This window comes from Lepidochelys kempii, chromosome 11 (assembly GCF_965140265.1).
Source record: "Lepidochelys kempii isolate rLepKem1 chromosome 11, rLepKem1.hap2, whole genome shotgun sequence".
Classification (NCBI taxonomy): domain Eukaryota; kingdom Metazoa; phylum Chordata; order Testudines; family Cheloniidae; genus Lepidochelys; species Lepidochelys kempii.
In genome coordinates, this window is record NC_133266.1 from 51,880,793 (window position 1) to 51,952,662 (window position 71,870).

At 45.2% G+C, this 71,870-nt stretch overlaps 1 protein-coding gene and 1 long non-coding RNA gene across 10 annotated transcripts in view; both read left to right on the forward strand.

Annotated features, from left to right (window-relative positions):
- Positions 1-1,341: 1,341 nt before the first annotated feature.
- LOC140895735 (uncharacterized) lies at positions 1,342-55,453 on the forward strand. The gene is made up of 4 exons (XR_012154332.1): positions 1,342-1,473; positions 27,261-28,458; positions 46,273-46,348; positions 54,946-55,453. It is a non-coding gene; the product is annotated as an uncharacterized lncRNA (long non-coding RNA).
- A 14,919-nt stretch (positions 55,454-70,372) lies between these two features.
- The window catches only part of ASNSD1 (asparagine synthetase domain containing 1), a 17,775-nt gene continuing 16,277 nt past the window's right edge, over positions 70,373-71,870 (forward strand). For 6 of the 9 annotated variants that reach the window (XM_073306166.1, XM_073306165.1, XM_073306172.1 and 3 more), the window contains exon 1: positions 70,373-70,636. The gene's annotated coding sequence lies outside the window, so the exon portion shown is untranslated. Of the gene's footprint in view, positions 70,637-70,735; positions 70,997-71,870 lie in introns of those variants that run through there. The other 3 variants (XM_073306167.1, XM_073306170.1, XM_073306168.1) reach the window with 2 other exon arrangements.

Genomic DNA, 71,870 nt, shown 5'->3' on the forward strand with positions numbered 1-71,870 from the left:
CTCACACTAGATGGGAGCTGTCCCAGGTAAGCGCTCCACACCCCAACCTCCTGCCCCAACCCTGAGCCCCCTCTGACACCCTAAGTCCTGGCCAGACCCTGCACTCCAAAGTGTTTTTACATTTTTTTAAATAAAGCTCTCTTATCCAAAGCGCTTTACAATAGTTAGGTAACGGTACTAACAATATTTGGAAAGATCATTAAGTGGTCTGCCGAAACCCTCAGTGATTTTCAAGTGGTCGGTGAAAAAATAAGTTAGACTACAAAAACAATCAAGGTACCTCACTTTATTTATTTACTTCCTATTACTTATAGGAGGAGGATGAAGGAAAAAAAAAGAATGTTCTTTTTCTTCGCTGGGTCCCAAGGAGGGGCCCCCGAAATGAAGCTGAACACAGGGCCCTACTAACTCTAAATCTGCTACTGTTTAAAGCCAATTTGTACTCGTGCACTTTTATGAAAAAGAACTTGATTTCACAAGTGCTGTTTGTAAACCACGTTCCTTTTTCTTAATACTAGCTAAATAGTGAGAGACAACACATAACCCATCATTAATGTTTGTGGTTGAATAGCAGCTCCATACCCTGCATTCCATGGTAACCAGTCACATCCCTTTTTACAGGTTTAATCAGGAGCAGTAAAACATTTCACCAATGATTCAAGCACAGCATAAAGCAGCAGAGAAGTAAATAAGCTTGTATAGAATTACTAAAGGAAACAATGATATGTCAGCAAATATTCATCTTAATTTAAACTAAGAAATCACTTTCTGTGCCTGTGAAGGTAACAATGTTAACCTCATTTTGCTGGGAGGATTCTCTCACAGGAATCCGACAACAGCAGCTTCAGTGCTAGTACCATTTTCACTGATTTTGCAAGCTGCTCAGTGTGGATGAACCCTTGTGTTCATGCAGAGCCCCACTGAAGGTGATGGGGCTCCCCAGAAGTGCAGCTTGCAAGATCAAGGCTTCAGGTCTTCACAGTATACAACTTCAGCAAGGCAGGTTCTGGAGCTGCTTGATGTTATGTTAGTTTATGTGTGTGAGTGTGTCAGAAATAGTCTCTTTCTAGTCTCTGACTTTGTAAGAGACCAGACCATGTTCTGTATTTGATGGTGCCTGGTGATCATCTGTACTGTACAGCTTCTCATCTTCCTCTGGACTGGGCTGTGGCTGTCAGTCTTGCTTCAGGTCTGCTCAGTCATGTTATCTCTGCTTGCTTTTTTCTAGGTGTCATAAATATAAAGGGAAGGGTAAACCCCTTTGAAATCCCTCCTGGCCAGAGGAAAGCTCCTCTCACCTGTAAAGGGTTAAGAAGCTAAAGGTAACCTCGCTGGCACCTGACCAAAATGACCAATGAGGAGACAAGATACTTTCAAAAGCTGGGAGGAGGGAGAGAAACAAAGGGTCTGTGTGTCTGTCTATATGCTGGTCTTTACCGGGGATAGACCAGGAATGGAGTCTTAGAACTTTTAGTAAGTAATCTAGCTAGGTATGTGTTAGATTATGATTTCTTTAAATGGCTGAGAAAAGAATTGTGCTGAATAGAATAACTATTTCTGTCTGTGTATCCTTTTTGTAACTTAAGGTTTTGCCTAGAGGGGTTCTCTATGTTTTTGAATCTAATTACCCTGTAAGATATCTACCATCCTGATTTTACAGGGGGGATTTCTTTATTTCTATTTACTTCTATTTTTTATTAAAAGTCTTCTTGTAAAAAACTGAATGCTTTTTCATTGTTCTCAGATCCAAGGGTTTGGGTCTGTGGTCACCTATGGAAATTGGTGAGGCTTTTTATCCAACATTTCCCAGGAAAGGGGGGGGTGCAAGTGTTGGGAGGATTGTTCATTGTTCTTAAGATCCAAGGGTCTGGGTCTGTAGTCACCTAGGCAAATTGGTGAGGCTTTTTACCAAACCTTGTCCAGGAAGTGGGGTGCAAGGTTTTGGGAAGTATTTTGGGGGGAAGGACGCGTCCAAACAGCTCTTCCCCAGTAACCAGTATTAGTTTGGTGGTGGTAGCGGCCAGTCCAAGGACAACGGGTGGAATATTTTGTACCTTGGGGAAGTTTTGACCTAAGCTGGTAAAGATAAGCTTAGGAGGTTTTTCATGCAGGTCCCCACATCTGTACCCTAGAGTTCAGAGTGGGGGAGGAACCTTGACACTAGGGTCTAGTCAGTCATGTCATCTCAAGAATTAACAAACCCCCTCCCCACACTCCACTCCTTCCTTCGCTTGGGGCATCATTATTTGTTATCCTTTAAAGACAGGGATGGTTCCACTAATATAGTCAATCTACTCATTAGCTCTTTCCCTATATTACTGAGTTCTCAGTTCTCATACTTAGCTGCCTGAGTCTTCAAAGAGCACTTTACAGTTTTGCATATCAGTATCTGCCTGCCACTCTTCCCGCTCTGAATGTGGCTGACTTCATTAAAGCTAGCAGATGATAAATGACTATTTGTTGTTTTAGTCTTTATCTCTCTGACTTTGAATTTCTCACTCTTAAAAATAAAAAATACCATGGAAATGATCAATACTGCTGCTATCAAATATGTTGTCTGTCTTTAGGCTGTTTTCATTAGATTTAGGAAGATAACTAATAGGTTGTATATTTAGGAAGGAGCTTTTGTTTATAAGCTTCTTCTACAAAAGAATGCAAGTTAATACTTTTGTGTTACTATTGCAATTAATCTAAAAAAAGAATAATAAAATTACTGTAAAGAGGGAAGCTATGGCCATTCCTTTCCCATTCTAATTACTTGTCAGTTAGTGACATCTGTGGCCTAGATAGTGCCATGAAGACAGTCCATATTAAAAGGCAGTGCATAGCAGAGGCATCCTGGGGAGTTGGCTGGAGTGTCCCTGTGTGCTGGTGATCTCCAGCTGCCAGAATGGCCTCTAGAGTCTTTTGGCAGCTGCCATAATTTAGACCCGCCTCTGAGCCGCTCCGTTCTGTACCAGGAGATCAGCCTTGCTTGCTAAAAATCAGGGAGTCGCAAAGGTGGCCTAACGCCACATTTGCTTTCCCCTTCAGCACTGTGCCAAGCGCAGCTCTGCAAAATAGAGAATCTGGCTTATAGTTTTCAGTGATTCAATGTATTATGTACAAACCTACGCACTAGCTATAGTCCAAGAAACTACAAATATGACTAATGGCTTCCTGCTTCCTTGCCATAATACTTATCCACCCTGTCATTAGGGTAAAGGCAAATAGGAGGCCTGAGCTGTGATCCTAACCTGAATAGCTAAACAAGAAAACTTTTGATGGAATAATTAATGTATGTGATGCTGTTTAATCATTCATTTAGAAAGAGACTTCATTTAATCACAAGTACCCACCAAGGATTCCAAAAGAAGAGGTGACAGTGAGAGCTTTGTAATTTATAGCACTGGATCTTTCTTAATCTGTGGTCTAGGGACCAGCCCTTCCTGGTGAGCTGCAAAATGGTTTTGAGAGCCACTCAGTAAAGAATTGGGGTCCTTGAAGAGGAAATGGTCTATGATAATTATCATTCTTTCATGGAGAGGGCCATACAATGAAAAAGCACCTGTTTGCAGTGTTTTATGGTTATAGGCTAGATAGTCTTGCAAAAAAAATCTAGTAAATTATCTAGTCCATCTTCCAAGTCTCTACATCAGGACAAGGCTGATTTAATATCTTAGCCCTGGTCTACACTAGGAGTTGAGGTTGAATTTAGCAGCGTTAAATCGATTTAACCCTGCACCCGTCCACACGATGAAGCCCTTTTTTTCCACTTAAAGGGCTCTTAAAATCGATTTCCTTACTCCACCCCCAACAAGGGGATTATCCCTGAAATCGGCCTTGCTGGGTCGAATTTGGGGTACTGTGGACGCAATTAGACGGTATTGGCCTCCGGGAGCTATCCCAGAGTGTTCTATTATGACCGCTCTGGACAGCACTCTCAACTCAGATGCACTGACCAGGTAGACAGGAAAAGGCCCGCAAACTTTTGAATTTCAATTTCCTGTTTGCATGGTCACCTGCAGCTTGCCATGCTGGCCAGAGCTCATCAGCAGAGGTGACCATGATGGAGTCCCAGAATCGCAAAAGAGCTCCAGCATGGACCGAACGGGAGGTATGGGATCTGCTCACTGTATGGGGAGAGGAATCTGTGCTATCAGAACTCCGTTCCAGTTTTCGAAATGCCAAAACATTTGTCAAAACCTCTCAGGGCATGAAGGACAGAGGCCATAACAGGGACCGAAGCAGTGCCACGTGAAACTTAAGGAGCTGAGGCAAGCCTACCAGAAAACCAGAGAGGCAAACAGCCGCTCCAGGTCAGAGTCCCAAACATGCCGCTTCTATGATGAGCCATTTTAGGGGGTTCAGCCACCACTACCCCAGCCGTGTTGTTTGACTCCTTCAATGGAGATGGAGGCAACACAGAAGCAGGTTTTGGGGACGAGGAAGATGATGATGATGAAGTTGTAGAGAGCTCACAGCAAGCAAGCGGAGAAACCGGTTTTCCCGACAGCCAGGAACTGTTTCTCACCCTGGACCTGGAGCCAGTACCCCCCGAACCCACCCAAGGCTGCCTCCTGGACCCGCCAGGCGGAGAAGGGACCTCTGGTGAGTGTACCTTTTTAAAATACTATACATGGTTTAAAAGCAAGCATGTTTAATGATTAATTTGCCCTGGAATTTGCGGCTCTCCTGGATGTACTCTCAAAGCCTTTGCAAAAGGTTTCTGGGGAGGGCAGCCTTATTCCATCCCCCATGGTAGGACACTTTACCACACCAGGCCAGTAGCACGTACTCAGGAATCATTGTAGAACAAAGCATTGCAGTGTATGTTTGCTGGCATTCAAACATCATCTGTTCTTTATCTCTCTGTGTTATCCTCAGGAGAGTGATATCATTCATGGTCATGAAATAGGGTGCTTTTCTTAAGGGGACATTCAGAGGTGCCCATTCCTGCTGGGCTGTTTGCCTGTGGCTGAACAGAAATGTTCCCCGCTGTTAGCCACACGGAGGGATGAGGGGCTAGCTATGTGGTGGGGGGAGGCAAAATGTGACCTTGGAACGAAAGCACATATGCTGTGTATGTAATGTTAACAGCAAGGTTTACCGTGAAAGAGTGTACCCGTTGTTCTATAAAATGTGTCTTTTTAAATACCACTGTTCCTTTTTTTTTTTTCCTCCACCAGCTGCATGTGTTTCAAGGATCATAGGATCTTCTCCTTCCCAGAGACTAGTGAAGATTAGAAGGCGAAAAAAACACTCGTGATGAAATGTTCTTTGAGCTCATGCTGTCCTCTCACACTGACAGAGCACAGACGAATGCATGGAGACAGACCATGTCAGAGTGGAAGAAAGCACAAAATGACCAGGAGGAGAGGTGGTGGGCTGAGGAGAGTAAGTGGCGGGCTGAAGAAAGGGCTGAAGCTGAAAGGTGGCGGCAGCATGATGAAAGGAGGCAGGATTCAATGCTGAGGCTGCTGGAAGATCAAACTTATGCGCTCCAGTGTATGGTTGAGCTGCAGGAAAGGCAGCAGGAGCACAGACTGCCGCTACAGCCCCTGTGTAACCAACTGCCCTCCTGCCCAACTTCCATAGCCTCCTCACCCAGACGCCCAAGAACGCATTGGGGGTCCTCCGGCCTCCCAGCCACTCCACCCCAGAGGATTGCCCAAGCAACAAAAAGCTGGCATTCAATAAGTTTTAAACTTTTAAAGTGCTGTGTGTCCTTGTCCTTCCCTCCTCCACCACCCCTCCCAGTGCTTCTCTCCTCCACCACCCCTCCCAGGCTACCTTGGCAGTTATCTCCCTATTTGTGTGATGAATTAATAAAGAATGCATGAATTTGAAACAACAATGACTTTACTGCCTCTGCAAGTGGTGATCGAAGGAAGGATGCTTAGCTTACAGGGAAGTAGAGTGAACCAAGGAGCGGGGGGTTTCATCAAGGAGAAACAAACAGAAAGGGAAGAAGGAAGATCCTGGGAACTACAGGCCAGTCAGCCTCACCTCAGTCCCTGGAAAAATCATGGAGCAGGTCCTCAAAGAATCAATCCTGAAGCACTTGCATGAGAGGAAAGTGATCAGGAACAGCCAGCATGGATTCACCAAGGGAAGGTCATGCCTGACTAATCTAATCGCCTTTTATGATGAGATTACTGGTTCTGTGGATGAAGGGAAAGCAGTGGATGTATTGTTTCTTGACTTTAGCAAAGCTTTTGACACGGTCTCCCATAGTATTCTTGTCAGCAAGTTAAGGAAGTATGGGCTGGATGAATGCACTATAAGGTGGGTAGAAAGCTGGCTAAATTGTCGGGCTCAACGGGTAGTGATCAATGGCTCCATGTCTAGTTGGCAGCCGGTATCAAGTGGAGTGCCCCAAGGGTCGGTCCTGGGGCCGGTTTTATTCAATATCTTCATAAATGATCTGGAGGATGGTGTGGATTGCACTCTCAGCAAATTTGTGGATGATACTAAACTGGGAGGAGTGGTAGATACGCTGGAGGGGAGAGATAGGATACAGAAGGACCTAGACCAATTGGAAGATTGGGCCAAAAGGAATCTGATGAGGTTCAATAAGGATAAGTGCAGGGTCCTGCACTTAGGACGGAAGAACCCAATGCACAGCTACAGACTAGGGACCGAATGGCTAGGCAGCAGTTCTGCAGAAAAGGACCTAGGGGTGACAGTGGACGAGAAGCTGGATATGAGTCAGCAGTGTGCCCTTGTTGCCAAGAAGGACAATGGCATTTTGGGATGTATAAGTAGGGGCATAGCGAGCAGATCGAGGGACGTGATCGTTCCCCTCTATTCGACATTGGTGAGGCCTCATCTGGAGTACTGTGTCCAGTTTTGGGCCCCACACTTCAAGAAGGATGTGGATAAATTGGAGAGAGTCCAGCGAAGGGCAACAAAAATGATTAGGGGACTGGAACACATGAGTTATGAGGAGAGGCTGAGGGAGCTGGGATTGTTTAGCCTGCAGAAGAGAAGAATGAGGGGGGATTTGATAGCTGCTTTCAACTACCTGAAAGGGGGTTCCAAAGAGGATGGCTCTAGACTGTTCTCAATGGTAGCAGATGACAGAACGAGGAGTAATGGTCTCAAGTTGCAGTGGGGGAGGTTTAGATTGGATATTAGGAAAAACTTTTTCACTAAGAGGGTGGTGAAACACTGGAATGCGTTACCTAGGGAGGTGGTAGAATCTCCTTCCTTAGAGGTTTTTAAGGTCAGGCTTGACAAAGCCCTGGCTGGGATGATTTAACTGGGAATTGGTCCTGCTTTGAGCAGGGGGTTGGACTAGATGACCTTCTGGGGTCCCTTCCAACCCTGATATTCTATGATTCTATGAACTTTCACACCGTAGCCTGGCCAGTCATGAAACTGGTCTTCAAAGCTTCTCTGATGCGCACCACGCCCTCCTGTGCTCTTCTAACCGCCCTGGTGTCTGGCTGCGCGTAACCAGTGGCGAGGCGATTTCCCTCAACTTCCCACCCAGCCATAAATGTCTCCCCCTTCCTCTCACAGATATTGTGGAGCGCACAGCAAGCAGTAGTAACAGTGGGAATATTGGTTTTGCTGTGGTCTAACCGAGTCAGTAAACTGCGCCAGCGTGCTTTTAAACGTCCAAATGCACATTCTACCACCATTCTGCACTTGCTCAGCCTATATTTGAACAGCTCCTGACTACTGTCCAGGCTGCCTGTGTATGGCTTCATGAGCCATGGCATTAAGGGGTAGGCTGAGTCCCCAAAGATAACTATAGGCATTTCAACATCCCCAACGGTTAATTTCTTGTCAGGGAATAAAGTCCCTTCCTGCAGCTTTTGAAACAAACCAGAGTTCCTGAAGACGCGAGCATCATGTACCTCTTCCAGCCATCCCACGTTGATGTTGGTGAAACGTCCCTTGTGATCCACCAGTGCTTGCAGCACTATTGAAAAGTACCCCTTGCTGTTTATGTACTCGCTGGCTTGGTGCTCCAGTGCCAAGATAGGGATATGGGTTCCGTCTATGGCCCCACCACAGTTAGGGAATCCCATTGCAGCAAAGCCATCCACTATGACCTGCACATTTCCCAAGGTCACTACCCTTGATAGCAGCAGATCTTTGATTGCGTTGGCTACTTGGATCACAGCAGCCCACACAGTAGATTTCCCCACTCCAAATTGATTCCTGACTGACCGGTAGCTGTCTGGCATTGCAAGCTTCCACAGGGCTATTGCCACTCGCTTCTCAACTGTGAGGGCTGCTCTCATCTTGGTATTCCTGCGCTTCAGGGCAGGGGCAAGCAAGTCAAAGTTCCATGACAGTGCCCTTATGCATGCGAAAGTTTTGCAGCCACTGGGAATCGTCCCAGACCCACTACACTATGTGGTCCCACCACTCTGTGCTTGCTTCCCAGGCCCAGAATCGGCGTTCCATGGCTTGAACCTGCCCCATTAGCACCGTGATGCCTGCATTGCCAGGACCCATGCTTTGAGAGAAGTCCGTGTCCATGTCCTCATCACTCTTGTCACCACGCTGACATCGCCTACTCACCTGGTTTCGCTTTGCCAGGTTGTGGTGCTGCATATACTGCTGGATAATGCATGTGGTGTTTAATGTGCTCCTAATTGCCAAAGTGATCTGAGTGGGCTCCATGCTTGCTGTGGTGTGGCGTCTACACAGAAAAAAGGCGCAGAACGATTGTCTGCTGTTGCTCTGATGGAGGGGCGGCGACTGACGACATGGCTGGCTTACAGGGAATTAAAATCAACAAAGGGGGTGGCTTTACATCAAGGAGAAACAAAAACAACTGTCACACAGAATGGCCCCCTCAAGGATTGAACTAAAAACCCTGGGTTTAGCAGGCCAATGTTCAACCCACTAAGCTAACCCTCCCTCTCATATTTCAGGCAGGACTTCATGGAGGGAGGGGCGAGCAAATGAATACAAAACAAATCTGGTCTATTCCTTGTTTTGATCCACTCCATCTATCTTTTACATCTTTGGCTGCCAGCAGATAGTGCAGAAGGACTGTAAGCCATCCACATCTCTTGGCTGCGTGGCAGAAGATGGTACAATAGGACTGCTAGCCATCCATATTTCCTGCCTACTCACCATAAGATGGTACAATAGGACTGCCTGAAGGACTAAAGAGAATGACCTGGTCGAGTCACTCCTAATTTAGTCCCTGCACCCATGTCTGCCCAGGCACTCCTGACCGACGCGGCCAGGAGCACCTCAGACATGACGATGATGGCTACCAGTCCTATTATACCATCTGCTGCCACAAGACAATAGGTTGCTGCTGCTGTGTAGCAATGCAGTACCACGTCTGCCAGCACCCAGGAGACATACGGTGACAGTGAGCTGAGCGAGCTCCATGCTTGCCGTGGTATGGCGTCTGCACAGGTAACTGAGGAAAAAAGGCGCGAAACGATTGTCTGCCATTGCTTTCACAGAGAGAGGGAGGGAAGGAGGGCCTGATGACATGTACCCAGAACCACCCGCGACAATGTTTTTTGCCCCATCAGGCATTGGGATCTCAACCCAGAATTCCAATGGGCAGCGGAGACTGCAAGAACTGTGGAATAGCTACCCACAGTGCAACACTCTGGAAGTTGATGCTAGCCTTGATACTGTGGAAGCACTCCGCTGAGTTAATGCACTTAGAGCATTTTGTGTGGGGACACACAATCAACTATATAAAAACGATTTCTAAAAAACCGACTTCTATAAATTTGACCTAATTTTGTAGTGTAAACATACCCATAGATCATCATAGAGTATCAGGGTTGGAATATTTCCTGGACCATCCTTTAAAAATGGCCTGGCCACTTTCACTCCTCAGTGAGCTGGATTTTTGAATTGGCACATGGCCCAGTGATTAAAATAGCTAGTTTTGTCAATCAGAATACCTGAATTCTTTTCTTTGGTCCTGGATTTTTGTGAAACTTCCCAAGCTAGTATGACAATGTGTTCTGAGAGACTTAGCATTTAATGAGATGGATAAATCAATCAGATTTAGGCCATTCTGAAGACCTTTTGAAAACGGGATTTAGCCATCTAGATTACATAAATGTTGCAATGCTGAGCAAAGCAACACAATAAATACCTTTAAAAATCTGGGCAAAAGTCCAGATACAGATGACAAGTTACATTTGTTTGTTTATTTCTGGAGAATCCTATGTTGTCAGTGTGAGGAAATATCAGCAACATTTTTACTTGTAACGTCTTGCCTAGTATGATATAGGAGGAAAATCATATGATCTAAAATTCTAAGGGTTCTGTGTCACACACAAGTTGGAATGAGTAGCTGTGTATTAGCAACATTCTTACAGAATGCATCCATGGTTCTACCCTGGTGTAAGATCAGAATCAGGTCAATGGACTTTACATTGAGACCCAGCCCTGCTCTTATTAAAATCAATGGTTGCTTTGCTACTGACTTTAATTGGGGCTGAAGCAGGACCTTGCTTTGCTGTAAGTGTAATTTATTTCTGTTGCTTTTTTGAATGAGTTTTTAAAATAAAGACTCCTCTACGTCTATGGGCTGTTTACTAATTATGGTTCTAATCCTGCAAACACTTTTGCACATGTATAATTTTACATTGGGAATAGTCTTGTGTTGAAATTATGTGTGTGTGCCCAAGTGTTTGCAGGCTCAGAGTCTATGCCTATGCTGAATAGATGTGGGAAAGCCAAAAAATGTGACATATAGGATAAACAAGTACAGAATGTTTATCAGATAAAATTGCAACCAGATATGTCAGACAGGTCACAGGCATTGTTGAGAGGTATTTAACCTCAAGCAAACTAAAGGTTCAAAGCAACATATAATTATAAAGGAAAATATTTACACAACTGATTCTCTTAAATTTAATTCCTATTTAAAGACTACTAAAACCCACTGTGAGGAATGAAACTTTATTATTAATCAATTCCCACTTTCTCTTCCAGTTCCATCAGGTTTATTACCATCAGTGATGGATTCTGTACCTGCTGTCTTGAAAGAAATATTTAGTTTACTCCACTACCTATCACTGATTTCAAAATGATGTTTTCAGTATGTTGCTTAGTGGCTGCAAATCATACAGAGTCTGCTAAAGAAATATCTCTTATATTTTACAGATAAAGTTGTTATATGTCACTACATATTTAATATGTAGGGTTGTGTTTCTATAGCACCATTACCCAAGAACCTCAGAGCACTTTGCAAACATTAGTATTCTAAGCTTCACAACACGCTTTTGAGCTAGGCATTATACCTATGCTGCAGGTGGGGAAATTGAGGTTCAGAGGAATTAAGTGACTTGCCCAAGAGCACTTGAGGCTGTGCAAAACATTCTAAGTCTGGGTTGAAAGGGATTCAGTTGTTTCACAATTGGTTTGCTTGGTGTAACACTCTGAATCTCAAAAAGGAAAGTGTTTTGAGTGTTTCACTCACTAATTCATGTTGTTGAATTCAGTCTTCTGTGTGTTTGGTCAAGAACTTCAGTTTAATTAGTAAATCATTTAATTATACTCTGATATAGCAACATAAACAATGCATTACAGTTGATTTATTACTAATACTGAAATACACTGGCCAAGGACAGAACCATGGGGAGCAGAAACCTGGAAGAGGAGAAGGAAGAAAATGTTTAAGGAGCGATCAGCAAAGTTAGAGTCACAGAACCCTCAAGTTTCAGAGTAGCAGCCGTGTTAGTCTGTATTCGCAAAAAGAAAAGGAGGACTTGTGGCACCTTAGAGACTAACCAATTTATTAGCGCATAAGCTTATGCTCTAATAAATTGGTTAGTCTCTAAGGTGCCACAAGAACCCTCAAGGAACATACAGTCTCAATGAGAAGTGATAATGTTTATGGTCGCAAAGGCAGTAGAAAAACAGAGAATGAACATGGAGACAAGACCTTTACATCTGGGAAGGAAGATACAATTAGAAGTTTTTGCCAGGGCGATTTCAGTAGCGTGGAGTAGGCAGAAATCGAATTGGAAGGAAATGAGGAGGGAGTTGGAGAAGAGAAAGTTAAGACACTTGTTGTAGTAGCCAGGCAAGGTACTAACAAACTTCAACAGGACTTTATTTTTTAAAGTGGAAACCTCTTTTCCAAGCTGCTGCTATACCCTCAGTAGCTCTCCCTCAGCCTCTTCAACTCTTCCCCCGTCCTTCCTGTTTCCTGTCCTTTCAGACACCCAACAGCCAGTGTTCCCAATTCTAATAATTACAAGCAACATCTAATCACCACAACACTTCTGAGAAAGAGGTGTGGTTTAGTGACTTAGCAGAGAGCTGGGAGTCAGGCAGTCTTGAATTCTAAGGCTAGATCTGTCACTGACCACTGTGTAGCCTTGAGCAAATCATTTAATCTCTCTCCCTCAGTTTCTCAATCTCATAGGGTGTTGTAAATATTAATTAATATTTGCTAAGTGCTTTGAAGATGGACTAATTTCATGATAATGTCTAGGCAGGTGCCAAGTAGATTTGCTTATTTCTGTCCATCAAACAATAAATACTATATACTTATAAAATGTGCACACAACTAATCTATGTCAAAACATGGTCCTATTACTATTATCCCTTTTCTCCACTGCTGTGTTTCACCTCCCTGTCTTGTCTTTAACTAAGCCCCAATCCTGCTCATACTTATGTATATAAGACTATTTATATGCTTAAAGTTAATCACATGCATAACTGTCTGTATGATCAGACCTAAGATGGTAAACTCTATGGAGAAGATATAATTGTTTACTGTATGTCTGTACAGAGCTTAAAAAAATGGAGCCTCCTCTTGGTTGGAGCTTCTACACATTACTCTAATACGAATAATAATGAGTGAGTGATTGAGTGAATGAATGAGTAAGAAAGTGCTATATAAATGTATTTTGTTGTAAACTCTTTGGGACATGGACCATCTTTTTCTTCTGTGTTTGCACGGTAAAGTGAGGTCCTGCTTAATGACTGGGACTTTTATGTGGTACTGCAGTAGTATTATTATTATTATTACTATTTTATTTATAATTTTTTGTACTTATGCATTTATTATTTTAGATCATATCAGAAGCCTCGTGCATTGTGGCACAGTATGGCAGTGTTGTTTACTTGCTTAGAATTAGGCCAGAGTTGAACTAGTATGGAATTACTTATCTTCTCTTCTGATGCTTCTATTCTAGGCGGAGGTAATTCAGGAAGGCAAAATAGTGTAGTTAGCTACACCATCTGTGTCCTATAGATAGCTAGAGGACGTCAGCCTTGGGTTACACCCAGTTTAACAAGACCACTAATTGTAAGAGCATATTCTCCTCTCGATATGTCAGGATTTACCCATATAACTGAGCAATCATACAACTTGATAGCGAGTCCATAATTCTGAATAGCTGAATAAATACAGTACTCACTGCAAGCAGTTCACAGTTGTCTGTAGGCTAAAATTTGTTCACAATCCCCTTGGCAAAAAACTCTGAATAGCAAACAAGTTTGTAAAAGCTATGAACTGTTTGTAGACGAAGAGAAAAAAGGGTTAATAATTTCACAAGCTCTGATAGTCAATAAAATATGCTTGTATACATAAAATCACAGAATCTTAGAGTTTAAGTCCAGATGGGACAACAAGATCACCTCCTGCACATTACAGGACACTACACCCCACACAGTTATCCTTGTACTGAGCCCAGTAACCCAGATTAGATGAAAATATTACAGCCCTCAGAAGACTAAACAATTGTGTGCCACAAGCAGAGAATAGAAGCAAATGAGGTGCACCAGTGCCCGCATAGCCTTTGAAATGGCAGGGAATTGATTTGGTGAGCTATATCACCTATGAATTTATTAATAATCCAACATGCTACAGTAGTCTTCAAAGAATTAGCCTAATTTCTGCTTCTTTTAGCCTCTCCATCTAATTAATTTTCATTTCAAGGGAAAACAAACAACACTACTTTATGAATCATAGCATCTAGAATGGCCATAATTAAAGACCAAAAATATTAGCGAATGCAAAGAACCAAGATTTGTTTTGTTCTGAAAGAAAACAGCTTGCCCGTCTCTACAAGCCAAGAGGCCTGTGGTGAGCATTATTAAATATGGCCAAGAGGCTGACCAATCGGAAAGCATACCTGGATTTATTGAGCCCATTTCCAAGCCAGGAAGTAAACAACTGAGTGATTTTTTCTTCGCACAGAATGTACACAGTTCTTACAAAAGGATGGCATATTGCAAATTATTTTAATTTTCAGAACTTGTTTTCTTAAACAAAAACCCTTCTCTGTTTATGCACTGCTGTTTTATTTTTATATATTTGACAAAATAAAATAACATTTTGCTGGTTTTCATGGTTTGAATTTTGAATTGTGGCTGCTGATAATTCCCTCTTTCTTTCTGCCTCATGGATGCCAAAAGGGAGGGTGATTTAGAGTTTAGTAGTTTGGTACTTAAGAGTCCTGGGCTTTGCCCCTGGTTCTGCCACTGACACTCCTATGTTACTTTACCTTCTGTGTTTCATAAGCACCTTTGATTCACTGGATCATGCTGGACTGGAAATCTGGATACCTGAAATCTATTTTTGGCTCTGCCGCACATTTTTGTGTGATCTTGAGCAAGTCACTGAATCTGTGTGCCTCAGTTTCTCTCTCTGTAACAGGCAGATATTGACTTTTTATGCCTTTTAAAATCTGCAAGTGAGAAGTGTCATGTAAAGTGTGTTCACAGTATTATTGTCGTTTTATAGTCATTAGTATTATTTATATGTAACCCTTCTGCCCGTCAGAGTTGGCAGCAACAAGTGCCAGGCTCAGTATCTAAGGGTTCCATTCCAATAACACAATGCAAAACCGGCTCGAGCCCCCACCCAGTGACCTGGGACAAATATATACCACTCCTGCTGGGCACCTCCAAGAGGCAATACTTCCCCTCTCGCAAGCACAGAGTCTGCGTGAGGCAAAGCCTTTTAATAACAGAGAGAAACAATGTGGCATTATGTTGGGGAAACACTACCAACAGGATTCCTAACACAATCCATGAGCAAAAAACCCACCCCAAGCAAATTGGGGTGTTTCCTTTCCCTTTGGTTCTTGAGTCCAGCAACCCCAAAATCACCCAAAGTCCCAAAAGTCAAACACCCCAAAAGTCTCTGTCCCTGGTCAGTGCAGCCCCAGAGTTCAAAAGTTTATCTGCAGAGTTTTACCTCCCAACCTGGGTGGAGATGGGGGGCCTAAGGGGCACCTTACATGGTCCAAAGCCAATTGCCCCACCTCTTCATGGGGCTCTGCTCTGCTCCGCTCCGCTCCGCTCCACCAGCCGTCCCACGAATCACTCCGCTCTGCCAGCTGCCCCCACGAGCTGCTCCAGGCATCTCACAAACTGCTCCGCTCCACCAGCCACTCTGCTCTGCCAGCCATCCTGCAAACTATCTTCAAGCTCCCCCACTACTTAACACAACACTCAGTGATGTCAGCTCTTAGTAAATTTAGCTCTTTTGTGATTTCAGCTTGTAGTAGAGGAGCCTCAGTACTAATGCACCATTGGTCCAAAGTGAATTCAGCTTAGCAGTCTGTAACTAGATTCCTAATAGAATCAAAATTAGCTCTGATATTCCATAGTGGAGAGAGGAGGAAGTGTAATTAGCATGTAAGGCCACAACACCATGTATTAATACCTGTCCCCAGCCTCTCTCCCTTCACTGGGTTTTGGAACCCATGACCCTTGCCTAGCGAGTGCTGCTTAGTTGATGGTGAGTCCCTCCATCATAACAAAAGTCCAAATACAGTTCCACTGTCCTTGATTCACATAATCAGGATAATAACAGTTTATTCCTGCCCCAATAACAGAGAAACTCGGGCTTCTACAGCAGCCAAAGTGACCATCTAGGCAGGGTGGGTGTGCCTATGCAAATGAGATCAGCCCCTGAAGTTCTTTTCCACAACCCACCATGACTCGTCACCAGATGTCAGGGTAGAGCTCATCCTGACTCTGCTTACATATATTTATTTCAGTGTTCTCATCTGTAAAATGGGAATAATAATTACTTGTGAGTAACTACAGGGCTTTTCAGAGATTTGATTAATTAATGTCTGTAAAGTGCTTTGAGAGCCTGGGAAGGCAGGCACTATAAATATGCAGAGAATGATTTATGATTAATTTTATCACAGGCCTGTCACATAAAGCTCATTTGTAAAGGGTGGCCACAAAGCAGAAGGAAAAAGGAAAATAATGATGTTATTGTATCCGTGAGAGATGTTAGAACATCAGCATCATAACCAGGCACAAGTGTAATAACCAAATAGATCAACAGTTGAAATTCTGCATCATAGAATACTGTGTAAACGGTGACTATAAACCAGGGATGTTAAAATGAGGTTAGATTCTGGGCTAGTTCAAATGTTTACTTTCAGCATAAGCTCCGAGAGATACAGTCACTTGGTACCCTTTCCTAATTAAAAGGCAGATTGTGCCATTAGGTTGTTAAGGTTGTTGTCTCTTTGTTTGCCTGTGTTTGTTTGAGAATTCCCCATCCAGGTCAATGGGCAGTTCTGCTTAAAAATGGAGTGTGCTAAGCCTGAGAATTTTGAAGTGCTCAATGTTGGACAGGGATGGTGTCCCTAGCTTCTGTTTGCCAGTAGCTGGGAATGGGCAATGGGATGGATCACTTGATGATTACCTGTTCTGTTCATTCCCTCTCGGGCACCTGGCATTGGCCACTATCGGAAGACAGGCTACTGGGCTAGATGGACCTTTGGTCTGACCCAGTATGGCCGTTCTTGTGTTCAATGTTGGCTTAACTTTGTCCCCATTTATGTCAAAAGGAGTTTTACTGTTGATTTCAATGGGAGCAGAGTCAGGCAAAGGCTGAGCTCTTTTTAAAGTCCCCATCTAAACCGGTGCACACTCTCATGCTTTGTCCCTTATACAGCAGAGCTACTAACATTGCTGTTTACACACTGCCCATAGAACAGGGAGCTATCCTATGCACAAAGTATCTAGGTTGGGTGTGGAATATCTAGCCCTCTATATTTAGCCTAAGCTGTTCAGAAATATTTATTAATATTGGGTATTTAAGTACCAACATTTCTAATGGCTATTTATTATTTTTCAGCACCAGAGAGCTCACAGTATAAACGAGTCATGGTGTGTTCTCCAAGGAGCTTGCTGCAATCTTATTTCAGACATGACACAAGATAGGGAATTACAAAACTGAAGGGAAGAGTTGCAAGAGGAAGGACAGAGTGAAAACAATAAGATTACATGGTTACTCAGCAAAGATTAGTGCGGATCACCAGGAAACAAAAAGTGTGTGTGTGGAGGAGGGGAGGATTAGCATGAATAAAGATTGAAATGTCGTCACTGACTCATTTCTAACAGACAAGTGTGAGCAATAAGGAAAGGTTTGAATTTAAAAGGTCCAGGCAGACCAACTTAGAGAGAGCAATCCAGAGGGGAAAGCATGGACAAAAGCACGGCCATGACTGTGGGAGAAGCGGACAAACGAGGTTTCATGGCATAATTATCAGACTGGAGTGGGAAGGAATGATGTGATAGGAGGCTAGATTCAATAATGGGCAACACACAAGAACACTAAGAGTAAAACGTAATGGAAACACATAAAAAAACCCCTACATTTAACTTTGTACAGATCCTTGGGTAAATTTGGAAAACATAAAGACATATCCTGTGGGTGGAGTGTGATTCATACAGTATTCAGATCAGAGTGGGAGGTAGGGCAGAGATTCCACAGGGCATTGTGGGGATTGAGCAGTCCTGCAGGAGGCAGGGGGTAATCCAGGGACCCCATAGAGTTATGTTTCAGGTGAATCAGCCAGGTGAAGTTCTGGGCCAGATCCTAGCAGGTTCTGAGCATCTCCTGTGAGGCGCAGGGTACACTCAAATCCCATTTAACCTTGCAGAATCAAGCCTTCCAATGTGCTAGAAAAAACCTGAGAGCTGACCCATCTAACAACCCCCATCATCTCCATCTGCCAACCAAAACAAAAGTATAATGGTCTCAGTTGTGTTAATATTTGATGTGTGTGAGTTTCCCTACACTAAACTTCCAGAAAGGTCACAGTCAAGAGCAGCGCTGAGCAGTATTAGCCATGCTGTTTCTTCATCTGTCTCACCTGCAAATAAGTGCGTGTTCTTCCTCAAGTGTTTGCTCATATCCATACCAATTAGGTGTGTGCGTGCCTCGTGCACAGTTGTCGGAAAGTTTTCCCTTAGCAGCACCCATCGGGTCAGCTGTGGAGCCCCCTGGAGTGGCGCCTCCATGGCGGTGAATATAGGTCCCTGCTGACCTGCCACCTCCTCAGTTCCTTCTTACCGCCAGTGGCGGTCGTTGGAACTGCGGTTGCTTGCTTTACAAGTGCTTCCCTTAGCTTGTTACTTGTTGTAGCTCATAGTTCTTAGTTTATAGTTGTTAAGTAGTTAGTTAAGTTAGTTAGTGATAGGAATATTTGGAGTGTTGTGTACCCCCGACCCCATGCCCTTCCCCTGGGCTCCGGGGCATGCCTCAGTCCCACGGGTTTAAGTCCCGTGGAATCTGCCACAAGCCCATGCCAACAGGTAACCCCCACAACTCTTGCCTTAAGTGTCTGGGAGAGGCGCACCAGACAGAGAGGTGCAAAGTTTGCAGGGTGTTCCACCCAACGATGAAGAAAGAGCAAGACTTCAGGCTCAGTCAGAACCTGATGGAGGCAGCTCTTCATCCTCAGACAGCCCCAGGCCGACAGCCTCCGGCCCTGAGCACATCCATGCGGAATGCTCCAGCCTCCATGTGTAACACAGTGCCAAGGAAGGCCTATAGCCAAAGAGACCCTCGACACCGATGCTCCCCAGCACCAAAGTCCATGGAGGCAACTTGGCACCGCTTCCACTCCCCAGTGCTGCACAAGCGGCACAGGAAGACGGACAGGGGCCGCTCCCCTGTGCCAAAGACAGCAGTGCCAGCTGGTGTGACCGGAGTGCGTCCAATGCAGGAGCACCCGGTGCCAGAGTTACAGGAGATGGCACCGTGGACTTTGGTCCCTCAAAGGAGTCCGGTGCCCATAGACTCTCCTGACTGGGAGTGCCAGGTGGAGGAATTGGAGCTCCTCTCCACCCCAGATATTTTTGAGGCCATGAGGGATCTGATTGCCATGACGGCTCCTCAGTCTCTGGCTGGCAGAGACAGGCCTCCGGTGCCACAGTGAGCAGCACCATCTAGAAGAAAACCTGCCATGATGAGGCAGTGACCTTCACCAACACAGCACCACCCCCCCATGGCACTGCTGTTTGACACCACCATCGTGGCACTGTTCTCCGGCACCAGTTTCCAGATGGGGTTCCTCAGTTCTATTTAGGCATTGCTCCCCATCACTGGCACCGAGACACTGGTTCCCAGCACAGATAGATAGCACTGGTTCCCATCACTGGCTCAGCGGCACCGGTCCCCAGCACCGGCCGAACAGCACTCATCCCCAGCACCTGCTAAGAGGATTGGCACCGAGAGCCACAGTGCCAAAGAGGATGACACCAGAGAGCTGGAATGACAGGAGGGCCCGGCGCCACCTCTGGCTTCGTCGGCTTCGTCGCCAGATGAAGCACTGGCAAGGGCTTCAGCCTTGGGACCACCCCCCATTGATAGCAGGGCCCATCAGGACCTGCTATGCAGGATTGCCCACAACATGGGGTTGGAGGCAGGGGAGGTGGTTGAGTATGAGGACCCCATGGTCAACATTTTGACACCAGAAGGGCCATCCAGGGCTGCTCTGCCCATCATAAATACAATCAAAAATAACATTAAAACTCTGTGGTAAACCTCTGCATCCATTCCCCCGACAGTCAAGGGGGTGGGGAGGAAATACTTTGTACCCTCAAAGGGGTACGAGTACCTCTTCTCGCACCAGGCCTGCTCGTTGGTTGTGTCTGTGGTGAACGAGAAGGAGAGACCGGGGAAACATAGACTGACTCCAAAGTCTAAGGAGTCGAAAAAGATGGACCTTTTTGGCCAAAAGGTCCATTCGATTGGGAGGCTGCAGTTGAGGATAGCTAACCAGCAAACTATCCTCAGCAGGTACAACTTCAATTCATGGACCTCCATGCTGAAGTTTAAAGAATTGGTATCACCGGACTCGAGAGCAGAGTTTGTGGCAATAGTGGAAGAGGGCAAGGCAGTGGCATGTACCTCTTTATAGGCCTCACTGAGTCCGCGCAAACCCTGTCCTCAGGCATCACTATGAGAAGAAGCTCATGGCTTCAGGCATCTGGGCTTCCCCCGGCAGTGCAGCAGACACTACGGGACCTGCTGTTTGACACTACAGGCCTTTTCATGGAGCAAATGGACTCCAGACTGCACAGCCTTACAGACTCCCGGGCTACTATGAAGTCATTGGGCATGCACACACTGGCAACCCAACGTAAACATTTTAAGCCCCAGCTGCAACAGTGCTCCTGTCCCCCTCATCTGAGCCAGGATTCCTACAGAAAGCAGGGAAGGAATGGCAGGCGCAAGTATGACTGGCTGCTCAGGGGGTATTCCAAGGAAGAGGTGGAGTCTTAGCTATCCTTCGTCAGATCCACCTTCAACAGGTTGGGTCTCCTGCTCAATGTGAACAAGTCAACCCTGCTACTGACCCAAAGGATAAAGTTTATCGGTACGGTGTTGGACTTGATCTGGGCTGGGGCGTTCCTGCTGGAAGCTCGCTTCCAGCAATGACTGACATCATACAAGGCCTCAGACAATACCCTACTACTACAACAAGGGGGTACCTGAGTCTTCTCAGTCACATGGCAGCATGCATGTACGTGGTACAGCATGCCAGACTGAGGCTCAGACCTCTCCAAGCTTGCCTTACATTGGTCTACCATCCAAGGTGCGACATCCTAGACTCTGTGGTCACCATTCCGGTGCAAGTCCTCGAGTTCCTCCGATGGTGGCTCGACCCTCAAAAGGTGTACCAGGGAGTCCCCTTCAACTGACCCCAGCACTCTTTGTCCCTGGTAATGGACGCATCAGTGCTGGGATGGGGCTCACACCTGGGAGACATTCAGATATAGGCCTCTCGTCTCAGGACAGTCCCTCACTTCATATCAACATCAAAGAGTTGAGGGCGGTCCGATTAGTGTGCCAAACCTTCCAGGCCCAGCTTCAAGGCCAGTGTGTGGCAGTTATGACAGACACTACAACTGCAGTGTTTTACATCAACAAGCAGGGTAGTGCCCATTCCTCTCCCCTATGCTGGGAAGCCCTCCTGTTGTGGGAGTTCTGCATTGCCCACTCCATTCACCTGGAAGTATCCTACCTCCCAGATGCCCAGAACGAGCTAGTGGACTATCTCAGCAGATTCTTCCACAACCATGAATTGTCTATCTGCCTGGACATCATACACAATGTTTTCCAGAGGTGGGGAACTCCCTAGGCTGATCTATTCACCATACGAGGCAACAGAAAGTGCCTGTAATTCTGCTCCTTTCAGAAGCACAACCCTTGCTCATTTGCGGACACGTTCCTCCTCCCCTGGATGGGATGTCTTCTGTATGCATTCCCACCATTCCCACTCATACACAAGGTCCTGCTCAAGATTTGCAGAGACAAGGCAGCCGCTATACTGGTGGTACCAGTGCGGCCTCGCCAACACTGGTACACCATGGTCCTGGACCTGTCAGTGGATGCCCTGATCACATTGCCACTGTTCCCGGACTTGATCGCCTTCACCACCCCAACCTCCAGTTCTTCCATCTCACAGCCTGGAAGCTTCATGGCTAAACCCCATAGAGCTCATGTGCTTGGAGTCAGTGAGGGAGGTCTTACTTTGTAGCAGAAAACCCTCCACTAGGGCTACCTACCTGGCTAAGTGGAAGAGGTTTACATTCTGGTGTACTCAGGGCCGCACACCCCCAATACAGATGCCCATACTGCTCATACTGGAGCACCTGAAATAGCAGGGTCTAGCACCGTCATCCATCAACATGCATCTGGCAGCCATTTTGGCCTTCCACCCAGGAGCAGCTGGGCATTCCTTCGCCAACCCCATGGTCGGCCATCTCCTTAAGGGTCTGGAACGTCTGTACCCGCAAGTTAGACAACCGGTTCCAGCATGGGACCTTAACCTGCTCCTCTCCAGACTAATGGGGCCCCCATTTGAACCTGTGGCAACTTGTTTGCTCCTCTACCTATCATGGAAGTTAGATTTCCTGGTTGCCATTACCTCAGCAAGGAAGGTGTCTGAGCTAAAGGCCCTCACCTCCGACACCCCCCACATGGTTTTCTTTAAGGACAAGGTGCAATTCAGACCTCATCTGGCCTTTCTTCCAAAGGTGGTGTCCCAATTCCACACCACACAGGACATTTTTCTACCAGTATTCTATCCTAAGCCTCACAACAGTAGCCTAGAACAGAGGCTCCACACACAGGATGTTCATTGAGCGCTGGCTTTTTACATCAAGCACACGAAACCATTTTGGAAGTCAAACCAGCTGTTCGTAGCAGTGGCAGACTGGATGAAAGGACTCCCGGCCTCATCACAGAGGATCTCAGGACGACACCAGAGAGCTGGAAGGACAGGAGGGCCTGGATCCAGACTTGTTTCGAGTTAGCCCAGGTTCCAGCACCGGCACGAACGGTGCATTCCACAAGGGTGCAGGCCTCATTGGCAGCATTCCTTGCCTAGGTCCGTATTCAAGAGATCTGAAGGACGGCGACATGGTCCTTGGTTCATTCATTCACCTCTCATTACACCATCACTCAGCATGCTGGAGATGATGCAGCATTCGGCAGAGCGGTGCTTCAGTCAGCGATTCCATAACTCCGACCCCACCTCTGGGGTAGGGCTTGGGAGTCACCTAACTGAAATCGATATGAGCAAACACTCAAAGAAGAAAAACTGGTTACTCACCTTCTCATAACTGCTGTTCTTCGAGATGTGTCACTCATATCTATTCCAAATCCCCACCTTCCCCTCTGTTGGAGTAGCTGGCAAGAAGGAACTGGGGGAGGCAGCGGGTTGGCAGGTACCTATATTCACTGCCATGGAGGCGCCACTCCAGGGGGCTCCACAGCTGACCTAATGGATGCTGCTAAGGGAAAAACATTCTGATGACTGTGCACGCGGCACTCACACACCTAATTGGAATGGATATGAACAACACATCTCGAAGAACAACAGTTATGAGAAGGTGAGTAATCATTTTTTTAACTTGGAAGCCAGTGGCAATGTCTGCTCCTCCACCCACTCACAGTCATGTTATAGCCTGTGCTTGCTTTTCTGTCCTGTCAGTGGGCTATAATTGGCTGAGATTGGCTGAGTATTCAAATTCTGCATGTGATAGATGGTATGGGATATAGCAATGTGACACATAATAAGAACAAAATGAAAGTATGAAGCAGCACCATTTTAAAGTGACTTTTAAAAACCTTTGTTCTTGAAATTGTAAAGCAATAGCATATGATACTGCTGTCCCACAAAGCTAAACCATTTCTGTGGTGTACATGACTCTTTAGGTTTCTTGACTACCAGTCACCTGGGTGGGGGTTGAGCTCATCACCCTCAGCTCCCCCGACTCCACTTAGTAGGAATCAAAAGTATTCTGATCCCCTTAAAGAATCAGTACTTTGGTCTCCAGGGTCATTTGATGGAAGAAGGGGAAGCAGTTGTGGGGGCATTCCTGCCAGAATAATAAGCATTAACAGGAACTCTGGAATAAGAGGTTATGTAAAGTAACGCACATTGGAAAACATAATCTCAACTACATATATAAAATGGTGGGATCTAAATTAACTGTTACCACTCAAGAAAGAGATCTTGGAGTCATTGTGGATAGCTCTCGGAAAACATCCACTCAGTGGGCAGCGGCAGTCAAAAAAGTGAACAGAATGTTGGGGATCATTAAGAAAGGGAATATGCGAGCAAATATCATATTGCCTCTCTATAAATCCATGGTATGCCCACATCTTGAATACTGCATGCAGATTCTGATCGCCCCATCTCAAAAAAGATATATTGGAAAGGGTACAGAAAAGGACAACAAAAATGATTAGGGGTATGGAGCAGCTTCCATATGAGGAGAGCTTAATAAGACTGGGACTTTTCAGCTTGGAAAAGAGACGACTAAGGGGGGATTGACAGAGGTCTATAAAATTATGACTTGTGTGGCAAAAGTAAATAGGAAGTGTTATTATTCCTCATAACACAAGAACTAGGGGTCACCAAATGAAATTAATAGGCAGCAGGTTTAAAATAAACCAAAGGAAGTATTTCTTCACACAGTTAACCTGTGGAACTCTTTGCCAGAGGATGTTGTGAAGGCCAAGACTATAACAGGGTTCAAAAAGAACTAGATAAGTTCATGGAGGATAGGTCCATCATTGGCTATTAGCCAGGATGGCAGGGATGCAAAACCATGCTCTGAAGTGTCCTTAGCCTCTGTTGCCAGAAGTTGGGATTGTGCAACAGGGGATGGATCACTTGATTATCTGTTATGTTTATTCACTCTGAAGCACCTGGCACTGGTCACTGTTGGAAGACAGGATACTGGGCTAGATGGACCATTGGTCTGACCTAGTATGGCCATTCTTAGGTTTTTATGTCATTGTAGCGAGGCGCTCAGATTCCCTGCCACCCCAGAGAGTGAGGAGCCTCTCTGGATGCCAAAGTGGGCGGAGCCAGCGAACCCTGCACCCGCCCCTCAGAGGTCAAGGCACAGGACCAGAAGAATAAAAGCCTGACCCCAGGGCTCAGTTGAAACACATCTATTAGAGAGGCCAGATGCATGTGGCGGAGCTCCCAGATGGGAGACTGTGGCAATCGGCGGCCGACCCGAGGACTGGCCAGACCAGCCAATGCCTGATGCTAGCCTGAGCCTAGAGATGCTGCCAAGCTTGTCGTTCGCCAGTTACCCCAAGGAGCCACCAAGCCAACCGAGTGCCAGTTACCCCGAGGAGCCCATGGTGTGTAACCCCTTGGAGGACGCTGGCCGGACTCATGTACCTCTAGAGGGGGAGGTAGGAAGTAGCCCAGGGGCAGCTGGCCCTAGTCAGGCTGCAACACTGCCAGAGCCAATGTCAGTGTGTTGAGGCCAGGAACCCCACTGACACAGCAGTGGGTCTTCTGTCACTGCTAGGGCCCCAGGCTGAGATGCAGCGGAGTGGGTGGGCCTGCGTCCCCTCTGCCACCCATCTCGCTGGTGGCAGTCTCCCCCCTCCCAGGCTGCTCGGAGCCAGGAGCCTGGGCCTTGCTATTGAACTCTTTGCTCAGGCAGGCTAATTCCCTGACATACCTGACAGAAATAGTGAGGTGGTCTGGTTCCCCGCTGCCCCGGAGAGTGATGACTCCTGGCCGAACGCACCTACAGTCATGCATTTTGCTTTCTGAGCAGCAGGAGAAACTGAATAAAACAGGAACAGCAGCTGGGGAAAGAGTTGGGAAAATATATAAGGACTATAAGGTACTATACCATGTGTATTTTAATTAAATGTAGACAAACTTTTCCCCATAGTATAATTTACATAGCCTTTAATGAAATAACTCAAATGCTTAAAGTTAAAAACTGCCCAAGTATTTTCTCGATTGTGGCCAGAATGCTCAGCACTGTGTAGAATCAAAAACTTTGTCATTTGTTTTCTAGAAAGACTAGTAATGGCAGGTGCTGTTCTTATACAGTGAGAGGGAAATCCTGCCAAGCTAATATCCTTGCCCAGATGTGCAAGGTTTAGGTAAAGTTGTAAGCAGAGTCAGGATGAGCTCCACCCTGACATTTGGTGGTGAGGTGTGGCAAGTTGTGGAAAAGAACTTCATGGGCCGATCTTATTTGCATAGGCACACCCACCCCACCTAGAATGAGGCCATAGCTGCCCAAATGGTCACTTTGGCTTCTGTGGGATCCCCAGTGTCTCTGTTATTGGGGCAGGAAGAATAAATTGTTATTACCCTGATTATGGGAATCAAGGACAGTGGAACTGTACTTGGCCTTTTGTTATGATGGAGGGACTTGCCATTAACTAAGTAGCACTTGCTAGGCAAGCTATATGGGTTCCAAAACTCTGTGACTGGAGAGAGGCTGGAGACAGGTATTAGTACCTGGTGGTGTGGGCCCCTTTGTGAGGGCCTGAAACATCAACTGCACCTCTGTCTCTCTCCGCTGTGGAACATCAGAGCTAATTTTGGGTCTATTAGGAGTCTAGCTACAGGTGCTGAGCTGAATTCCCTTTGGCCTTATGGTGCGCCAGCACTGAGGCTCCCACTACTACAAGCTGAAATCACTAAAGAGCTAAAATTACTAAGAGCTGAGCACTGTGTTAAGTAGTGGGGAGCCTGAAGATCTAGAGCGGAGTGGAGCAGTTTGTGGACTGGCTGGTGGAGCAGTTCATGGGACAGCGGGAGCTGCTTGTGGGATGCGGAGCAGTTCATGGGACGGCTGGTGGAGCGGAGCAGAGCGGCTGGTGGAGCGGAGCAGAGTGAAGCCCTATGGAGCTGTGGGGCAGTCAGCTTCAGATCACGTAAGGTGCCCCTTACCTCTTCCCCCCCAACCCCCCCCACACACATACATTTTCACCCAGACTGGGGAGTAACACTCTGCAGATAAACTGTTGAACTCTGGGGCTGGACTTTTGGGATGTTGGACTTTTTGGACTTCGGGTGATTTTTGGATCGCTGGACTCAAGAGGCGTTTGGGTTGTGGGACCCAAGAACCCGAGGGAAAGGACATGGCCCAATTTGCTGGGGTGGGGCTTTGCTCATGGTTTGGTTGATGAACCCTAGTTGTGGTGTTCTCCCAATTTAATGTTGATGTTGTTTACCTCATCTTTAATTAAAGATTCTCTGCTACACCGAGACTCTGTGCTTGCGAGAGGGGAAGTATTGCCTCTTTGAGGTGCCCAGGGGTGTGTGTAAGATTTTCTCAGGTCATTGGGTGGGGGCTTGAGCCAGTTTTGCATTTGCTTTGATGAGAGGGAACCCCTGTGTACTGAACCCGGCCCTTGCTGCTATCAACTCGGCCTGGCAGAAGGGTTACACAGTATAGACACAGCAGTTCTGCTGTGTTGGAAAAGATGACAGGCCATGGAAAAGCCTCATGGAGGACTCTACACCCCTGCATGCAAAGAAATGGTGCTCTGTGTTGGTTCTCTTCACAGCAGCACATATAAAAGACCCAGTGCAGGAAACAAAGGAGTGCCATAATGGGTCAGACTTGAGTACCATCTAGTCTTTTTGAGTTATTAGCCTCCATAATCTTATGTATCAGTGAGTTGCACATTGCATTAAAATATTTATTTTTATCAATTTCAAATTTGTGACCTTTCACTAACTAACTGAGGGTCTGTTTGTTTGCAGGTAATGCAACAGGGTGAACACAAAGACCGAGCAACTTACTTAGTGGTGACCTTAACACTAACACATTCCTCCTAAATCTCCCCATCTTCCCTTTTGTGGAAACATTTAGTACAGCCACCATTGCTCACTGTGTTGGGGTATCCACCCAACACAAGCCCTGAAGGGGTTAAGGTGGCTAGCTGAGCCAATTAACTCCTCAGGGTGCACATGGAGGAGGAGCCAGAGAGCAGGGATAAATTAAATGAGGCTCAGATGGACAGGATTCAGAAGGGGGGCCTATATAAAGCCTGGTAGCTGAGAGCTGCTGGAAGAAAGGCTGTAGTCACTCCCTGGGAGAAGGGAGGTGTGGTTGGGGCTACAGAAAAAATAGCTTAGGGCAGCGGCTCTCAACCTTTTCAGGAGTCTGATTTGTCTTGCGTACCCCCAAGTTTCACCTCCCTTAAAAACTACTTGCTTACAAAATCAGACATAAAAATACAAAAGTGTCACAGCACTCTACTACTGAAAAATTGCTTTTTTTCTCAATTTTACCATATAATTATAAAATAAATCAATTGGAATATAAATATTGTACTTACATTTCAGTGTATAGTATATAGAGCAGTATAAACAAATCGTTGTATGAAATTTTAGTTTGTACTGACTTTGCTAATGCTTTTTATGTAGCTTGTTGTAAAACTAGGCTAATATCTAGATGAACTGATGTACCCCCCTGGAAGACCTCTGCATATTCCCAGGGTTACATATACCACTGGTTGAGAACCACCAGCTTACAATTACTCCCTGGGAGGAGGGAGTTGTGAGGCTGGCAAACCCAGAGGTAGGGGGAGAGCTAGAAGGTAAGGAAAGGGCTCAGGGAAAGGTAGTAAAGTCAAGGAGTGAACACATGTTGGCTGCTGACAAAAGGGTCCCTGAGCTAAAACCTGGAGTAGAGGGTGGGCCTGGGTTCCCCTGCCAACAACTGAGGGAGTGGCATGGGGGCAGTAAATGGGAAGATGGCCAGAAACTGATAGTGAGGAAAGATTTTGATACCCCAGATGGAGGAAGCATGTAGAATGACCTGGCTGGAGGGCCAAGGCACGAAGATGGAGTTGCTGTGAGAGAGAGCGGCAATAAAGCATACAGCAAGAAGCAGAAGGGGGCGTTGGAACTGAAGAGAGCTGATTCCCAGACCGACCAGGAGGAGGTGCCACCTGCGGTGAGTGGACCCCGTGACACTCACTTTTACTGCTTTTTCCAGGATTTCAAGCTCTTGAGCAGGACATATTGGAAGTGGTACATACTATCTTGGTGCAATGCTGTGGTACCATTTTATAATGTAAGATTAGCTGCAAGAGAATGATAATCATATCATACCATTGTATTATACCGCATTACTAGATCTGAGGATGACTGATTTTAGAGGAGCTCTCAATGCAATTTCAGAGTATGTCCTGTTCAAAAAAGGCAGATTCATGCTGTCCCCCTCTTCTGCCAATGGTTTAAATAGTATGAAGGTAGATGGACTCAGCAAAGACAGCCATCAAGATATGTTCTCCTTCAGTGAATAGAAAAGAGTATTGAAGGCAGACAGTCCACATCCTTCTTTCTTGCCTTCACACCTATCTTGAGGTGGAAGCCACCACAAGGAAGTTGTGCTCAGGAAAAACCCACCAAATCATGTTTAAATTCAGTAGGTACCCTCATTTGTTCAATCAGAGGGGACAACAGAAAACAAGGAGCCTTTCCTGTAGCAAGCCTGGCCACTGAAAGGAATTCTCTGAAAACACACACTTTGATAGAAATGTTGTTTGTTTTTCATTTTTAAGAAATTACCGTGCTCTAATTCCAACTCCATCAAAAGAGTCAGGAAAAAGGATGGTCCTGTTTTACCAACACTTAATGATGCTGATATCAGGGCATGGAAGTCAATCTTAAGGACTTTGGTTGGCTCCTTCAAGAATTTTTATTACTTAGGGCTTAAAAGTATGTACAGTACATTGTGTTTCAGCTAATACTGATTGCCATGTGACCACGTTTACTAAGAAAGATCTTTCAATCTAAGTTATTCTTGGCAATAATTTCACAGCTACTAGGATACTAAAGAGAACATAATACCATAGGTAAAAGAACTAATAGAATTAATAAATATGTACTATATGCTATACACCTATTTTTCATATGCACCTGTCTACAATATTATATATTATATCCAAAACCACTGCGCTAAACAAACATTATTAAGATTGCAAAATCAAGCACTCAAAAGTTAGGAAAAGTCAGAATTCAGGTTGCCTGTGCAACCATAATTCAGTCCCTTTCTTCATATGCGTTATGATAGTTTTTTAATTATATGACCACAGGACCACTGCCTTATGCAGGTTTGGAGATTAAAAAGACTTTGTTTTGAAAAATTTTAACCAGCTATATGACCAACCTCATTAAGCCAAACATTCTTGGAATGACTTACCTCTGCTATCCTCTTATTCTATTAACTCAAGGCATACGCATATTGAAGTTACACAGAAGCACTAGCTCAAGAAAACTGCAGCTTTATGGAAATCAATAGAAAATATGTGACTAAATATTTTGAATTGTCAGAATCACCATAGAAAGACTGACTCATAACAGAGCCATTGATAGAAGATCATAAATCTTATAACAAAAAATTTCTAATGACAAACTCGTCCATGGCTATGTCCTCCCATATATGAGTAGCGATACCACATGGGGGGAGTCCTGCACTTCATTGAGCATAATGCTGTGAGTGATACAGCCTGAAATAAACATATCCTACTTCTTTGAATAAGGGTGGAGTATCATCTTACTAAGCAGAAATTTGATTACTCTTATACCACAAGATCAATTAATTGTTGCTTAATTTCATAATTTACACTTGGAAGAGAAAAAAGAACGAGGAGTACTTGTGGCACCTTAGAGACTAAACAATTTATTTGAGCATAAGCTTGTAAGAGAAGGCATCTTCTAGCATGTTTTGCCTATGGAATTAAAAATACTCCAACAAACTCCATGCAGTTGGAACAGACCAGAGTAATCCCAGGAAATTAGATCATACTTTACAACCAGAATGCCAAGAAAAGTGCAATATTATGCCAACTGATGATAGACTTTTCTTCTTTGCCTACTCTCTTGCATTAGGCGGTCTGGCTCTTCACCAGGCCCATATTGGTAGTAGTGCCACTTGATTCTGTGAAACAGTTTTGTACAGCAACAGCTCTTTAGATTTTAGCAAATGATCTAAATCTAGCTTTTTGAACCAGAATATTTCCTCAACTGAATCATCTGAGCTGTTTGGAGTTAGGCTTGTTTGGGCACCTTTTGTAGAGGTATGTGATTGGATGGGTATAGAATCTTAGCCCTGGTCTACACTATGGGTATGTCCACACTACGAAATTAGGTCGAATTTATAGAAGTCGGTTTTTTAGAAATCGGTTTTATATATTCGAGTGTGTGTCCCCCCACACAAAATGCTCTAAGTGCATTAACGCGGCGGAGTGCTTCCACAGTACCGAGGCTACAGTCGACTTCTGGAGCATTGCACTGTGGGTAGCTATCCCACAGTTCCCGCAGTCTCCGCTGCCCATTGGAATTCTGGGTTGAGATCCCAGTGCCTGATGGGGCTAAAACATTGTCGCGGGTGGTTCTGGGTACATATCGTCAGGCCCCCGTTCCCTCCCTCCCTCCGTGAAAGCAAGGGCAGACAATCGTTTCGTGCCTTTTTTTCTGAGTTACCTGTGCAGACACCATACCACGGCAAGCATGGAGCCCGCTCAGCTCACTGTCACCGTGTGTCTCCTGGGTGCTGGCAGACACAGTACAGCATTGCTACACAGTAGCAGCAACCCATTGCCTTGTGGCAGCAGACGGTGCAATAGGACTGGTAGCCGTCATCGTCATGTCCGAGGTGCTCCTGGCCACGTCGGCCAGGAGCGCCTGGGCAGACATGGGTGCAGGGACTAAATTTGAAGTGACTTGATCAAGTCATTCTCTTTAGTCCTGCAGTCAGTCCTATTGAACCATCTTATGGTGAGCAGGCAGGCGATATGGATTGCTAGCAGTCCTATTGCATCATCTTCTGCCGGGCAGGCAAGAGATGAGGACGGCTAGCAGTCCTACTGCACCGTCTTCTGCCAAGCAGCCATGAGATGTGGATGGCATGCAGTCCTTCTGCACCCTCTGCTGCCAGCCAAAGATGTAAAAGATAGATGGCGTGTATCAAAACAAGAAATAGACCAGATTTGTTTTGTACTCATTTGCTTTCCCCCCCCCACCCCATCTAGGGGACTCATTCCTCTAGGTCACATGCAGTCACTCACAGAGAAGGTGCAGCGAGGTAAGTCTAGCCATGTATCAATCAGAGGCCAGACTAACCTCCTTGTTCCAATAAGAACAATAATTTAGGTGCACCATTTCTTATTGGAACCCTCTGTGAAGTCCTGCCTGAAATACTCCTTGATGTAAAGCCACCCCCTTTGTTGATTTTAGCTCCCTGAAGCCAACCCTGTAAGCCGCGTTGTCAGTCACCCCTCCCTGCGTCAGAGCAATGGCAAACAATCGTGCATCTGAGTTGAGAATGCTGTCCAGAGCAGTCTCAATGGAGCACTCTGATGGGGCTAAAACATTGTCGCGGGTGGTTCTGAGTACATATCGTCAGGCCCCCGTTCCCTCCCTCCCTCCGTGAAAGCAAGGGCAGACAATCATTTCGCGCCTTTTTTCCTGAGTTACCTGTGCAGACACCATACCATGGCAAGCATGGAGCCCGCTCAGGTAACCGTCACCGTATGTCTCCTGGGTGCTGGCAGACGTGGTACTGCATTGCTACACAGTAGCAGCAACCCATTACCTTGTGGCAGCAGACGGTACAATACAACTGGTAGCCGTCATCGTCATGTCCGAGTTGCTCCTGGCCACGTCGGCCAGGAGCGCCTGGGCAGACATGGGCGCAGAGACTAAATTTGGAGTGACTTGACCAGGTCATTCTCTTTAGTCCTGCAGTCAGTCCTATTGAACCATCTTATGGTGAGCAGGCAGGCGATACGGATTGCTAGCAGTCGTACTGTACCATCTTCTGCCAGGCAGGCAAGAGATGAGGATGGCTAGCAGTCCTACTGCACCGTCTTCTGCCGAGCAGCCATGAGATGTGGATGGCATGCAGTCCTTCTGCACCCTCTGCTGCCAGCCAAAGATGTAAAAGATAGATGGAGTGTATCAAAACAAGAAATAGACCAGATTTGTTTTGTACTCATTTGCTTCCCCCCTCCGCCGTCTAGGGGACTCATTCCTCTAGGTCACACTGCAGTCACTCACAGAGAAGGTGCAGCAAGATAAATCTAGCCATGTATCAATCAGAGGCTAGACCAACCTGCTTGTTCCAATAAGAACAATTACTTAGGTGCACCATTTCTTATTGGAACCCTCCATGAAGTCCTGCCTGAAATACTCCTTGATGTAAAGCCACCCTCTTTGTTGATTTTAATTCCCTTTAAGCCAACCCTGTAAGCCGTGTCATCAGTCACCCCTCCCTCTGTCAGAGCAACGGCAGACAATCGTTCCGCGCCTTTTTTCTGTGCGGACACCATACCAAGGCAAGCATGAAGGCTGCTCAGCTCACTTTGGCAATTAGGAGCACATTAAACACCACACGCATTATCCAGCAGTATATGCAGCACCAGAACCTGGCAGAGCGATACAGGGCGAGGAGGCGACGTCAGCGCAGTTGCGTGAGTGATCAGAACATGGACACAGATTTCTCTGAAAGCATGGGCCCTGGCAGTGCATGCATCATGGTGCTAATGGGGCAGGTTCATGCTGTGGAACACTGATTCTGGGCTCGGGAAACAAGCACAGAGTGGTGGGACCGCATAGTGTGGCAGGTCTGGGATGATTCCCAGTGGCTGCGAAACTTTTGCATGCGTAATGGCACTTTCATGGAACTTTGTGACTTCCTTGCCCCTGCCCTGAAGTGCAGGAATACCAAGATGAGAGCAGCCCTCACAGTTGAGAAGCGAGTGGCGATAGCCCTTCTGGAAGCTTGCAACGCCAGACAGCTACCGGTCAGTTGGGAATCAATTTGGAGTGGGCAAATCTACTGTGGGGGCTGCTGTGATGCAAGTAGCCCACGCAAGCCAAAATCTGCTGATATCAAGGGTATGACCCTGGGAAATGTGCAGGTCATAGTGGATGGCTTTGCTGCAATGGGATTCCCTAACTGTGGTGGGGCCATAGATGGAACCCATATCCCTATCTTGGCACCGGAGCACCAAGCCCGTGAGTACATAAACCACAAGGGGTACTTTTCAATAGTGCTGTAAGCTCTGGTGGATCACAAGGGACGTTTCACCAACATCAACGTGGGATGGCTGGAAGAGGTACATGATGCTCGCGTCTTCAGGAACTCTGGTTTGTTTCAAAAGCTGCAGGAAGGGACTTTATTCCCAGACCAGAAAATAACTGTTGGGGATGTTGAAATGCCTATAGTTATCCTTGGGGACCCAGCCTACCCGTTAATGCCATGGCTCATGAAGCCGTACACAGGCAGCCTGGACAGTAGTCAGGAGGTGTTCAACTACAGGCTGAGCAAGTGCAGAATGGTGGTAGAATGTGCATTTGGACGTTTAAAGGCGCGCTGGCGCAGTTTACTGACTTGCTTAGACCTCAGCGAAACCAATATTCCCACTGTTACTACTGCTTGCTGTGTGCTCCACAATATCTGTGAGAGTAAGCGGGAGACATTTATGGCAGGGTGGGAGGTTGAGGCAAATCGCCTGGCTGCTGGTTACGCGCAGCCAGACACCAGGGCGGTTAGAAGAGCACAGGAGGGCGTGGTGCGCATCAGAGAAGCTTTGAAGACCAGTTTCATGACTGGCCAGGCTACGGTGTGAAAGTTCTGTTTGTTTCTCCTTGATGAAACCCCCCGCCCCTTGGTTCACTCTACTTCCCTGTAAGCTAACCACCCTCCCCTCCTCCCTTCGATCACCGCTTGCAGAGGCAATAAAGTCATTGTTGCTTCACATTCATGCATTCTTTATTCATTCATCACACAAATAGGGGGATGATTACCAAGTAGCCCAGGAGGGGTGGTGGAGGAGGGAAGGAAAATGCCACACAGCACTTTAAAAGTTTACAACTTTAAAATTTATTGAATGCCAGCCTTCTTTTTTTTGGGCAGTCCTCTGTGGCGGAGTGGCTGGTTGGCCTGTGCCCCCCCCCCCCACTGCGTTCTTGGGCATCTGGGTGTGGAGGCTATGGAACTTGGGGAGGAGGGTGGTTGGTTACACAGGGGCTGTAGTGGCAGTCTGTGCTCCAGCTGCCTTTGCTGCAGCTCAACCATACACTGGAGCATACTGGTTTGATCCTCCAGCAGCCTCAGCATTGAATCCTGCCTCCTCTCATCACGCTGCCGCCACATTTGAGCTTCAGCCCTGTCTTCAGCCTGCCACTTACTCTCTTCAGCCCGCCACTTACTCTCTTCAACCTGCCACCTCTCCTCCCGGTCATTTTGTGCTTTTCTGCACTCTGACATTATTTGCCTCCATGCATTCGTCTGTGCTCTGTCAGTGTGGGAGGACAGCATGAGCTCAGAGAACATTTCATCACGAGTGCGTTTTTTTTTCTTTCTAATCTTCACTAGCCTCTGGGAAGGAGAAGATCCTGTGATCATTGAAACACATGCAGCTGGTGGAGAAAAAAAAGGGACAGTGGTATTTAAAAAGACACCTTTTATAAAACAGTGGCTACACTTTTTCAGGGTAAACCTTGCTGTTAACCTTGTATACATAGCACATGTTCTTTCGTTACAAGGTCGCATTTTGCCTCCCCCCACCGCGTGGCTACCCCTCAACCCTCCCTCCTCCCTGTGGCTAACAGCGGGGAACATTTCTGTTCAGCCACAGGCGAACAGCCCAGCAGGAACGGCTCCTCTGAGTGTCCCCTGAAGAAAAGCACCCTATTTCAATCAGGTGACCATGAATGATATCTCACTCTCCTGAGGATAACGCAGAGAGATAAAGAACGGATGTTGTTTGAACGCCAGCAAACATACACTGCAATGCTTTGTTGTACAATGATTCCCGAGTACGTGTTACTGGCCTGGAGTGGTAAAGTGTCCTACCATGAAGAACGCAATAAGGCTGCCCTCCCCAGAAACCTTTTGCAAAGGCTTTGGGAGTACATCCAGGAGAGCCGCGAATGCCAGGGCAAATTAATCCTTTCACATGCTTGCTTTTAAACCATGTATAGTATTTTAAAAGGTACACTCACCGGAGGTCCCTTCTCCACCTGGCGGGTCCAGGAGGCAGCCTTGGGTGGGTTCAGGGGGTACTGGCTCCAGGTCCAGGGTGAGAAACAGTTCCTGGCTGTCGGGAAAACTGGTTTCTCCGCTTGCTTGCTGTGAGCTATCTACAACCTCATCATCATCATCATCTTCTTCGTCCCCAAAACCTGCTTCCGTGTTGCCTCCATCTCCATTGAAGGAGTCAAACAACACGGCTGGGGTAGTGGTGGCTGAACCCCCTAAAATGGCATGCAGCTCATCATAGAAGCGGCATGTTTGGGGCTCTGACCCGGAGCAGCCGTTCGCCTCTCTGGTTTTCTGGTAGGCTTGCCTCAGCTCCTTAAGTTTCACGCGGCACTGCTTCGGATCCCTGTTATGACCTCTGTCCTTCATGCCCTGGGAGATTTTGACAAAGGTTTTGGCATTTCGAAAACTGGAACGGAGTTCTGATAGCACAGATTCCTCTCCCCATACAGCGATCAGATCCCGTACCTCCCGTTCAGTCCATGCTGGAGCTGTTTTGCGATTCTGGGCCTCCATCATGGTCACCTGTGCTGATGAGCTCTGCATGGTCACCTGCAGTTTGCCACGCTGGCCAAACAGGAAATGAGATTCAGTTCGCGGTTCTTTTCCTGTCTACCTGGTCAGTGCAACTGAGTTGAGAGTGCTGTCCAGAGCGGTCACAATAGAGCACTCTGGGATAGCTCCCGGAGGCCAATACCGTTGAATTGTGTCCACAGTACCCCAAATTCGACCCGGCAAGGCCCATTTAAGCGCTAATCCACTTGTCAGGGGTGGAGTAAGGAAATCGATTTTAAGAGCCCTTTAAGTGGAAAAAAAGGGCTTCATCGTGTGGATGGGTGCAGGTTTACATCGATTTAACGCTGCTAAATTCGACCTAAAGTCCTAGTGTAGACCAGGGCTATGAGTTTAGGTCAAACTTAGCGGTGTTAGATCAATTTAACCCTGCACCTGTCCACACGACGAAGCCATTTTTGTCAACTTAAAGGGCTCTTAAAATCGATTTCTGTACTCCTCCCTGACGAGGGGATTAGTGCTGAAATCGACATCGCTGGGTCGAATTTGGAGTAGTGTGGATGCAATTCGACAGTATTGGCCTCCAGGAGCTATCCCAGAGTGCTCCATTGTGACCGCTCTGGACAGCACTTTCAATTCAGATGCACTAGCCAGGTACACAGGAAAGTACCGGGAACTTTTGAATTTAATTTCCTGTTTGGCCAACGTGGCGAGGTCATCAGCAGAGGTCACCATGCACAGCTCATGGGCACAGGTGACCATGCAGTCCCAGAATCGCAAAAGAGCTCCAGCATGGACCGAATGGGAGGTACTGGATCTGATCGCTGTATGGGGAGATGAATCTGTGCTATCAGAACTCTGTTCCAAAAGATGAAATGCCAAAATATGTGAAAAAATCTCCAAGGGCATGAAGGACAGAGGCTAGAACAGAGACCCACAGCAGTGCCGTGTGAAACTTAAGGAGCTCAGGCAAGCCTTCCAAAAATCAAAAGAGGCAAACGGCCGCTCCGGGTCAGACCCCCAGACATGCCGCTTCTATGACGAGCTGCATGCAATTCTAGGTTGTGCCCCTACCACTACCCCACCCCTATACGTGGGGAGGGGTCTCACACAACAGGGATGAGGATTTGGGGGATGAGGAAGATGATGATGAGGAGGATGAAACCGTTCTCCCCGACAGCCAGGAACTGTTTATCACCCTGGAGCCAATACCCTCCCAACCCTCCCAAGGTGGGCTCCCGGACCTGGAAAGTGGAGAAGACACCTCTGGTGAGTGTACCTTTGTAAATATAATACATGGTTTAAAAGCAAGCATGTTTAATGATTAATTTGCCCTGAAGACTTGGGATGCATTCGCAGCCAGTACAACTATTGGAAAAGTCTGTTAACGTGCCTGGGGATGGAGTGGAAATCCTCCAGGGACATCTCAATTAAGCTCTCCTGGAGGTACTCCCAAAGCCTTTGCAAAAGGTTTCTGGGGAGGGCAGCTTTATTCCATCCTCCATGGTAGGACACTTTACCAGGCCAGGCCAGTAGCACGTAGTCTGGAATCATTGCATAAGAAAGCATGGCAGCGTATGGTCCCAGTGTTTGCTGGCATTCAAGCAACATCTGTTCTTTATCTCTCTGTATTATACTCAGGAGAGTGATATCATTCATGGTCACCTGGTTGAAATCGGGGAATTTTATTCAGGGGACATTCAGAGGTGGCCATTCCTGCTGGGCTGTTTGCCTGTGGCTGAAATCATCCCCGCTGTTAGCCACACAGTGGGGGGAGGGGTGAAGCGATCATCCCAGAGAATTGGGGGGGGCGCAAACTTGTACCGAAAGTACATGTGTTATGTAATGTTAACAGCTTGGTTCACTGTGAAAGAGTCTACCCATTGTTCTCTAAAATGTGTCTTTTTAAATACTACTCTCCCTTTTCTTCCTCCCACAGCTGCAAATGTTTCAACGCTTCCCCTATCATCTCTGTTCCAGAGGCTAGCACAGATAAGAAGGTGAAAAAAATGCACTCATGATGAAATGTTCTCTGAGGTCATGCAGTCCTCCTGCACTGAAAGAGCTCAGCAGAATGCATGGAGGCAAGCAATGTCAGAATCCAGGAAAGCACAAAATGAACACGAGGCACTAGAGGAGAGGTGGCAAGAGCAAGAGGAGAGGTGGCGGGATCAAGATGATAGGTGGCGGCAGCGTGATGAGAGAAGGCAGGATGCAATGCGGAGGCTACTGAAGGATCAAACTGATATGCTCCGGCGTATGGTTGTGCTGTAGGAAAGGCAGCAGGAGCACAGACCGCCACTGTAGCCCCTATGTAACCAACCACCCTCCTCCCCAAGTTCTATAGCCTCCTCGCCCAGATGTTTAAGAATGCGGCAGCGGAGGGCGGGGTGGCAGCTCCGGGCACCCAACCACTCCACCCCAGAGGACTGCCCAAGCAACAGAAGGCTGGCATTCAGTTAGTTTTGAAGTACAGTGTGGCTTTGTCCTCCCCTCCTCCACCACCCCACCTGGTGCTTCCCTCCTCCCCCACCCCTCCTGGGCCACCTTAGCAGTTATCTCCCTATTTGTGTGACGAATTAATAAAGAATGCATAAGTTTGAAACAACAATGACTTTATTGCCTCTGCAAGTGGTGATCGAAGGGGGGAGGGGAGGTCGGATGGCTTACAGGGAAGTAGAGTGAACCAAGTTTTCATCAAGGAGAAACAAACAGAAATGTCACACTGTACCCTGGCCAGTCATGAAACCGGATTTTCAAAGCTTCTCTGATGCACAGCACGCCCTCCTGTGCTCTTCTAACTGCCCTGGTGTCTGGCTGTGTGTAATCAGTTGCCAGGCGATTTGCTTCAACCTCCCACCCCGCTATAAACGTCTCCCCCTTACTCTCACAGATATTATGGAGCACACAGCAAGCAGTAATAACAATAGGAATATTGGTTTCGCTGAGGTTTAACCAAGTCAGTAAACTGCGCCAGCGTCCTTTTAAATGTCCAAATGCACATTCTACCACCATTCTGCACTTGCTCAGCCTATAGTTGAACAGCTCTTGACTACTGTCCAGGCTGCCTGTCTATGGCTTCATGAGCCATGGCATTAAGGGGTAGGCTGGGTCCCCAAAGATAACCATAGGCATTTCAACATCCCCAATGGTTATTTTCTGGTCTGGAAAGTACCTTTCCTGCAACTGTTCAAACAGACCAGAGTTCCTGAAGATGCGAGCATCATGTACTTTTCCCGGCTATCCCACACTGATGTTGGTGAAACGTCCCTTGTGATCCACCAGTGCTTGCAGCACCATTGAAAAGTGCCCCTTTCGGTTTATGTACTTGCTGCCTTGGTGTTCCGGTCCCAAGATAGGGATATGCATTCCGTCTATCTCCCCACCACAGTTAGGGAATCCCATTGCAGCAAAGCCATCCACTATGACGTGCACATTTCCCAAAGTCACTACCCTTCAAAGCAGCAGCTCAGTGATTGCATTGGCTACTTGGATCACAGCAGCCCCCACAGTAGATTTGCCCACTCCAAATTGATTTCCAACTGACCGGTAGCTGTCTGGCATTGCAAGTTCCCAGAGGGCTATCGCCAGTCGGTTGTAAACTGTGAGGGCTGCTCTCATCTTGGTATTCCTGCGCTTCAGGGCAGGGGAAAGCAAGTCACAAAGTTCCATGAAAGTGCCCTTATGCATGCAAAGGTTTCGTAGCCACAGGGATTCATCCCAGACCTGGAACACTCTGCGGTCCCACCAGTCTGTGCAGCACCATTGAAAAGTGCCCCTTTCGGTTTATGTACTTGCTGCCTTGGTGTTCCGGTCCCAAGATAGGGATATGCATTCCGTCTATCTCCCCACCACAGTTAGGGAATCCCATTGCAGCAAAGCCATCCACTATGACGTGCACATTTCCCAAAGTCACTACCCTTTAAAGCAGCAGCTCAGTGATTGCATTGGCTACTTGGATCACAGCAGCCCCCACAGTAGATTTGCCCACTCCAAATTGATTTCCAACTGACCGGTAGCTGTCTGGCATTGCAAGTTCCCAGAGGGCTATCGCCAGTCGGTTGTAAACTGTGAGGGCTGCTCTCATCTTGGTATTCCTGCGCTTCAGGGCAGGGGAAAGCAAGTCACAAAGTTCCATGAAAGTGCCCTTATGCATGCAAAGGTTTCGTAGCCACAGGGATTCATCCCAGACCTGGAACACTCTGCGGTCCCACCAGTCTGTGCTTGTTTCCCGGGCCCAGAATCAGCATTCCACAGCGTGAGCCTGCCCCATTGCTACCAGGATGTCCAAATTGTCGGGGCCCGTGCTTTGAGAGAAGTCTGTGTCCATGTCCTCATCACTCTTGTCACCGCGTTGCCGTCGCCTCCTCGCCTGATTTTGCAGGTTCTGGTTCTGAACGTACTGCAGGATAATACACGAGGTGTTTACAATGCTCATAACTGCTGCGGTGATCTGAACGGGCTCCATGCTTGCTGTGGTATGGCATCTGCAGGAGAGCAGAGTTGCAGCGGAAGCAGTGGCTGATGACGGATACCACAAGAATAGATATTTATAGAGAACAACGAGAGGACCTGCGAGGTGGATTCATGAGAGCAGAGTTGCAGCGGAAGTGGGAGCCCATGACAGCCAACATGGAGAAATTCGCTATCAAGGCAAGAGCAGGAGAGCAAAGTTGCAGCGGAAGCGGTGGTTCGATGACAATGGTTAGCAGTCCTTCTGCACCATCTGCTGAAAGCAGTATGGCGTCCACATGGAAAAAAGGCGTGAAATGATTGTCTGCCGTTGCTTTCACGGAGGGAGGGGCGACTGACGACATGTACCCAAAACCACCTGCAACAATGTTTTTGCCCCATCAGGCTTTGAGAGTTTAACCCAGAATTCCAATGGGTGGCAGAGACTGCAGGAACTGTGGGATAGCTACCCACAGTGCAATGCTCTGAAAGTCGATGCTAGCCATGGTACTATGGACACACACTGCCGACTTAGTGCGCTTAGTGGGGACACACACAATTGACTGTATAAAATCGCTTTCTAAAAAATCGACATCTATAAATTCGACCTAATTTCGTAGTGTAGACATACCCACAGAAGATTAGGGTTAGAAGAGACCTCAGGAGGTCATCTAGTCCAACTCCCTGCTCAAAGCAGTACCAATTAAATCATCCCAGCCAGGGCTTTGTCAAGCTGGGCCTTAAAAACCTCTAAGGATGGAGATTCCACCACTTCCCTAGGTAACCCATTCCAGTGTTTCACCACTCTCCTAGTGAAATAGTTTTTCCTAATATCCAACCTAGACATCCCTCATTGCAACTTGAGAATATTGCTCCTTGTTCTGTCATCTGCCACCACTGAGAACAGCCGAGCTCCATCCTCTTTTGAACCTCCCCTTCAGGTAGTTGAAGGTTGCTGTCAAATCCCCCCTAACTCTTCTCTTCTGCAGACTAAATAACCCCAGTTCCTTCAGCCTCTCCTCATAAGTCATGTGCCTCAGCCCCCTAGTCATTTTCGTTGCCCTCCACTGGACTTTCTCCAGTTTGTCCACATCCTTTCTCTAGTGGGGGACCCAAAACTGGACGCAGTACTCCAGATGTGGCCTCACCAGTCCCAAATACAGGGGAATAATCACTTCCCTCGATCTGCTGGCAATGCTCCTACTAATGCAGCCCAATATGCCATTAGCCTTCTTGGGAACAAGGGCACACTGTTGACTCACATCCAGCTTCTTGTCCACTGTAATCCCCAGGTCCTTTTCTGCAGAACTGCCGCTTAACCATTCAGTCACCAGCTTGTAGCAGTGCATGGGATTCTTCCGTCCTAAGTCAGGACTCTGCACTTGTCCTTGTTGAACCCCATAAGATTTCTTTTAGCCCAATCCTCCAATTTATCCAGGTCACTCTGGATCCTATCCCTACCCTCCAGCATATCTACCTGTCCCCCACAGCTTAGTGTCATCTTTGAACTTGCTGAGGGTGCAATCCATCCCATCATCCAGATCATTAATGTAGATGTTGAACAAAACCAGCCCCAGGACCGATCCTTGGGGCACTCTGCTTGATACCGGCTGCCAACTAGACATTGAGCCATTGATCACTACCCGTTGAGTAAAGTCAAGTTATAGCACGTCCACCGCTTTCCCCATATCCACACAGCCAGTTATCTCATCTTTTTTTTTTTTTGAGATTTTCACCTATTTTATTATACACAAAAACATGACCAGAGAATTCTACTGAAGAGGCTGACCACGTCCACAACCGAATCAAACTCTAAACTGGAATTCAGTAGCTGCTCCAGCACCAGCCTCAGCCTTTTTGTTAGCACCAAGTGGAGCGGTACTGTGTCTGTAGGTATCTCTGTCAGCGTCTCTCCGAGTAAGACAAGCAGGGCATTCACCTTCCAGACCTTTGGGCCACAGTCTGCCAGACTCAGGGCGGCTATGGCGCAGGGTGGCAGGCACAATCTCAGGGGGTAGATGAAGATAATCACGCAAATACTGGATACCCTCATTGGTCAGATACCAGTAAAAGTGCCCCTCCAAGCAAACTGCTCCTTCACGTAGCCAAGCGATTTCAGTGACTGCCTGGCTTTCATGACATAGAGGTTGAGCACATTCTTGTCTGCCAGCTCTGGGTGTTTAGGCATGTGAACATCTTTCTTGGCCACCATCACTCCCTCCTTATAGAAGGCAATCAGATTGGTCAGGCATGACTTGCCCTTGGTGAATCCATGTTGATTGTTCCTGATCACCTTCCTCTCCTCCAGGGCGGTGTACCTCAGGACAGAATTTAGATCTATCTGCATATAGGAATCACTTCATCCACGAGCAAAATGCAACCTTTCTGGGATGGAATGTACCAGCTGTTCAACAGTGCACATCAATACTACACAATAGTTTAGGCCAGGAAATGAAGATTCCTACATAAGAGATGCAGTGCTAGATTAAATTTTCCTTTTAATTCTCTGGGGTGAGGTTTTATTTCACAACTTAATAATGTAGAGCAGTAACTCCAATATCAAAAAATAAGAAGCCTGCTTAATATATGAAAAATATTTTTAAAAATGCAATATAATATAAAATAATTTTAATACAACAGACCAAAATTCAACCCTGTTATAACATCCAATTAAATTCAACCACTGAGTTCAACCATTTTCAATAGAGTTACACTAAAGATGAACCTGGCTCATGGAATCATTCATTTACCATACAGGCTGATGAGTAAGCAATGATTTCATTAACAAAAAAATTACTGTCTGGATGAAAAAATGTAAGAATTATAGAATAAAATATCAGTGAATCACTTTTCTTTCCAGATCACCTTTCCATGCATGAAATAAGGTAAATGCCGTTTCAAGCCAGCTTTATAGCTATTCCAAACACCAGAAATTAAGTAGCAAACTGCACTCCATTGCTAATTTGAAAATTGAACTATTGTGTACAGTATGATAGAATCTTATTTCTGAATATGAATAAGTGAGGGATTCATTAGAAATGTGAGTGATTAAAACTCCTCCAGGCTTCATTTTTAATATCTCTGTTGCTAAACAGTGCACATTAAATATTTCAGTAACAAAAAAGAAAAGAAACAAGCAAACTCTTTAACCTCAAAATGGGATTGCAAAAGAACACTGATTTGAATCCAGTTATTTTGAATCACTCTGTATAGTGCACTGACAACCTCAGAATTAACTATGAATTTAAAACAGTGTTGCCAACAAGTGCCAATCTTTTTATGTGAAAAGAAACAACTGTGATTAAAAAATGTCATTGTATTTACTTAAGAATTAGCTGTATGTAGGTCCAGCCCAAGTCCACAAGGCACAATATAGGATTGTCCCCTTCTGTTTCCTTTACTTTTTGTCCTTTTAAGAAACATTAGCTACTGGAGCATAGGATTTGTCATACTGGATCAAAACACATGTCCATAGAGTCTGGCATCCAGGCTCCAGAACTGATCAATAGCTGATGCTCCAGAAGCAGACGGAAGCTTCTATTAGTGCCAACTGTGAAATTCAATATTTTTACATGCATGTATCTGTGCAGAGGGAGGACCAGGGTACTAAAAAATTCCTTCTTGACCCCCACAGCTGATCAACTTATACTGTATCATGAAGCATTAGATTCTTTTACCCTTATTTTACTCTACAGTATGAAAAAATGTTGATAATGCTTATAAAATTAATTAGCTTATATATTTTTAATCCATGCCTCACCATCTTCTCTGCTACTTATACCCATCCTGGGGGGCAATTTGTGTATGCATGATATGTGCTGCCAAAAAAAAAACCTGCGGTGTAGATGCACCCATAGAATCATCTGCAGATTTTGCAACTTTTCTCCTTTAAATCATTATTAAATATTTTATATAATATTGGTCTAAATACCAACCTCAGGCTTATTTCATAAATAACTTCTAGATTCTTCACTCTGAAGACCAACTATTAACAACTTTGGTTTCTTATCATTAGGACCTGATACTGCAAGGAGCATCACATAGACAGAACCCCAATGACTTCAATGTACTGTACTGTTAATGCAAAAGTGTACACAGCCTTGCATTACTTTATGTTGTTTCAGTGTTGCAGGGAGAATGGGAAGAGAAACAAAGCTATCACATGGCGTGGTTCCTCATATGTTTTGGGGCTGATAACATTGCTTAAAACATCTACCTTTTTGCAGTAATCTCTTTATTAAGCTATTAGCACAAAATACAGCATTGTTTAAAGATTTCCTTGAAACCCAGGAGTCAGAACTTCTCAATCCACCACACCCAGGCGATGAAACAAGATTCTTTTAAAGTGCTCTTCTGTGCATCAGAAAACTTGTGGGTCTCATGGCAATATGGAAGGTAGATTTTACAATGTAGCTAAATATAGTTAGGAATCTCCATACTCAAGTAAAAATACCCTCATATCAAATACAGATTTAGTTAGGGTTTGAACCACAGCACATTCAAGTCAGAAGGTGTATTTCTATTGACTGCTCTGGATCAGGACCTAACTGAAAGCACAAAAGGTTTGGAATAGGGTTGAGTTTGAAACAGAGATTCTAATCTGTTCTGATTTTTATCTGAGCAGGTTTGTCCATCCTTAATCTAAATATTATGTAAATAGTGTGGCAGGGTCAGGCCAGATGGCTAGAGGAGAGTGATCGAAGTCAGATAAATTAGCCCCAGGTTAAGTAGGTCCCTTTTTCCTGGGTAAGATAACAGGGAAGGTTCCAGAACAATCAGGAATTTTCTGGAAACGATTAAGGAAGACAGGCTGATTAGAACACCTGCAGCCAATCAAGAAGCTGCTAGAATCAATTAAGGCAGGCTAATCAGGGCACCTGGGTTTAAAAAGGAGCTCACTTCAGTTTGTGGTGTGCGTGTGAGGAGCTGGGAGCCAGAGGCTCAAGAATCTGAGATTGAGAAGGCGTGCTACTGGAAGACTGTGAAGTTCAAGCATTATCAGACATCAGGAGGAAGGTCCTGTTGTGAGAATAAAGAAGATGTTGGGAGGAGGCCATGGGGAAGTAGTCCAGGGAGTTGTAGCTGTCATGCAGCTGTTACAGGAGCCACTGTAGACAGCTGCAATCCACAGGCCCCTGGGCTGGAACCCGGAGTACAGGGCGGGCCCGAGTTCCCTGCATCCCCCCAACTCCCTACTTGATACCGGAGGAGTTGAACTGGACTGTGGGTTCCACCAGAGGGGAAGGTCTCTGGCCTGTTCTCCAATCCACTAGGTGGATCAGCAGAGACTGTGGGGATTGTTCTTCTTCCTTTCCCCATGCTGGCCAGTGATGAGGCTAACTGAGTGAACAGCAGATTTGAGCCACAAATGTGGCCAAACTGAGGGCTGTTGTGAACCTCTGAGGTGAGAAAATCCGCCAATAAGTGCAGGACCCACCAAGGCAGAGGAGGAACTTGTCACAATAGAGATGTTGCCCTACAATCAAGCTCAGTATCTCTATCACATAATCAGCTATATTTTAGTTCCTAACGATTCTCCTGGGCTCTTCTTAATGTATAATTTTATTGCACAATTTACAACTCCCACATTATCTTCCATCACTTTAATGTGCAGTGTTCTGTGTTGTCCTTGCTGCTAGATGTTTGTTAATGATTTCATAGGGTGGAACACCCAAGTGATTAAAGGAAAATGAGTACATCTAAACCAGAGCTCAGCCCTAATTCATTCCTGTTTTTCTGCTTCCCTGTAAGGTTAAACAACAGTTGATGCCTTGTGAAAAAGATTGAAAAACAACCTACTGAGAAAACACTGCAGTCTACATATCTGGTATTTATCTTCCTCTGTGTTTCTCTTTACTAGTATGAGTGATATTAACCTGGAAATGGATCTTGTTTCTTTAGAGTTTAACTGTGGATTCCTCACCTGAATCTATAACAAACAAAACCCCCACTCCACTGTATTCTACAACAAAGATCCAAAATGCTACAGCTTCAAATAGTATTACTGCAGGGTTTGGGACAATTACTGTAGAATACAGCACTATGTTCTAAAACAGAGATCCACAGTTGCCCTTATATTCTGTTGAAACTATCAGGAGTTCTGCCTGCATGAGGCTTGCAGGATGGGGCTCTCTATGATCCTTATGGAAATCATACATTAAAACCAAAAAGTTAATTCAGAGCTAAATCTTAATCACTTTGCTCTTGTAAGCAGTAGTCACCAAAGACACTTCAGTGGGATTACTGGCATGAGTAAGGATAGCAGAATTTGGACCCTGATGATTATTAATCATTAGCAAAGCAAATGGGACATTGATTTCCAGGGTCTCACTGAGCTCTTGTACTGTATTGCTACCCTTGCAAATGACCTTAATTTACAAGTAGGCAGCAGCTTCCACTATGCTCAGAAATACCAAATGTGATTTCAAATGATAAATAAAACTGATTTCTCAGTACATTCAGGGAAGTGTCTTAATTTTCACAATTCTGGTATGAGCAAAATAAGTGCAGTTGTTCATTAAAGTGTTTAGCTTTTATTAACTGTGAACTAATATACCAAAACTGCAGAGGGTCTGCTGCCAACTCCAAACTCAGCCAGCAAGTTTCTTATGAATCTGACAGATGTTTCTCTCCTGTTCTAAATCAGCCATTGAAACTAATTTTGTCCACTCCCCTTCAGAGCTTCCAAAGAACTAATGAACACAAACTGTGATTTAGATTCTCAGTTAGAGCATGATCCTGCAAACTCTGATTCATGTGAGTAGCCCTTACACAGGGCCAATTTTAGGAATGGGTGAGCACGGCAGTGGCCATGGGTGCCCGCTTCTGTGGGGTGCCATATTGCTGCACTTCTCAGTTTGTTTGTTTGTTGCACTGCTCTGATCAGGTGGCCATTTTTGCTCTGCTGATTGGCCAGCCTTCCCCCACTCCCAGTTGCTCATGGGGGCGGGAGCGTGAAAACCTTTTTCTGCCCTGCCTGGCAAAACAGCAAAGACAGCTGCTGTCCTTTGTTTATTCAACAGACCTGCTGAAGTCAATGGGACTACTCAGATGAGTAAGGGTTCTCAAAATCTGGCCCATAGTTAACACCAAGAAAAATCTCATAGGAAAATGGAATACTGGTTCCTTAGGCATAAACTGAAGTTTCAAGATGTCTGAAAGGTTAATTCTTAAATTTGAATTGCTTTATAATAACATATTGTACTTTATGTCAATTGCTCTCTGAAGCTAAATAATCCAGACCAATTTCATTTCCAAGGGTTTTTTCTGAATACAGATAGTGAAGACTTGCAAAAGTGCCTACTAATTTTGAGTACCTCGTTTTTGGGTGTCCAACTTGAGACCCCTTAAAAGGGACTGATTTTTTCAGAAAGAACTGAGCATCCACCCACTGAGAATCAAGCCACTTTAAGGGGTATCAACTCGGACACCCAAAAATGAGGCACCCAAAATTACTAGACACTTTTGAAAAGCATGCCCTACCTAGGCCTTACTTTTTAATTCCAGTTTCAGAAATGGATTATCATTACTCCAGTGTCAAGCTATCATACATGTATGTAGTGTCTTTCTCTCAAATTCATGTTCATTTGCCTAGCAGTCCTTACCTCCTATACATCACGATTAGACACCTCTGAAGTTTCTGTATATTTGAATGCAGGATAAGCACTTGCCTGTGTGAAAGCTGCCACTCCATATTTCCCTTCTTTCTATAAATCACAATGATAAGTTCCTAACGACAAAACATCCTCTCAGAGAAGTGCTGAAATCATTCTAATATCACTTACAATACATTATTGTGGTAATTGGATTTCGGGGGTGGATAAGACATAAAATCAAACTCCTCTTCAGTTGTAGTCAATAAAGTTTCCATGACTCTTTGTGCAAGTGTAGGAGTGTTAACCCTGGTATTCTGGCCAAATACCAATTCAGGAGATTACATTCTGCCTTCCTAAATTCTCCCGAGTAGGTTATGTTTTTTCCATACACAAAGAGCAACCATACACAGATACACTTTTTATATTACCTTTTCTTTTGTAGTAAAAGAACAAAAGTAAGACCTCCAAGAGAGAATACACAGTGTGAGTTTCTTGTCTAGCAGACTACATCTACATACACTAAATGACTCTGCAGCAAGGCAGGGGATTTCACTCCATTTAAAGGTATCCTACACAAGACAAGTCAATAGGCACAGGTTACATACAGCACAAATTGGATATAGTATTCTTCTTCACTTCTTATCCTAAACTATTTTTAATATTGCTGGCTATTGTTAAATAGCTGTTGCACTCCACCACAGAAGTGGATGCATTTCGGTAGTGGATGATCCACATATAAATATATGCTTATGGAATATTGTGATACTTAAAATACTTTGGAGATCAATGAATTGAGTTGCAATAAAAATCCACTTGTTAATGATCATCACCACTTGAAGTTTGAAAGGATCATTAAGCCCTCTGTTTAAGATATTTATTTCTAAAATCATACTCTTCTATGCAGTTTCTGCAGTAATTGTTCACTAATAGCTGTGTTAACAATAGCTGTGGGGTTTTTTTGTCCTTTCTGTTTGTTTCAAACACAAGACATATCATGAGGTATTTGTTTGTCAGACGTGGTTATTTTTCCCATTAATCCTATTGTATGCTCTTCAGTTTCTTCAAGAAGGAGCATGACACATTTTTTACTGTAATTCTGTTCACCAATAAACCCCTGAGTCAGTGACTGTGCTCTTTTGCAGTTTGGGTATGTTTGTTTTTGTCTGGGACAAATAGCTAGAGAATCCTCAGAGGCTGAAGCTGATATTTGAAACATCACTGGACATTTCAGATAGTGAGCCTGAAGTTCACTGAAGTTCAGGGTCAATATGCCAACTTCACCTTACCCTTCATTTGCCTTCACACCACTTCCAGGGATTGTTTGAAATGTATGGTTGCCACCCGGCTGGCAACTATCAAGAAGGGTTATTTGTCCTGTATTGCAACCCACAGCACCCAAAGTTTGAGCAGGGAATATAGCATTCTTGAAGGGGAAGCAGCATTGTCTTGTGGACTGATCATTAGATTTGGAGTTAGAAACTGCCAATATCCAATCCTGGCTCTGGCATTAACAATATGCCCTTGTGCAAATCAGTTAACCACTCTGTGTCTGTGTTTAAGCATCTATAAAATGGGGACAGTACTAAATTACATACCTCTCAGGGGTGTTCTGAGAGTTAATTAGTTAAAGTTTATTCCATGCTCTGAAGATATAATGTGCTATACATATTATTAATATTAGTGGTGAACTTCCTCCAAAAAGAACCTTTTTTACAGAGCATAACTGAACTCTTGAGGGAAGTATTGAGTGGAAAGTGTGGCTTCCTTTCTGGCATGTTTTGGGGTTACAGAATTGCAGCAATACTAAATTAATGATAATAAGAAGGGCCAAGTTAAAATTAAACACTAGCATTTCTTGTTCAGGAGTACCTGGATAAAACTAAAGCAACAGTTATGCCTGAGAAAAAACCTCTCCTGTGCATCTTGTCTGCTTGTAACAATCATGAAACAACTTCCAAAGGCAGATTCCAAACAACACTTGCACTCTCCACTCTGAAAAAAAGTACACACCCACCTCCTTCTTTATCAGCAGCTGGAAAACAGTAGCCAACATGATGACCTAAACAAACAAAAAACACTCTAGCTTGTTAAAGAAACCAATGGGATTTCAAAGTTAAAAAGCACGTGTCATATTTAGACATTTTGGTAAATACCTGAGGATTTAAAAACACAAAATATTTTGCTTATTCTTCTTGTTTGCTGTTACAGGAACACTTATTTCTGTTCTTCATGTGAAGTGTACTAGAGTCACCAGAATTTTATGGTATGGTAATTCAGTTATAAATTTAACTGAGATAGTTTTATGATGGAGATAACACCATTATGGATTGCTTTTTGTTGGTAGTGTAAGGAGGCTCTAGGACTACTACAATGTGACCTACACTAGAAAATCCTGCCACATTTGACAAATAAAAACCTCTCCCAGCTTCCCAAATAAGTGTTGAAAGTAACTCCCATTTACATCAGTGATTGTCAAAATGGAATAATTTCAGTGATGTTACTCCAAACTTACACCAGTGTAAATAAAAGCAAAATTTCACCCAGTAATGACCAAGCATGTAGGACGAAGCTATGGACTGTGACCTTCTGGTGGTAAACCACAGAACAGCTGTTGTAGAGAGCTGAGAAATTCATGACAGAATTTGCTGAGAGATATTGATATAGAGGTGCAGAAACACAGCTGCCATATATGGCAAGCACTTTTAATACAAACACAGCCTTCTTTTGAGAGATCTTGGTGCCCCTTTGAAATGGAATAATGCTAGAGATTTCTGCTCACCATCACAGTTTGTTTCCCATGTCTGTTCTCTGGGCTGGTACAGCGAAGAGCAAATTCCATCACATGTTTCTCAACTCCCTACAATAGTTGTTCTATGTTTTACCAGCAGGTCACAGTCTGTAGCTTAGTTCTACATGCTGGGTTAGTACTTGGATAAATTCTTCTTTCATTGACACTGGTGTAAATTGGGAGAGTAACACCATTGAAATCATTGGCATTATTTCATTTTTACAGCACCATGAACAGAATGTGGCATAGTCAGATTGATTCTTCTTCTACTTAGAACAGCTTTATAACAGTGTAACTTAGGTGGTGTTACTTCCACTGGAGAATGGGAGAATCAGGCCACTGCTGCTAAATATCTCTATCAACCAAGTTATATGGATATCTTAGTACTCTTTAAACAACAACAAGTGTGGCCTGACTGTCCTAATTAAGCTCATAATATGTACAAAGAGAGATTTTAAGCATATAGGAGCCTAATTTTAGGCATCTTTGTTATTTAGGCACCTAAATAAGTGGCCTGACTTTCAAAGGTGCTGAGCACACAGGGGCTCTCATTAAAGTAATATGTACAAGTGGTTTGCTGTTCCGTCTAATTTTGAATGTTGCAAAGTGATGAGGCCTCTATCACTCACATAGCATATGGAATAATCTTCTGAAGGACCTCACTGTCAAGAATCACAGAATCATAGGACTGGAAGGGACCTCGAAAGGTCATCTAGTCCAGTCCCCTGTACTCAAGGCAGGACCATGTCCCTGACAGGTGTTTGTCCAACCTGCTGTTAAAAATCTCCAAGGATGGAGATTCCACAACCTCCCTAGGCAATTTATTCCAGTGCTTAACTACTCTGACACTTAGGAAGTTTTTCCTAATGTCCAACTTACACCTCCCTTGCTGCAATTTAAGCCCATTGCTTCTAGTCCTATCCTCAGCAGTTAAGAAGAACAATTTTTCTCCCTCCTCCTTGTAACAACCTCTTATGTATTTGAAAAATGTTATCATGTCCCTTCTCAGTCTTCTCTTTTCCAGACTAAACAAACCCAATTTTTTCAATCTTCCCTCAGAGGTCATGTTTTCTAGACCTTTAATCATTTTTTGTTGCTCTTCTCTGGACTTTTTCCAATTTGTCCACATCTTTCCTGAAATGTGATGCCCAGAACTGGACACAATACTCCAGCTGAGGCCTAAGCAGCCTGGAGTAGAGCGGAAGAATTACGTCTCATGTCTTGCTTACAATTCTCCTGCTAATACATCCCAGAATGATGTTCGCTTTTTTTGCAACAGTGTTACACTGTTGGCTCATATTTCGCTTGTGGTCTACTGTGACTCCCAGATCCCTTTCCACAGTACTCCTTTCTAGGCAGTCATTTCCCATTTTGTATGTGTGCCACTGATTGTTACTTCCTAAGTGGAGTACTTTGCATTTGTACTTATTGAATTTCATCCTGTTTACTTCAGACCATTTCTCCAGTTTGTTGAGATAGTTTTGAATTATAATCGTATCCTCCAAAGTACTTGCAATGCCTCCCAGCTCAGTATCGTCCACAAACTTTATAAGTGTACTCTCTATGCCATTATCTAAATCACTGATGAAGATATTGAACAGAACCGGACCCAGAACTGATCCCTGCAGGATCCCACTCGTTATGCCCTTCCAGCTTGACAGTGAACCACTGTTAACTACTCTCCGGCATGGGTGGTGGATGAACTCCCCCTTTGGGGAGGGTAACCCGCCGACCCTGCCCCTTCTGCCCGAGCCCTGAGGTTCCCCCCTTCCCCTACGGATGGAGGAGCCCCGGCCCACCCACCCTAGCCACCCTAAGCTGCCAGTTGGCCCACTCCAGCCAGCCCCAGCACCAGGCCTGTCCAAGACTCTGGCCCAACCCCCAGGCCAGCTGCAGCACCTCACCGGGCCTCCCTGAGCTCCCCAGGCAACCGGCTGGAGCTGAGCCTCCACTGGCTTCAGGGAAGGGAGGAGGGGCCTGGGGGTGGAACATGGGCAAGGCCACAGCCTGGGTCAGGGGAGGCTTAGCTTGCCCTGGCCTTTGATATCTGCCACCCATGCTCTCTAGGAATGGTTTTCCAACCAGTTATGCACCCACCTAGTTCCGTCTAGGTTGCATTTCCCTAGTTTGTTTATGAAAAGGTCATGGGAGACCGTATCAAAAGCTTTACTAAAGTCAAGATATACCACGTCTATCGCTTTCCTGCTATCCACAAAGCTTGTGACCCTGTCAAAGAAAGCTATCAACTGGGTTTGACATGATTTGTTCTTGACAAATCCATGCTGACTGTTACTTATGACCTTATTATCTTCTAGATGTTTGCAAATTGATTGCTTAATTATTTGCTCCATTATCTTTCCGGGTACAAAAGTTAAGATAACTGGTCTGTAATTCCCCAGGTTGTCCTTATTTCCCTTTTTATAGATGGGCACTATATTTGCCCTTTTCCAGTCTCCCTTCTATTCAGATTAAGTTTTCTATTTCCTAATTTCATCCTTTCTGTCTCAGAGATCGTAGCTGTTTTGCTAAATAACTCTGTACTAAATTACATGATAGGAATTATATAATAAACCATTTCTCTTCCTTCTGGGTGTGTGTTGTCTTTGCTCTTTACACAACATTAAGAATATGTGGAAAGTATGTGACACAATTAGATTCCAAATAACCATGTTTGCTATCTGTATAAAACATAGAAAACACAGCTACTTCTATACACTGCTGCTGTGTTAGGTTCTAGTGGCTTCTGCCATAGAAGAGGTCACGCAGAGGCTCATTAGAGGGCTCCCAGATTATTTAAAGGGATACTACCCAAATCATATACAATGCTTTTAGCCTTCCATTATTTCTACTAGTATGTTCCTCCTTAGCTGTCACTCTAAATCAGTGTAGTTGGCTCCAAAAGTTGTAGTAAAAGTTGGCCAAGTATGATTAGAACTTCAAGTCATACTGACAATGTGTCACAAAAGGGCAGCACTGGAAATCAGTGAAGGCTTTCTGAATAGGTTTAAAACAAGAAGATAATACTTAGTAGTGAATAGAGAAAAATATAATGAATTTTGCCATTTTGCTGGGTTGGTGACAGGGCAAAAAATACTAGATTTTTTATCCTGTGTTGGACCAACTCTCAGTGCACACTCTGTGTGGTCTCTTGTACTCAGCATCTTACTTGCTGTGGAACCCCTTGCTGTCCTCCCTCAAGTGCTTACTCTGAATATTTTCTTTACTGCTGCTGGAACCATCATCACTGGTCATAGGACTTGATTATTTACAAGGCACTGATAGCCATAATAATGAACTAATATTTCTTACATATCAAAATATTTTGGAGAAGATCCATGAGCTAAGTGAGGGAGGAGATAAGAATGAGGGGAAAAACAGGCGGACTCTTCAGTGCTGACTAGACATTTAAAAAGATTGGGAGTGAAAACTAAAATCAGATAAAACATTGGTTGGGCAACAGCTTATCTTGCTGTTCCTGTTTCGTGAAGGGAACTTATTCAGGCTCAGTAGTTTCCTGATGATGGTCATAAATGAATAAAGCAAAAATAAGTCTCATCCCTTAAAGTCAGTGTGGACTAGTGAATGGGGCATGGGCAGGGAGCCAGAAGACTTGGGTTCTACTCTCAGTTCAGCTATGAATGCCTGTGGGATCTTAGCCAAGTCACTTAACCACTCTGTGGCTCAGTTTCCCCTTATTTAAAATGAAGATAATATTATTTACTCATCTGCAACCCAGGGAGTCACTCAATACCAACTGGCAGAGGGCACATCATACCGTAACTCACTTCAGGCCTGACACTCATTTTCCCAACACACTGTTGCCATTATCTGTATCCAAAAGGTGCTGTGTAAGGTATCATCTGCTAGCCAGTAACACACTGGTCAGTAATATTATTGTATGCTGTATATAAAGATGATGTATAAACGGTTTTAGATGTGTTGCTGGAACTATGTTCTCAAAAGGTGTTTTGCAAGCAATGCACAACCCCAACTTGTCTTAGACAAAGGAATGTTGTTTCATCTGTTTTTCTGTGTCTCTAGTGTAAATTGAGCCAGGTAACACCTCAGGACAATGAAAAGTACATCTACATACAAGGGAAACAAAGCCATCAAGCTAAATGAGCGGGGCTGAGCGTGGAGGGAAGACCATTTAACTATCATGACAGCGGATGGAGTCTGCACTTCCCAGGAAGTCTTCCTGGCTTTTGAAACAGAGACAGTAGACTTTGGGAAATATAAGCAGAAGCAGAAAGCCATTTGGTATGCATCACTAGGGGATAAAGGGAGAGCAACACCCTTTGAGTTCATGAAAAATGAATCCTCCTAGCCTGAAAACCAAGAGTAGCTGGAACTGACTGTAGGTGAGAAAATTGCTTAGATAAAGGTTGTAACTTGCTGAAGTTAAGTTTTAGTTACTAGAAAGTGTAATTGTTTTTGTTTTACCTGTAGCCATATCTATGTCTTCTATTCTTTCTTATTATCTCTTATACTCTGTTCTTTGTTAATAAACTTATTCTTGTTTGACTGCAAAACTATCTCATTGCTGTTACTCTTGGGGGAATTCTGCGCAATGCAGAGTTTGCACAGAAATTAATGTTCTGTGCAGAATTTCCTTTTCCCCCCACAGAAATGGGCTGCTGAGCTGCTGGCTGCCACTGGATTTGGCAGAGCCGAGCTCCAAAATAGAAGACACTGTGAAGAGAAGGGGGACAGAGCTGGAGGATTCTGGGCAGTTGCAACTCCTGGCATGCCCTGAAGGAAGGAGGTGGCAAGCAGGAAACTCCACACAAGCCCAGGACCAAGCATCAGGCTGTTTGTCCCTCTGAATCCCTGAGCTCTAGCAGGTAGGGGGTGTGGGTGTTTGGGCTGCCGGGGACCCAGCAGCTGGGCTCTGGGAGGTAGGGGTGTCTGGGCTTGGGAGCGCCATGCAGTTGGGCTCTGGGGGAGGGGGTGTGGGTGTCTGACTCCACAGCTGGGCTCTGGAGGGGAGAGGGCAGAGAAACAGGAACTGGGTTGTTGTAGGGGTTTCTTTAACTCTCTACACCTGGGGGAATTTTTTGTGTGTCTGCATTGTTACAGATATAGTTGCTGACAGTTATTTTGAAATAAATTACCAAACTAATTAAAACTGACGTGAATCTATAGTGTTATTCTGACAAATAAAATATGCAGAATTTTGCAGAATTTTTAATTTTTTGGCCCAGAATTCCCCCAGGAGTAGTGCTGTGTATTAAATGGAAGGGTGAAGTGTTCAGCTAAACTAACAGGCTGGTGTATGTTCTGTCTCTTTGGCAGCAGAAAACTTGATAACTTCTGTGAGAGGGACTGGAAACTGCAGAGGGAGATGGTTTTGGGGAGACTCAGGACTGGAAGAGCTGTTGGTGTCATCCTGCAAGGCGTAACCAGGCTGGGGGAACCTAGGATGAGGCCATTATGCTGATGAAAGCTACTTGCATCAGGGCTCTGAGCCAAAGCTGCACAGCGTAGAAGCACTCTGGGTTACAGGGCAGGCAGTGGTGAAGTCCCAAAGTGTCACATTGGCATAGTCCAACAGGATTTACTGTTTACTACTTGCTATTTGGCTCACACTCAAACCACAGTTGCCAACTTTCATGTGGTAAATAAGCACCCCAACTTTCACAATAAGCCAAAAATCAAGCTAATACCATTTCAAAACAAGGCCAAAGCAAGCCAATCCCTAAGAACCCCAGCACTCTATGTGACTAGATTCCCCCCCCCCCCCCACAGTCTGGGACTGTAGTGGGCCTGCTGTGCACCCCTGACTCTCTTCCCCCTCTTGCCCCTGCTTGCCCCTTGTCTCTGCTTGCTCGGAGCGGATCAAAAAAAAGAAGTAACAAGCTGCAACAAGCCAAAAACTAGCCAACAAGAAACTCACAAGCCAATTAAACCAAAAACAAGCCCAATTTCTGCAATTTTTTTCGTGGGTTTGGCATGTCTGACTCAAACCACTGATTTACTAGATTTTTCAGCGATTTTTCAAGTGAGAAGGCTGAGTGGAGTCAAAGAAAGTTTACAGATTAATTGTTTTTTGTTTGTTTATTTTGGGCAAGGAACTAGAACAAAAGGCATTTTAAAATGAGCAGCAGCAAAATAACCACAAAGTTAGAACTAGACAGATTGGAGGCCGATCAGAAAGAGAAAGAATGCGAAGCTGCAAAGGCAGCTCATGATCACCAAAAATGGGAAGCCAAACAGCAAGATAAACAAAACCAAGTAAGAGAAGCAGACCAGAGAGACGAGGAGAGGGAGGCAGAAAAGCAACAACAGGAGGAAGCACACCAGTGAACCATGGAACTAAAAAGAGAAAGAAGCCCAAGAAAGGGGGAGAGAGAGACTGTATAACCTGGATATGATGGATAAATATGGACACAACCCACAAGTACTCTCTCTTCCTCAGGAATAGCCTGATGGGACAAGCTATGCCCTGCATACAAAAAATCAGATTGAATTGAGGAATACCTTACAACTTTTGAAAGATTCTATGTGTTGCATAAGGTCCCAGAAGACAAGAAATTCCCCACGCTGGTGAAAAGGCTTTTGGATAAAGCATTGATTGTATTTAATGAAATGCCAATTGAATAGGTTTGAAATACAATGAATTTGAAAAGGCTGTATTGCAAAGGTTTCAAATCACCCTTGAAGTGTACCGGGTGAGATTCAGAAACTCAAAAAGGATGTTAATATGAGTTGTAGAGAATATATGTATGATTTGATCAGGAAATGGGCAGAAGGAAAAGGGGCAGAGAATTACGACCAGTTATTTGAACTTTTTGCATAAGAGCATTTTCTAAGTGTATGTATGCTCTGATGAAATCAGAGCTGCTCTTTGAGATAAATCGCTAATGTCTGTGCAAGAGGCTGCTGATCTGGCTGATTCCTATGCACAAGACAGAGATTCCAGTGAGCACAAGCCTCCAAGTGAAGGGCAGAGGGAGGAAAGTGGGAGGGTTGAGCCCAGGCATTCACCTCCACAGAACCGATGCCGTCCTGGAAATCACATTTGCAGATCTATGTCATAGGAGGACGGACCCAGAAAGTATTTCACATGTAATTCCACCAAGCATCTGAGGGACAATTGCCCTAAACAAAGGGAATCTCAGCCTACAACCATCCAGCCACAGCCCAGATTAATGCAGCTGTTGTAAACACAGGACCCACAGAGGTGCCTGAAACATTCCTGATAAACTTTGTAAGGTCCGGCCCTTTGGAGGTTGCTGCTGAGTTTATTAAAGTCGTCACAGTGAATGGCAAAGAATGCCTAGAGTGGAGAGACATTGGTGCCCAGATCTCTCTGGTTAGAGAGGGCATGGTCAGGAAGACTGACGGGCTGCAGGGAGAAAGTGTAGAGCTCCTGGCATTGGGAAGCTGTAAAACCAGTGTGCCTTTAGCTAAAGTGCATTTGGAGTGGGAAGGTGTGGAAGCCATTTTAAATGTTGGTGTGTTGGATTGAATTCCAGCAGAAATACCCATAGGAAATGATGTATTAACTACGTCTAAAGTTGTTTAATACAAACTTGCTCTTTTCTGAATGTTGGCAGAATGAAAGGCTGTCTTGGAAACACCTGAAACTGGGCTGCTTGATAAAAAGGAGTAATAAGAAGATAAAACTTCTGATGCCAGAAGTAGTCACAGATTTGATCCTGTGTGAAATTTTAACCATTTTTCACCAGTAGCTCAACAGCCTTCCACAAGAAAATGATGAAATTCTGCCCTGTTGGAAAAATCAAGAGTTGTGTACATTTGACCTTGGCAGAAAAGTCAATGTTTTACAAAGAAAACATTTTGTTGTTGTTGTTTGTCAAAATTACAGTTCTCTGCTTGTGAAATTTGTCTGTCTTTTTGTTTCATTTTTCTTTTACATTTGAGGTGAGATTGAAAAATGTTTATCTTTTTCATTAACCCATATAAATGTGGATTTTATATTTAATTATCAGGTGTGGGAATGAAGTAGAGGAATTGGTATGTGTGCAATTGTTCATCAACCTTGAAGCCAAGAAAACAAATAGAAGCCTATGTTTACATAGCTTAGATATTCAGAGCCAGTGCGTCAACTGGTGTAAATTGATATAGCTCCTTTGAAATCTCAATCATCCAGTCAGATTAATAAAGGGAAGTATATGGAGACAAACCGATTTACTCCTGCTGAGGATCTGGCCCCCAGCTGTTACTGAGCTGGTGTGAATAATTAAATTGTTTAAAATATGGAATGAAGAAACAGGTAGATGAATGTAGGGGTTGTATTTCTATTTCCAGCTTTACTCTCCTGGCTTTTGATTTCACAAGAACCCCCAATAAATTATAACCCCTGGGTTGGAGAGTAAAATGTTCCATTTAAATTTTTTAAATAATACAGGTTTCAGAGTAATAGCCGTGTTAGTCTGTATTCGCAAAAAGAAAAGGAGGACTTGTGGCACCTTAGAGACTAACCAATTTATTTGAGCATAAGCTCATGAAAGCTTATGCTCAAATAAATTGGTTAGTCTCTAAGGTGCCACAAGTCCTCCTTTTCTTTTTAAATAATACATAAATGCAAATGCCTAATTTAACTGTTGCGGTCCTTTCCCCTACCAACCTTCCCTTCTGCAGTCTCCCCAGATAGCTCCAGCTGCTATAACCCCCAGGCTTCATTCTGACTTTGACCACCACTGGAACACTGCGCAGCCTGCATGGCTATGGCTGTTCTCTAGCGGCAATCACTTGAGGAGCAGTTGGCTTGATGTTGAAATCCAGTTCCATGAACCTGATGGAGGGTTTGGTTTAAACCTACAACGTTTGGACCACACACTCCTTGAAATAGTAAAGAGCCAGTCTGTCACAAGTAATGTGCTTGGTCTCGTGGGGAAGGTAGAATCCTCTAGTTTATCATTTGATGGAGTGGTAATGTCAGAAGCATCCAGTGAGGACTCAGACGAGATTATCTTGGGGTGGGGGAGGGAATGGTGGCTCTAGAATCATGTTTTGCATTCTGCCTATCCCCCAGTGCTCTGAGAGGCTTCTCCCAATAAATATCTGAAGAAGATAGTTTATGGGAAAGCCACTTTCCACTTATGAAGCTGCATAGCATATTCACAACTAGAAATTAAGTGGACTCCAATTTTTCAGTACACAAATGACAACCGTGACGCTTCAGAATCTGAATTCTGACAACAGAAATTTACTGATCATTCATTATTTTAAAATATTCCATATCATGCGCATGATTAAAAACTGGACATTTATTATACACAGTACTGGAATTTACTGTAGTGTTCGTGGTATTTCCTATTCTAAGCACTGTGGGAGAGGTTCATATTATGTCGTAAGCATACACTTTTAATGGTGCTTACAGCATATGTAAACTGAACAGAGTGCATGCTTTAGAGGCTCTAGACAGTATACAGAGCCTTAACAAAAATTCCAGTGTAATTCAAAGTGAATTAAAATGAGTCTCAGAGGCACAATTAGGCAGTGAATTGTGGGGAGAGGGGACAGGCTTTTTTCATTATTCCTGTATTCCATTTCTTTTGTGAACAGATCAGATATTGTCATTAAGTCTAACTTTCTTTTCAAAACAACATCACAGACAAGTGGTTGAAGGAAACTGTGAAATGCATATCCTTTCCCAATCCAGGTTTCTGCATGCAGAAGGCTAGCCTTCTGTATGGATGCCATTCCCCCCCTCAGATATGTATACCATTGCCTTGTTTATAAACCCAAACTTCCTCACTACAGCTAGGCACCTGTGTCTCTGACACACCTAAGTCTCTTTGGCTCTTCCAGCAAAATTCCAATGTTTACATTGCCTTGTAGTTGTCTTTGGTGCATGCAAACATACCCAACCAGTTTCCTATTTCCTTAAATTGCCTCAGTCAGCTGCAGATTGACTCTGTCCTCCCTAGCAACGACCACCCCTTCTGTCTTGATGCTATCTGCAGACTTGTCCCACTTTCTAGACACATATTCAGTTTCTGACAAGATTGGTCCCCATGTTGAGCCTTGGGATACTTTATTTTAATCTTTCTAGCCAGGTACATTTGCTTGTGTTGATGCTTGCCCTGAGGACTTTGCTTACCAGCTTCCGGTAGTGGTATATTATTAAACACCTGGCAACTTATATTTTGTCACATCAGCTAAGATCAGGTGGTATGCCCCTGGCCTCAGTTCCTACAAGCAAACTCCCCAGGACAGGTAGCAGAGCTTTTCCAGTGGAGGGCCCTAATCTGCAGGGGCGGTGAGTTATATGGGGCCGTGATGCCCAGGCTCCAGGAATTTCAGGGTCTCTCCCCTAGCCCCGCCTGGAGTGTCTCCCAGCCCCTGACTGCTGCCCCTCCCGGCACCCTTCCTCTGGGCCCTGGAGCATCCCTGGAGCATGAAAGTGGGCGGCTCCAGCTGCCGTGCCGCTCCATTCTGTTTATAAGCTTCCTATGTTGGGTAATTTGTGTTTGATTTTGTATCTTTTTACATTTTTGTAAAGACCCCAGATGCTGAAGAGAACGGCATTTTACAAGATCCTTAAATATTATCACTCAACGCTGAATTTAACAAGTGTCCTAGTCATTATTTTTCATTGAAATCAATGGCTAGGTAAGGGAATTAACTTAATTTATTATAATTTAAAAATAAAAAACTAAGTATCCTTAATCTAGTTTTCAAAAGCCCAGTGACATCACATAGTAATCTATATTCAGTCAGGAACCTCATTTGTGCAACAAACTTGGACCTGTTTAGGTACCATCCCCAAATTATAAATGTTTCATACAGTGTCAGGAAGTCATTTAAGACTAAATTGTACCTAGAATGTAATGTTAAACTGTATTATAATGTTTAGCCACCAGGTGGCACTGTGAATAACATACCTGTCCCAGGACTTCTCCTGGGGTAGAGCAGTTATATGCCACCTCTCACTCAGCGTCAGGGCTGAATCTCCAGGAAGAATCTAGCCCTCAGTGAGAGACTTTGGCATACCCAATACAACTCTTTTCATTTGTTGATTTTTAAACTTAACAGTTACAAATAGCAAAAGTGCTCTTATCTTGGATGTGAAGGTGGGGTGATCTGTTAAATGCATTCCTAGTGCATGATTAAATCTACTTTAAGAAGACTTGTCAGTCACACATTCAATACTCACCTGAAATTATTGACATTTCCACTGTAAGTACAGAAGTTGAAAACACCCACTCTTCAGGACCAGGAACCTTTATTAGCCCTCTCACAGGCTAATCAACAAAACACTCAAACACAGGGATATTGTGATGAATTAGTCATTAATAAACTTTAATTGTGTTTGTAACTGAACATGAAAAGGATAATCAGTGGGGAGCTTATACTTTGTCCACTCAGTTACTCAATTGTCAACCTCTGCTGTTTGTACATATCAATCATAGCAAATAAATCACTGATGCAGTAGAATGTTCACAAGCATTCAGATTAAACCACTTACATTGCGGAGCAAACAAGTAGTGAACTATAGCAACAGCATCAGAGAATGAAGTGTATGAATTATTGTCCAGAATTGAAGTGTATCGTCTAAAAGAATTCAGGCACATGCCAGGACATGTAAATGTCTCAGTTGGATTCCAGTACACTTCTCAAATAGCTGTTTGTTGAAAAGCATTCTGCATGGAAGCATACTAATTAACAGTAACACTTAGCGTCAGACTCAACATTAGTCTTTCAACTATTCAAATAATTTAATTCCAAATGTCCTTAAAAATTAGAGCAAAAGTGATGTCATAGACGATCGGGGTTGGAAGGGACCTCAGGAGGTCATCTAGTCCAACCCCCGATCAAAGCAGGATCAATCCCCAACTAAATCATTCCAGCCAGGGCTTTGTCAAGCCTGACCTTAAAAACTTCTAAGGAAGGAGATTCCACCACCTCCCTAGGTAACGCATTCAGTGTTTTACCACCCTCCTAGTGAAAAAGTTTTTCCTAATATCCAACCTAAACCTCCCCCACTGCAACTTGAGACCATTACTCCTCATTCTGTCATCTGCTACCACGGAGAACAGTCGAGATCCATCCTCTTTGGAACCCCCTTTCAGGTAGCTGAAAGCAGCTATCAAATCCCCCCTCATTCTTCTCTTCTGCAGACTAAACAATCCCAGTTCCCTCAGCCTCTCCTCATAAGTCATGTGTTCCAGTCCCCTAATCATTTTTGTTGCCCTCCACTGGAGGTTTTCTAATTTTTCCACATCCTTCTTGTAGTGTGGGGCCCAAAACTGGGCACAGAACTCCAGATGAGGCCTCACCAATGTCGAACAGAAGGGAATGATCACGTCCTTCGATCTGCTGGCAATGCCCCTACTTATACATCCCAAAATACCATTGGCCTTCTTGGCAACAACGGCACACTGTTGACTCATATCCAGCTTCTTGTCCACTGTAACCTCTAGGTCCTTTTCTGCAGAACTGCTGCCTAGCCATTTAGTCCCTAGTCTGTAGCTGTGCATTGGATTCTTCCGTCCTAAGTGCAGGACTCTGCCCTTGTCCTTGTTGAACCTCAAACAAATTAGAGGATTGGGCCAAAAGAAATCTAGGTCCCTCTGTATCCTATCCCTACCCTCCAGCTTATCTATCTCTCCTCTCAGTTTAGTGTCATCGGCAAACTTGCTGAGGGTGCAATCCACACCATCTTCCAGATCATTAATGAAAATATTGAACAAAACCGGCCTGAGGACCGACTCTTGAGGCACTCCACTTGATACCGGCTGCCAACTAGACATGGAGCCATTGATCACTACCCTTTGAGCCCGATGATCTAACCAGCTTTCTATCCACCTTATAGTCCATTCATCCAGCCCATACTTCTTTAATTTGCTGGCAAGAATACTGTGGGAGACTGTGTCAAAAGCTTTGCTATAGTCAAGGAACAACATGTCCACTGCTTTCCCCTCATCCACAGAGCCAGTTATCTCATCATAGAAGGCAATTAGATTAGTCAGGCATGACTTGCCCTTGGTGAATCCATGCTGACTGTTCCTGATCACCTTCCTCTCCTCCAAGTGCTTCAGAATTGATTCCTTGAGGACCTGCTCCATGATTTTTCCAGGGACTGAGGTGAGGCTGACTGGCCTGTAGTTCCCCGGATCCTCCTTCTTCCCTTTTTTTAAAGATGGGCACTACATTAGCCTTTTTCCAGTCATCCAGATCGGGACCTCCCCCAATCGCCATGAAAGTTTTCAAAGATAATGGCCAATGGCTCTGCAATCACATCCGCCAACTCCTTTAGCACTCTCGGATGCAGTACATCCGGCCCCATAGACTTGTGCTCATCCAGCTTTTCTAAATAGTCCTGAACCACTCCTTTCTCCACACAGGGCTGGTCACCTCCTCCCCGTGCTGCGCTGCCCAGTGCGGTAGTCTGGGAACTGACCTTGTTCATGAAAACAGAGGCAAAAAAAGCATTGAGTACATTAGCTTTTTCCACATCCTCTGTCACTAGGTTGCCTCCCTCATTCAGTAAGGGGCCCACTTTTCTTGACTTTCTTCTTGTTGCTAACATACCTGAAAAACCCTTCTTGTTACTCTTAACATCTCTTGCTAGTTGCAACTCCAGGTGTGATTTGGCCTTCCTGATTTCACTCCTGCATGCCCGAGCAATATATTTATACTCTTCCCTGGTCATTTGTCCACTTCTTGTAAGCTTCTTTTTTGTGTTTAAGATCAGCAAGGATTTCACTGTTAAGCCAAGCTGGTCGCCTGCCATATTTACTATTCTTTCTACACATTGGGATGGTTTGTCCCTGTAACCTCAATAAGGATTCTTTAAAATACAGCCAGCTCTCCTGGACTCCTTTCCCCCTCATGTTATTCTCCCAGGGGATCCTGCTCATCAGTTCACTGAGGTTGTCAAAGTCTGCTTTTCTGAAGTCCAGGGTCCGTATTCTGCTGCTCTCCTTTCTTCCTTGTGTCAGGATCCTGAACTCGACCATCTCATGGTCACTACCTCCCAGGTTCCTATCCACTTTTGCTTCCCCCACTAATTCTTCCCAGTTTGTGAGCAGCAGGTCAAGAAGAGCTCTGCCCCTAGTTGGTTCCTCCAGCACTTGCACCAGGAAATTGTCCCCTACACTTTCCAAAAACTTCCTGGATTGTCTGTGCACTGCTGTATTGCTCTCCCAGCGGATATCAGGGTGATTGAAGTCTCTCATGAGAACCAGGGCCTGCAATCTAGTAACTTCCGTTAGTTGTCGGAAGAAAGCCTCGTCCACCTCATCCCCCTGGTCCAGTGGTCTATAGCTGACTCCCACCACAACATCACCCTTGTTGCTCACACTTCTAAACTTAATCCAGAGACTCTCAGGTTTTTCTGCAGTTTCATACCGGAGCTCTGAGCAGTCATACTGCTCTCTTACGTACAATGTAACTCCCACAACTTTTCTGCCCTGCCTGTCCTTCCTGAACAGTTTATATCCATCTGTGACAGTACTCCAGTCATGTGAGTTATCCCACTAAGTCTCTGTTATTCCAATCACATCATAATTCCTTGACTTTGCCAGGACTTCCAGTTCTCCCTGCTTGTTTCCCAGGCTTCTTGCATTTGTGTATAGGCACTTGAGATAACTTGCCATTTGTCCTGCTTTCTTAGTATGAGGCAGGAGCCCTCCCCTCTTGTGCTCTCCTGCTCGTGCTTCCTCCTGGTATCCCACGTCCCCACTTACCTCAGGGCTTTGGTCTCCTTCCCCCGGTGAACCTAGTTTAAAGCCCTCCTCACTAGGTTAGCCAGCCTGCTTGCAAAGATGCTCTTCCCTCTCTTCGTTAGGTGGAGCCTGTCTCTGCCTAACACTCCTTCTTGGAACACCACCGCATGGTCAAAGAATCCAAAGCCTGTTCTCCAACACCACCTGCGTAGCCATTCGTTGACTTCCACGATTAGATGGTCTCTACCCAGGCCTTTTCCTTCCATGGGGAGGATGGACGAGAACACCATTTGCACCTCAAACTCCTTTATCCTTCTTCCCAGAGCCACGTAGTCTGTAGTGATCCACTCAAAGTCATTTTTGGCAGTATCATTGGTGCCATGTGGAGAAGCAGGAAGGGGTAGCGATCTGAGGGCTTGATGAGTCTCAGCAGTCTCTCCGTCACATCGTGAATCCTAGCTCCTGGCAAGCAGCAGACTTCTCGGTTTTCCCAGTTGGGGCAGCAGATAGATGACTCAGTCCTGCTGAGGAAAGAGTCCCCAACCACCACCACCCACCTCCTTCTCTTGGGAGCGGTGGTCATGGAAGCCGCAACCCTAGGACAGTGTGTCTCATGCCTTCCGATCGGCGGAGTCTCCTTCTGTACCCTTCCCTCAGATGTATCATCTAGTCTACTCTCCGCATTAGTACCTGTGGCGAGAACATGAAAATGGTTGCTTACCGGTATCTGCGTTGCTGGTACATGAACACTCCCCTTTCTTCTTCTGGAATTCACATGCTGCCAAATTTCTTCACCATCCTTCTGTCCCCGCTGCACAGCCTGCTCTGAATCTTCAGAACATTGTGTCCGTAGAAGCATATTCTGATGTCTGTCCAGGAAATCTTCAGTTTATCTTATGCAACGCAGGGTCGATACTTGTTTCTCCAGATCTTGAACTTCTCTTTCAATATGGAGACCAGCTTGCACTTTGTACAGATAAAGTCGCTTCTGTCCTGGGGAAGAAAGACAAACATGGCACATCCAATGCAGATGACAACAGCTGAACACTCCCCATCCATATTACCTTCCTTCTATGAGCTTCCTTAGGAGTTGTAGTAACTACCCAGAGAAGCCGGCAAGATGTAAGCCTCAGTGGGCTCTCCACAGGCAAACTTCCTCTGTTAGCTTCTCTGCTGTTCGCCGCTCAGCTGGTTCACAGCTCACTGGCTTTTTATAACAGGCAAGCCCACTCAAGGCTCACCTGGAACAAAGCACTCCCAATTCACACTTTTCAAACAACCAATCAAGCACATGATCAAACTGTCCCCACAACAGACACTCAGATACTCACCAACACAGCCTCCCTAATGCAGCCCCTAGCGTATCTCCTCTCAGACAGATCCCAGGCAAACTCCCTCTGTTAGCCTCTTTGTTGTTCGCTGCTCAGCTGGTTCGCAGCTGACTGGCTTTTTTGTAACAGGCAGGCCCACTCAAGACTCATTTGGAACAAAGCACTCCCAATTCACACTTTTCAAACAACCAATGTCTGCAATGTAGTCAGCTACAAATTGTGGGTTTCCTGCTGTGATACTTGTGCGGTTTGATGGGGTTTATATAAATTTGCCCTAGCTACAGCAATTCATGTTAATTTTGGAATGACTCTCCTTGGGTCTTACAATGTTATCTATTATTAAAATAGAGAGAAAGGACAAGGTGAGACAAAAAGTAAAGGGGACATCCTCACAGTGATCTCACTGACTTTGGCTAAAAGTTCTGACAAAATCCCACAGATTTGTGAGAAAATTCTGTGCAAATGTTGCCAAATCATAGAATCATAGACTATCAGGGTTGGAAGGGACCTCAGGAGGTCATCTAGTCCAACCCCCTGCTCAAAGCAGGACCAATCCCCAACTAAATCCAGCCAGGGCTTTGTCAAATTTCCCTCTGATTTCTGTTGATCCTCCCTGTTGGTAAAAATATGATCCAGTATCTATGAAAGTCAACGGACTTTCAATCAGTTTCAATTGGCATTGGATTAATCCCACTAAGCGTTGTGCATTATTTGCCTGATCCAAAGCCCATTTGCTTCGCTGGGTTTTGGATTATAACCTATTAGTTAATGTCCACTGTCTTCGGTGGTAGCTATGGATGCTCTGAAATTAGGCCATAAACCTTACCCAGTCACACAGGTCCTGATCCACAATGGTATTTAGAGACCCATTCCAGTAGGCAGCCTCTGAGCACACCTGCTTGACCGGACCCCACACATGAGTCAAGTACAGTACAGGATTTTGCCTTCTATGTCTGTCTTCTGATGATTGGTAACCAAGGACACAAGCAGCTTACACACAGTACTGGCTGGATATATCAGGCCTCTGCAATGCTTAATGGGGGAACAAAAAGGTACATGAACTCTGATAATGATTTCTTGCTTTTTCACTTTTACATTTTTCCCATTAAACTTGTTTTTCAGTGTTTCATTCCTAGCCTCATTTTCTTCTTAAGTGAATTAGCAGAGAAACGAACTAAGCACCTGGGCAACCCTGTGTAAGCAAAAAGAAAAGGATTACTTGTGGCACCTTAGAGACTAACCAATTTATTTGAGCATAAGCTTTCGTGAGCTACAGCTCACTTCATCAGATGCATACAAGTGAGCTGTAGCTCACGAAAGCTTATGCTCAAATAAAATGGTTAGTCTCTAAGGTGCCACAAGTACTCCTTTTCTTTTTGCGAATACAGACTAACATGGCTGCTACTCTGAAACCTGTGTAAGCACTGAGCCTTGGTATTTTGGGAAGGGAAATCCTGTCTTTCCCTGACTATTCATAACAGGCAATTCCATTTTTGTTTCTGTGACCCAGCTCTAATGATAGCAGCGATGCGCTGTTGGACTTCCCTGGGGAGGTTGTAGGTTGCTGAAGTTGAGCTTTTATGCAAGGGGATTAGGACCACTAGCAACCCAAAAACTACATTTGCAAGGTTTGGTGAATGAACCACACACAAACGAAAATTGTTGGTGTTCACACACTTCTAGTTGTTACTTGATCACCAAGGCCTACAGATAGCAGTTTCCATGTTACCAATTTATGATGGTGGCATCTAGTGGTTAAACTAGGAAACCAGGACTTATTGTTCCTGGCTTTGCCACTGACTTACCATCGGGTTATTTAAATTCTCTGTGCCTTGCTTCAGCCATCTGTGTTGTGAGACCTAATTAGATGTTTGTAAAGAACATTGACCTACTCAGATGAAGCAAGGCGCTGAAGTGCAAAACAATATACTACTATTAGTAATTATTAAAATAATAGGTTTAGCCAAGAAAAAGGAAGCTTTTAAAACCAGGAACTCATATAACTTGTTTAACAAATACCCTTCTGCAGGGTTCACTCCTTCATTTCTGCTGTCCATTTCTGGTAAAGGGCTATGAAATGAACACAGTTTTTTTCTAAACACTAATTAGAATCTTTCCCTTAATTTCTTTTTACACATTTGTGGTTCTTTCATTCTCAAGCTTTTGAGGCCTATCTTCTCAAATTATAGCACTAGTTCTAACCAATTTCTTTCTTTCTGTTCTTGCTTATACTAGGAAAAAAAGTTATTTTTTTAAACCCTAGTGTAGGCAAGTTATATGTTCACATATTAGGTGGACACCAGGGATTTATTCAAAATGTCAAAACCATGTCTGCAAAGGCTTAACCATGTGTGCAAGTAAGGATATTACTACCCTGCAATCAGGGGAGTGATTGCAGTTTGTGTAGACACACACTGCAAGTCAGTGAAGATGTGGCAGCATGGACTTCAGTTTGGTTGTACAAGCCCACCTGAAACCACTGTGTAATTCAGCCCATGCTGAAATCTGTGCTGCTTAGCCTTCATTAGGTACTCATAATACTTAAATTAAAGCTAGATCAGATATGTCTGCACATGCTGCAGTTACACCTCTGATTGTGGTATAGACATATCCTAGGCTCTAGGACAGGGGTGGGCAAACTACGGCCCAGGGGCCACATCCGGCCCTTCAGACATTTTAATCCAGCTCTTTAGTTCTCTCCTGGGAGCAGCGTCCGAGGCTTGCGCGGCTCCCGAAAGCAGCGGCATGTCCGCCTTTCAGCTCCTATGCGTTGGGGCAGCCAGGGGGCTCTGCATGCTGCCCCCTCCCCAAGTGCCACCTGCACAGCTCACAGAAACGCTGGCCAATGGGAGCTGCAAGGGCGGCGCCTGTGGACAGGACAGTGTGCAGAGCTGCCTGGCTGCACTGCCGTGTAAGAGCTGGAGAGGGGACATGTTGCTGTTTCCAGGAGCTGCTTGAGGTAAGCGCCACCCGGACCCCTGCTGCCCTATGAGCTTCTTGGTCCAAGCCCAGAGCACTGTCCACCCCCAACCCCACCCCAGAGCCCACACCCCCCGCTGGAGTCCTCCCCCCGCACTCCCTGCCCCAGTCCAGAACCCTTTGCCACGCCCTGAACTCCTCATTTCTGCCTGCACCCCAGAGCCCTGCATGCCAACCCCCAAGTCCGTGAGCATTCATGGCCCGCCATACAATTTCCATACTCAGCTGTGGCTCTTGGACCAAAAAGTTTGCCCATCCCTGCTTTAGGAGGCAGCTGTTTACAGCTCCCTAAGGGCAGCTTTTCCGATAAATCTGGATTCTCAAGGTGTGGGGTTCCCAAGCTTAACCGTATCGCAGCTCCCTTCCAGGGATTTTAAAACTTGATGGCGCTTCAAAACCAAGTACCATTTTTCAACCAACTCGAGACAATTCGCGCATGCTCAGTTACACCAAGAGCGGTGGCCAAACGTACAGAGGCGTGACTTGTTACTGAGCATGCCCGGAGAAGCTCGCGCATGCGCTGTCGCTCCACCGGCCCGGCTAGGTGGGCGCAGTTCGGGGCTTTGCGTGTAGTGCGACTGCGCAGTTCGGGGCGTTTGCAGGAAGTAGTCGGCCCCAACCGCACGTGGTGGGATTAGGGAAGCGCCAGCCAGTGTGTGTGAGTTTCCGCGCTTGTCACCCCTGGCAACGGGACGCGTAAGGACGGGAATGTCGGGCCGGGAGCCGCGGAGAGAGGAGGAGGGGGCGAAGCTGCCCCAGAAGGACGAGCTGACCCGAAAGGTGGGGGCGGGGCGCGAATCTCACTCCCGCACACGGCCCTCGCGAGACCGGAGGTTCCGGCCTCTGCAGAATAGATGCGGGTCCAGTTCCGGTTGGGGTCCGTGCGGGAGGAGGAGGGGGCCCCCTGCCGGCTGGGCGCAGCGCGGCCCAGTGGGGGCACCAGCCTGGTCTCCTCCTGCTTATTTGGCGTCATCACTACAAGAGCGTTCGCGGTGTGATGTCACGCTGCAAGGTCTAACGTCATAATGCCGCGACAGCGAATCAGGATGTTATATTGGCCCTGAACACACTTTCTGGGAAATCGTGTGGCGTTGAGCGCTTGCTGTGAAAATGGGGGTGCAGGGCGGCAGGAGTATAAGGGTGATGACTTTATTTTTACCCCCCAGAAAAAAATTAGAGATTCAGTACCATGAAAAAGCAGAGATTTTTGGCTTTTTTATTTTTCACAGTAGAGAAACTTCCACCATAATTTGGCCCTAATTAATGGCCATATTGGCAGTGGCAGGGCTAAATGGAGATATTGGTAGAACTACTTTGTCATGCCTAGTGTTGATCACTCCAAGCTTGAGATAAATGGTCAGGGAATTGTGGGTTATCTTATGCTACAGCTACTTATCCCATATATGCTCCATGGAGACATAAAATATTTTAGCCTCTGGAGTTGTCATTCTGGCATTCTTCACAAACACTAAATATTTACTGTCGAGACAGTAGTGTCATCAGTCTGTAAGTCTGGTAAATCCCAAGGAACCTCCTCCATTTTCCTTTTGTAAATGTGCTGCTTCTCCATGTCCTCGGTGGAGGATATTGGTGTAAAATGTGTGCTTTGGTTTGAGCGCCTGAGAGACTGGAATGGGATCAAAGGTGGATTTATGCCAACTTTGTGACTTCCAAATTCTGGAACCAGTTAAGGTACTGTTCAGTTCATGGCATAAATAGAGGAGATGCTGTGCTGTTCTAGTTTATGTCCAGTTGCCTGTGGCCCTAAGGGACATTCTTGCAGCTTGTAATAGCTGAAGTGTAGAGGTTCTTTGGTCTTTTTTCCAACAGTGACCCCTATATCGGGGAAAGAAGGTGTGGGCAGCTCTGCACTTCAAGGATTCCCCCTGCCCTTGAGATGTTCCCAGGAAATTGACAAAATTGGCTTCACAGTTCTTTGCATTGTTGTGTGCTTCAGGATTTTTCTAACTTCTTTGTCACCCTGAAGAGACCCATTTTTCCCCCCTGGAAAGAA